General features: G+C 53.7%; 1 protein-coding gene across 1 annotated transcript; it reads left to right on the forward strand.

Annotated features, from left to right (window-relative positions):
- Positions 1 to 1,765: 1,765 nt before the first annotated feature.
- Positions 1,766 to 39,696, forward strand: ANAPC4 (anaphase promoting complex subunit 4). The gene is made up of 28 exons (XM_055139669.1): positions 1,766 to 1,968; positions 5,142 to 5,247; positions 6,859 to 6,991; positions 9,686 to 9,760; positions 9,896 to 9,922; positions 10,014 to 10,058; positions 10,772 to 10,856; positions 11,504 to 11,608; positions 13,704 to 13,787; positions 15,994 to 16,080; positions 16,337 to 16,401; positions 17,946 to 17,988; positions 18,297 to 18,373; positions 19,963 to 20,063; positions 20,134 to 20,185; positions 25,875 to 25,930; positions 29,321 to 29,367; positions 30,785 to 30,841; positions 31,709 to 31,765; positions 33,356 to 33,449; positions 34,429 to 34,526; positions 35,434 to 35,495; positions 35,576 to 35,614; positions 35,709 to 35,810; positions 36,566 to 36,640; positions 37,273 to 37,446; positions 38,632 to 38,755; positions 39,356 to 39,696. Exons 1-28 carry the CDS (start codon positions 1,840 to 1,842, stop codon positions 39,581 to 39,583), a joined length of 2,427 nt encoding a protein of 808 aa, XP_054995644.1. The 5' UTR covers positions 1,766 to 1,839; the 3' UTR covers positions 39,584 to 39,696.
- Positions 39,697 to 69,644: the final 29,948 nt, after the last annotated feature.

Below are 69,644 nucleotides of genomic sequence, written 5' to 3' on the forward strand. Positions count from 1 at the left end.
TTGTTGTTATTGTTTGGGTTTTTTATTTTGGGGGTGGGAGCACATCCAGTGGCACTCAGCTTATTCCCTGCTCTGCGCTCAGGGACCACTCCCGCTGACGGGGAACCACGCACTGCACCGTGTCAGAGCACATTAACGAATTTGCCTATCCCTGGATCTAGAGCAGAGAGAGGGCGGAAGATGGGGCGTGGCGAAAGCTCAAGGTTTCCTTGAGACACATTGGCGGAGGGATACCTCTGGCACTGTGGTGCAGAGTGGCAACACTACGGTGCCTGACTATGAACAGTATCCTGGATCACTATGCCTCTGTGAAAACAGGAAAGAAAGAAAAAAAAGGGTTACCTGCTGCTTCTTTCTCTCAAAGAAATGAAAGTGAGAGACAGGCCACTTTTTTTTTCTTTTTTTGGCTTTTTGGGTCACACTCCTTGCTTTGCTGCTCTACACTCAGGAATTACTCCTGGCGGTGTTCAGGGGACCATACGGGATGTTGGGGATGGAACCAGGGTTGGTGCATGCAAGGCAAACACCCTACGCTCTGTACTATTGCTCCGGCCCCCAGACTACTTTCTACCCTCGGCTTCCATATATCTCGGTTCAGGAAGCAGAGGATGACATAGGGTCATTTTTGAACGCTTTGACACCCTTACTGGATCTGGTAAAAGGGGCACCTGCTGTGTGGATTTAAATGTCTGCCAGAATGGCCAGGATCTCTGATCACTTGTGAACCCCAGGCTCTTTCCCAGTCGATGCTCGAACAGCTCTGGGATAAACCCGGAGGCGGCCAGGGCTGTAGTCAGTGTGCTCTTACAGCAGGCCCTTTCAGAAGATGCCGAGGGGAAAAAAAAGTCCTGGCCAACGTGGTGTTCGCAGAACTGGTTTCCTAAAAACTCCCTTTGCTTGAATTTTCCAAGAGCCTATGCATCGCTGTGGGGGCTCACTGCATTACCAGTGGGTTGTGAGGGGTGCCCGGGACGTGGCATCAGTGCACTGTGTCAAAGTGCAGTGCACACAGGCGGCTCACTGGAAACGCCCGCAGAGCTGGGGTCCCATCCAGGGTTCTTACTCAAGGGTCCGGGCCACATCTGGGGGTGGAGGCGGTGTTGCAAGATTTCTCAAGGTGGGTCTCCTGAGCAAGCAGCGCGGGCCACCTGCCTAAAGCGGCGCCCTCCGAGTGCCCTCCCGGCCTTTGTCTCTGAACAGACCAAGACCCCTAAACCTGACTCCAGGCGGACTGCTGGGGGACAGGTGCAGATGAGCTGCACACCCGTCCACACCTCCTCTAAGGGGGTCGGCGGTCCCGGGGTCCCACCCACCTGGAACAGGAGCCCCGGAGCAGCCTGTGCACCCCTCAGTCGTGCCCTTTCACCCCTGCGGGGTGCGGCCCGAGCGACCTCCACCCCAAACCATGCCTTCCTTCACCCCTGCAGGGTGGCAGTCCGTGCTCCCCCACCCACAGCACTCCACCCCTAGCCATACCCCTTGCAGGTTGAAACCCAAGCACCCCTCACCCTCAGCCATGACCCTTCACCCTGCAGGGTGCAGCCCGCGCACCCCCACCCCCCAGCCTTGCCCCTGCGCCGTGGAGGGTGCAGCTCGTGCTCCCCCAGCCGTGCCCCTCCGCCCCTGCAAGGTGCAGCCCGTACTCCCCGAGTCCTGTCCCTCCACCCCGCAGGGTGCAGCCCGCGCTGCACCTCTCGCGCGCCGCCTCCTGCTCTCGCGAGGACTCGGCGGCGCCGGAAGTGCCGGAGCGCGCGGCGGAGCGCGGGGCGGGCGCGGGGCGGGCGCGGGGGTCTGCGCGCCGGGTGGGCTGCCGGGAGGAGGGCGCCCGGAGCCGCCGCTATGCTGCGCTTCCCGACGTGCTTCCCGTCCTTCCGGGTGGTGGGGGAGAAGCAGCTGCCGCAGGAGATCATCTTCCTGGTCTGGTCGCCCAAGCGGGACCTCATCGCGCTGGCCAACACGGCGGGCGAGGTGAGTGGCCGCGGCGGGGCCCCTCGGGGAGCCGGGAGCTCGCGCGGAGCACTGCGCCCCGAGCACCCTCCTCTCCCGCAAGCCAGCCCCCAGCCCGGCGCCAGGAATCGCCCCGAGCACCCCTGGAGCTTGTGTGGCGCGCCACTGGGCGGGCACCCGCCGTTATAAAGACCTTCCCGGGGGCGGGGAGCGGGGGGCGGGCCGGGTGACCCGCCAGGAGGGCCCCCTGCACGGCCGCGCGGCTGCGGCCCCGCCTTCCGCGGCCCCCGCCCCCCGAGTGGCGTCTCGGCGGGACTGGGAGTGATGCTCTGCGGAGGGTGCTCGCCGCGGCCCGCCAGGTGTGCGCCCAGGTGTGCGCGGGGCTGTGCCCGCGGGTCCGGCGGCACCAGGAGGGGCCCTGACGGCCGCTCGGGAAGGTGGTTCCCGCGCCCGGGGGCCTCTGGGCAGGGGTCGCCGTGTCCGTGTGCGCCCGCGCCGCCTGTGCCAGGGTGCCCCGCCCTCCCCCGGGCCCTCCGCACACCCGGCTCCCTGCGCTGCCGTCTGCGGGGGAAGGCAGGTGCCCAGCTAGCGAAGAGCAGGAGCTTCCTCGCGGGACCAGGTGGCCGGGGCTTATTACTGACTCTTTAGCGGGGAGCCTGGCCGCGCTTGGTGATGCTCAGGGGCTACTCCTGGCGGTGCTCAGGGGACCCTGTGGGATGTGGAGATGGAACCAGGATGGGCCGGGTGCAAGGCAAGGAAGCGCCCTCCTCGCTGGACCATCCCCCCAGCCCCACGGAGCTTACTCCTGGCTCAGTGCTCAGCCGTCATTCCTGGCTGGTGCTCAGGGATTCCTAGGCAGGGCAGGGGGGTTGAAGAGGGGCTGGTGGGTGCGGCGGGTGCGAAGCACGAGCCCTACTCCCTGTCCTGTCTCTCTGGCTCCTGCGGGTGGGCTCAGATGTCTCAGACTAAGGATGGAGAAGTAAATTTTGGGGAGAACGCTGAAAAAACTTGACAAGTTTTTTCAAGTTTGAGAGAGTGGGGGTGAGTGGAGAGCGCACGTCCTCCAGAGCGCTGGGGCACCTCGCGTCTGCAGACGACCATGGGTAAGAGGGGCCACAGTGGCCCCGTCTGCTCGCATGCGAGTCCCAGTTTACAGGATGCCGGGGAAGAACAGCGGGCAGGAAATAGCGGCCAGTGTCATCTCGCAGCCCCCTGGTGGTCCTGGCCGTGTGTCCTGGAGTGCAGATAGCTTCTGCCCTCTGTTTTCTTGACCGACACCCTACAAACTGAAAAGTGACTACCTGATGACGAAGCCTCAGCGGGAAGCTCATTTCAGACAGAGCAGGGAGGTCCAGAGACAAGGGGTCATACCGGAACATGCATTTCAGAGGGCACCGGAAAGGCAGTGAAGGCCCAGAGAAGGGCCCGTTTGGGCCGTGTGGTAGAACAGTCCCCAGGGGTGGCAGCGGGCCGGGAGGGTGAGGCACCAGAGACGGGGCCAAGAGTGAGCGAGCTGTGGGCCGTGGTCTGGGTGCCAGAGGCGGGTGGTGCTCTGCACGGGCCCCTGTGCCTCTGAGGCCTCTGGTGACGTTTCAGTGGTTTTGTAGAGGGCAGTGGAGGAACAGTCATAGTTTAGAAGTTCGGGGAGCTCCAGGGCCTTGACCCTCCGAGGTGGGACTGTACCCCCGTGGGAGTGAAAATTGAGAGTGATTCAGTGACTTGTTCTCTATCCATAATTACGTTGTTTAATCCCAGGTTGCTGAGTTGGAGTTCAGGGTTGTTTGGCTGTATTCCAGCTGCCTTCTAGTGCTGTCTGGGCTCCTTTTTTAAAATTTACTTGTCACTGTCACTGTCATCTTGTTGCTCATCGAGTTGCTTGAGCGGGCACCAGTAACGTCTCCATTGTGAGACTTGTTATTACTGTTTTTAGCATATCGAATACACTACGGGTAGCTTGCCAGGCTCTGCTGTGCGGGCGAGATACTCTCAGTAGCTTACTGGGCTCTCTGAGAGGGGCGGAGGAATCGAACCCGGGTTGGCCGCATGCAAGGCGAATGCCCTACCCGCTGCACTATCGCTTCAGCCCTAACAATGCCATGGTTCCCAACATTGGTGTGGGGCATTCAGTTTCCCAGCACCCTGTGGCCTTCCCTCCATTACTGTCCCCAGTTTCTTACCCAGCCCCTGAACCTACCCCCTCGGTAGGCACAGGTTTTGAAAGTCATTGAGTGTTCACTGAGCTGTTTGTTACAGGTGAGCCTTCTGTGTGACCCATACCGCTTCCTCCGCTTGCCGGGCATCTGGGCTCCTTTCCTCTCTAATTCACTGTGCCCCTCTGAGCGCTCAGTATTGTGGAACTGGAGGTGCCTCTTGGGTGCATGTGTGGCGGCACGCTCCGGAAGCTCCAGGATCTGTAGAGCTCGGAGGATTCTTGGCCCACCCCCATCCCACGAAGGCGCAGAGCGTGCAGCCTGGAGACCCATGTGCCCGGGAGCCTTATTGCCTTGGCTCGCCGTCTGCGCTGTTTTTATTCGAGCTGTCCATGTGGCAGGCTGTGGGACACGAGTGTGGCTGCTAGTCACTCCTCCTCTTCCCCAGGAGACCCCAGAGTTTCCAGCCCGAAGACGGGTGTGCCTGGGAGTGCTGTCGGCCTGGCCTCTCTCCCAGATTAGTCCTGGAGTAGCGTGGGGTGGATTGCACGGTGGCATCTGTGGGGTGTGTGTGCGGCTCCTGGGCTTCAGCGGGGACTCAGAATGTCAGCCCGAAGACCCGTCTGCTTGTGGGTTTGTCAGTGTGGCATCTTCCCTGAGACTGCGCGTGAGCGTGTGGACTGGGCCACTTAGCTGGCGTTCACACGCAGGGGCTGTGGAGCACGGCTGCGCCCCTTCATTTACCTTATTCCTGCACAGCAGTCTCCTTCCTAAAAGGAAAGTTTCTTACTGGCATCAGAGGAAAAGGAAGATGGCCAGAGTTGAGTGAAGCTGGAGGTCTTACTCGTTCCCTTGGCATTAACTTGTGTTCACGGGGATACAGTTGTCTTTGAGTTTGCTGGTGACTTAGGATGGTACTGGACGTGATAAGAGTCATCTCATGGTAGTATGTGGTGGGGAGAGGGCTGGGTTTATTGGTTTATGTTAGTTTAGTTTGGGAAACAGATTTTTTAATTTTCTGACATTTCATCTGTTTTGTCCTAGGTTTTGCTTCATCGCCTTGCAAGTTTTCATAGAGTTTGGAGTTTTCCACCCAATGAAAATACAGGAAAGGAAGTAACCTGTTTGGCCTGGAGACCAGATGGCAAACGTAATAATAATATTATTAAAAGTGCCATTTTTGTTATTCAGAGAGTGTTCAAAAAAGAAAGCTTATTTCCGAAAAGTTTGTTGTCATTATACATGAAAGAAATTTATAAATTAATAAAATTTATTAACTAGCTATGTAAGTCAATTTCCTCCTCCAACTGATTCGTAATCAGTCACTTCTTTTGTTCAGTGTCAACTCTTTTCTGCAAAACTAGTGAGACTGGGGTGACTGCATCCACACAACAATGCTTCATTTATATGGAGCAATTTCTTAATTTTTATTTCTAGTATAAATTTAAATTTATACTAGAATTTTGAATACCAGTTTGGGAAATTTATTCTTCAGAAAGTGTGTGTTTTGTGTGTGTGTGTGTGTGTCTGTGTCTGTGTGTCTGTGTCTGTGTCTCTGTGTGTGTGTGTGTGTGTGTGTGTGTGTGTGTGTGTGTGTGTGTGTGTGTGTGTGTGTGTGTGTGTGTGGCAGGGTTTGGGCCCCAGGACCACATGGTGCCAGGGATCGACTCCTGGCGTCCCACATGCAGAGTGCACATTGAGGCCATTGGACTTCCTGGCCCCACCTTCAGAAATCTGTAAAGGGCCGGAGCAGTAGTACAGCAGGTAGGACACTTGCCTTGCAGTGGCCAACTGGGTTTGCTCCCCAGCACCCCATGTCTGCCAGACCTGCCTGAAGTGCTCCCTGGACGCAGAGCCGGGAATAAGCCCTGAGCGCCACCAGCTCGGTTTCTTTCCCTCCTCCCACGTGAAGTATGTAATAAGAATTTTAAAGTAGTGTGGTTGGACAGTGAAATCAGGGCCGTTAGGGAAGGGCCGTTTCAGGATCGCCGGAAGGCCTGAAGACGCGGCCGCCAGCGTCCTTGCAGCGAGCGGGGGGGCCTTTGTCGGTGGCCGCACGGACTGCAGGCCTCTCTGGAGAGCCTTGGATCTCACAGGGCAGGAAGACGTTAGCCGCCCGTGTGGAGCACTGGACGTGGTACATCTGACTCGCTGGCTTTGTTTCCGTTAAAAAGAAGCCGGAACCTTCTAAGAGCAGAGCCATGGAATCGCTGTTTCACTTCAGACATACCTGCCTGATCAGCATGCGCGTCTCAATGAGGCTGTTTGACCCAATTGCATGTTTTCTTTCTTTTTTTGTTAAACTATTTATTTTTTGGTGTTGGGCCACACCTGGCTATGCTTAGGGCTTACTCTTGGCTCTGCACTCAGGAAATACTCCTTGTGGTGCTCAGTTGACCATATGGGATGCAAGGGATTTAACCTGGGTTGACAGCATGCAAGGCAAGCACCTTACCCACTGTGCTATTGCTCTGTCCCCGTGCCCCCAATTGCATTTTCTGCTGGGCAGAGGACACCCCTTGTCCAAGGGCCTCGATGCCTGTGACATTGTGTACGATATGAAGCACTTGGAGAAAGAACTTTACTGCACGTGAAGATCTCATTGTAGTTTTTAAAATATCACAGGAAGAATCTTTAAGTCAAGTAGTGCCTGAGGTTACAGTGAATTTAAAATGGTAGGAATTGCAGGAAGTGAATCGTTCTCGTGTTTTCCCCGTTTAATCCTAATTCATTCTGGTTATTTTTCCCCATCTCATTTTAGTCTTGGCCTTTGCCCTGGCGGACACCAAGAAGATTGTTCTGTGTGATGTGGAGAAGCCGGAGAGCCTGCACTCCTTCTCCGTGGAGGCCCCCGTCTCCTGCATGCACTGGATGGAAGTGACAGCGGAGAGCAGGTCAGGAGGAAATGGCGTAGGATGCCCAGCGTATGCACGTGCCTTGTATTTCACTTGTTTTGTTTTTTATTTCTTTGGATTTGGGGGCCACACCCTGTGACTTAGGGCTTACTCCGATCTCTGCACTCAGGAATCATTCCTGGCGGTGCTGGGGGACCATATGAGATGCTGGGGATGGAACCCGGATCAGAGGCATACAAGGCAAACGCCCTCCCCGCAGTACTATCGCTCCGGCCCCTGCATTTAACTTTTGGTTTATCAGAATAAAACTTTCAGTGCTTTGTTAGATCGTTGTTTTCTTTTAAAAATTTATTTCTTGGGGCTGGAGCGATAGCACAGCGAGTAGGGCGTTTGCCTTGCATGTGCCCAACCCGGGTTCGATCCCCGGCATCCCCTGTGGTCCCCCAAGCACTTCCAGGAGTAATTCCTGAGTGCAGAGCCAGGAGTAACCCCTGAGCATTGCTGGGTGTGACCCAAAAAGAAAAAAAAAATTTTTTTCTTTTTGTTTTTGGGGCATGCGCAGTGATTCTAGGCTGACTCCTTCCTCTGCTCTCAGGGATCACTCCGGCAGGCTCAGGGAACCAGATGGGATGCCAGGGACTGAGCCCGGTCAGCATGTGTGGGGCGAGTTCCCTACCCGCTTTATGGTATCTTCGGCCTCTTCTAATAATTTTTTAAATGGAAGCAGTAAAGGTTTGGATTTCCAAGATCTTTCTGTCAGTGTTTCTTTTTTGCAAAGGAGTTGTCTTGAGCAATACTTTGTGGGAACCAGGTGATGTCAGGGAGCAAAATGGGGTTGGCTACAAGCAAGGCAAGCTCCTTAACTCCTGGTACTATCCGGCCCGGTCATTTTTTTGGAGAGACACAGAGAGAGAAAGAGGAAAGAGAGTGGAGAGAGAGACAGAGGACAGAGGAGAGTGTATGTCCAAAGTAATAGGAATAATAGTTATTAAGATTACTGATTACTAAATTGATGTTTCGCTTTCCTTTTTGTGATACTGCTATCTCCTCAGACAGGCCTCTTTTCCTTTGTACAGAGAGAGAGAAAAAGAGAGAGAGAGAGAGATTGGAACATAACAGCCGATGCTACTACTGCCCCCATGACCTTCCCAGCTAGAGGGAGGCCATGTCGCCCACTTGGGGAAATTGTGAATCAAAGGATCAGTGGGGTTAGCTGTACTGAAGAAAATTTTCTTTTTCGAGGCGATGCAGTTATTTTCTTTCTAATGAAGTTTTAAATGAATATCAAATGGATACGTAGGTCCTGAGTGAATTCCAATAAGGTCTTTCCCAAAGTGGGCTGCCTACAAAGAATTGACTAACGGGTCTAGTCTGGGCTTTCAAGTTCACTGTCAATAAAACCTGAGACATGGATCTGTCACCAGGTCATCGGGGGTTGCAAGTGGTCCTGGGAATTTCCAGATAGTTTGATGAGCATCGCAGCCCTGTTCTTTCGGGGCCATTTCCTGCCAAGTCTGTTACTGTTACGCTTCCTAGTAATAGTTTAAAAACGAGTCATGGACATTGCAGGGTTTCTCTGGGCACCTGCTTCTCATTAAAGTGAGAAAAACATTTGCCAAGTGTTTGCCACTGCTTATTCATCCGAATTGACTGTTACTCCAGAATCCAACCCAGGGCCCGGGCGCAAGGCATGTGCTCTACCACATCCTGCTCATTCAGTTATTCCCGGCCCTGTTGGAAGGTAGGGTGGGAAGAAGGGTCAAGTGACTGCAGATGCCTGATGTTTCCTTGGGTACCAGAGGCCCATAATGTACCCCACAATAATTCCAGTGTTGTCTGAAATAATTCTTGCAACTTACATGTTTGGTCTGAAGCCTTAGATGAGAGTTAAGAAATCATAATTTCTCTGTGTCTGAATACTGTTGCATATCAGTACATTTCATATGATAATAGTTTATTAATATGTTTCTCTAAATACAAACTGGTTTGATTTTTCTTTTCAGGAATACTTTGTAAATTTTCTACTTTTTCTACTTGTGATTGTTATAGTGACTATTTTAAAATCACGAATCACGAAATCCCCATTAATCGTCGATTTCTCGAGCGGGCTCAGTAACCTCTCCATTCGTCCTTTCCCTGAGATCTTAGAAGTCTCTCTCAACTCGGCCCTCTCAAGGATGTTGCACTGGAGGCTCTTTCAGGGTCAGGGGAATGGGATCCAGCTTGTTACTGGATTTAGCATATGAATACACCATGGGAAGCTTGCAAGGCTGTCCCATGTGGGCAGGAAACTCTCAGAAGCTTGCCAGTTTCTCCCAGAGGGAGAAGTAGACTACAAGCGCATGGCCGCGCGCTTCTGGGAGCTTGCTTTTAAGTCTCTGGGTGCTGACCGTTGATGGTATTACACACACCTGGGTTCCTCTGCCGGTACCTTCATGCGTGAGGCCTGTCTGAACGTGTGGAGAGGGGACTCAAGTATGGCTGTAGCTAGGTTTCGGTGGTCTTCGGCAGCCGGGAGCTCTGCTCGGGGTGGGGAGGGAAGCTGGAGCCCATCCCCTCCAAGGGGCCCCAGGGAAGATAGCCAGGCATGCGGGCAAGAAATAATAAAACATTTGTGTATCTGTTTACCTGATAATATATATATAAGCTGGGCATCTTTCAAAAACTAGTGTCTTTTAATGGAAAGAGAAGTAAATATTTTTCACATTTTTACAATGCTTTTTCCCTTCTTAGTGTTCTAACATCCTTTTATAATGCTGAAGACGAATCAAATCTTCTTTTACCCAAACTACCTACCTTGCCAAAAAAGTAAGTATCAGAGTTTAATTTCATTGAATTAGCCTTGTAGATTTTTCTTGCAACTGATTTTTCCTTGAACACTGTGACAATATTTTCATAGCTTTTAAAGGCTATATTGTAAGTAATTTTTTTGTCTCCCTCTAGTTACAGCAATACCTCAAAAATATTTAGGTAAGACATATCTTGTTTTTCAAGTAAGAAATTCTTTTTGTATTTGAAAGATAGAGCTAAAAGATAACCTAATTTATTTTAATTTTTTTAGTGAAGAAAATTCTGATGAAATTATTAAGCTCTTGGGAGATGTCAGGTAAGGCCTGTAGATAAAATTTATACAAATCTGATTTGCTTTTTGTTGTTGTCAATTGTGGGGGGTCACACCTGGCAGTGCTTTTGGGGGGCACAGGTCATTTCTCAGGTTTGGGTGCCCTGGGGCTAAGCCTGGGGGTGTGCAGTGCTGGGGGTTAAACTCAGGACCTGGAGCATGTAAGACATGGGCCCAGCCACTCAAGGCTGATTTCTTTAAGGTGATAGCGATAATTTTAGGAGTTTTACAGGAAATTCTTTTACAGTTATGTTATTGCTGAAATTAGTACCTCCAAACAATAGACAGACACTAAGATCTGTTACTTCCCTGTCCTTCCTCTCTTGTCTTTCTTTATGCCAAAGCCTCTGCTGATTTTGGTGAGAAGTACAGGTGGTAGACGGACTAGAGTTCCTACGGTTTAAATTCAAGTTCCGAAGCTCCTTTATACAAAAGTGATGGCGTTTTGGGTTGTTTGGGAAGGGCTGTTACCGAGTCTATAAGTACAATCGTCAGGGCGACAGATTCTTTTTTCTTAGGCTAGAGGAAGTGTGTGGAGTCCTGTGAAGGGAAAGAGTCCCCGGGGGAGTGCCTGGTGTTGTGTTCTCCTGCCGGGAGCAGCAGCCCGAAGGGGGTGTGAGAGTAGGAATCCGAACACCTCCGTTGGAAACCTCTTGTCTCCTCTGTTGTTCTCACCTGGTTGTGTTATTTCTAATTAGGCTTAATATCTTGGTCCTTGGAGGGAGCTCTGGATTTATCGAGCTTTATGCCTATGGAATGTTCAAAATTGCTCGAGTCACAGGGGTAAGTTTTTGCTCGAAAATTTTTGTAGCTTTTTTCCCCGGCAAGAGAATGAAAATTTAGATTTGTTACTTGTAATTATTAGAGTTATTTATTCTTTTTTTGTTTGTTTGTTTTTGTTTTTGGGTCACACCTGGCGATGCACAGGGGTTACTCCTGGCTCTGCACTCAGGAATTACTCCTGGCGGTGCTCAGGGGACCATATGGGATGCTGGGATTTGAACCCATGTCGGCCGCATGCAAGGCAAACGCCCTACCCGCTATGCTATCACTCCAGCCCCGTGTTATTTATTCTTGACTGTTGAAGAGGATAGTTTTCATGCTCAGTTAGAATAGTATTGATAGGATGTCTGTGACATCGGGGGCTGTTAGTGGAATTAAGCAAATGCCTTTTTCTTAACAAAAAGCTTTTTCTCCGTCAGGGAGGGTGAACAGCGATGCGCTCCAGCCCAGGGCTGAGTCAGCCGTCTTTTCCGTAGCCCGGAGGGGTGGATGGCGCTGTAGATCATAACGCTTCCTGCCTCCGCTGTGTCTGGGGCCAGGGCCTGGGCCTGGTGTGTGAACTCTTCTGGGCTCTGAGTTTGTGCTTCCTGAGTTGTCAGCAGGGGCACCTTGACACTGACCAGCGTGGGGGCTTGCCTGTTCTGCAGATTGTGGGCACCTGCCTGGCGCTGTGTTTGTCCAGTGACCTGAAGTCGCTGTCGGTGGTCACGGAGGTCGCTGCGGGCGGTGCTGCGGAGGTCTCCTACTTCCAGGTAAGCCCTGGGCCCGAGAGCAGCGGCCAGGAAACACACCTCAAGGTCCTGTAGGCTTTTATGGTCCAGGGTACTGGGTCCTGAAGGTCTTTAAAACAAACCAAATCAGAAGATGGGCAGGGTTTTTCCATATTCAACTGGAATCTTTATGTAGCGAGGATATTAGTAGGTCCCTGGCTCGATACAGTATCATGGCCAGAGTTTTGATGTTGGGGTCACACCCAGCGATGCACAGAGGTTACTCCTGGCTCTGCACTCAGGAATTACTCCTAGAGGTGCTTGGGGGACTATATGGGATGCTGGGGATCGAACCCAGGTCGACTTTGTGCAAGGCAAGCACCCTCCCTGCTGTACTATGGCTCCAGCCCCTTCATGACCAGAGTTTCGATGGTCATATTAATTGTTGCTGAGCCAGTTCCTTCTTGTTTGTACTAAGCATTTCCTTAGGATTCTGGCCCTAACAACAAACAACTTCTAATTCCTTATTAGAAAAAGTAAGTGCCAAGCACTGGATGCTTCAGAATAATTCATTGGTGTCCTCCTAGCAGTCTAACGGCTACTCTGGTACTCTGGTGTGCCGTTTCATAGACAAGTAAACGGGCCTAGAGAACCGGCACCGAGTCCTCCATGACACAAACCTGGAAGCTGCCTCTGGACAGGGCAGCTCCAGAGTCCAGGCCAGCGTGTTGCCTCGTGTGCGTCTTGTGTAAGATGTCCCTTACAGAGAAGCCTGTTCTGCTGTGCTGACCGTATGGTTTTGTGAACTGTTGGGCACCTGTAGTTAGATTTAGAGGTGACTTTCAGGAAGTTTTCCCAAGTTTTTCATCTCAGTGCATCTTCTTTTTTTTTCTTCACACCCAGCGATGCACAAAGGTCACTCCTGGCTCTGCACTCAGGAATTATTCCTGGCAGTGCTTGGGGGACCATCTGGGATGCTGGGAATCAAACCCAGGTCAGTCGCATGCAAGGCAAACGCCCTACCCGCTGTGCTATTGCTCCAGCCCCACAGTGCATCTTCTTTAGCTAAGCTTTCATGAACTTGAACAGAAGCAGAGCAAAGGAATGCAGGCTATCTGTGTTACCAGGCGGCCCGGAGCCTGCCAGCATTCTTGGTTGGATGCAGGACCTCAGGGGACGCTGGTTACTGTAATGGTGGCTCATGTTTGCTCTTAGGGGTCTGTGACATAGGGGTAGTACAGGCCTTATGGTGCTTTCCTTGTACACCTCTGACCCCCGGCTTAATCCTTGGCATTGCAGGTGGTCCCCTGAGCACTGCCAGGAGTGATCCCTAAGCACAGAGCCTGGAGTAAACCCTGACCACAGCTGGGTATGTCCCTCTGAAAACCACCAACCAAAACAATAAGAGTAGCAGCAATGAAAAGATTCTGGGGAAATAGAATTTCCAGGACTGTATCTGGTGACCAAAGTACAAGTGTTTTTTCATTTGTTAATAGGTTGTTTAATACAGCTTTATTGTGGTAAAAATTCACACATGCCATTATAACTTCTAAGGATATCTGTAAACACGTATTGAAGTCTTCCTAATGTTACAGTACGTCTTTCTGCGGGGGCGAGGGCCTCCGCACACCAGCAGTGCTCAGAGCTTGCTCCTGGCTCTGGCCTCGGGGAGCACTTCTGGCAGGGCTTGGGGGACCACATGTGATGCCACATCAGCCACGTGCAAGGCAGGCACCTTGTGCTGTCTCTCCGAACACACAGGGAATAGATTGCGTAGGCTGTAGCTATGGCCAGAGAGGGTAGGGAATCTGCACAGTCACCCAGCAGACTTGAAAGTTCTTTTGAGGGTTGGGGACATGCAAAGGATCCAGCCTAGGGCCTCACACATAAAAGACAATTGTTCTGCGACCAGGCCGTATTCTAGGCTGCCAGATTTGAAAATTCTTGTCTTACGGTCTCTAAGTCTGCAAACCAGTAAACGTAACAGGGAACCAAATTCTAGATACCTTTTTAATATGTATACGCCCCGGACTCTCCTGAATTATGGAATTTCCTTTTACAGTTGGGAGGGACTGATATATCTTTAAAAGAAGCAATTATGTATGATTGTGAATCACTTTTTTACTTTCATTTACAGCTTGAAACCAATCTGTTGTACTCCTTTCTACCTGAAGTAACTCGTATGGCCCGAAAGTTTACTCATATTTCAGCTCTATTACAGGTATTTATTAATAGTTGTTTTATGTTTACTGTGCATTTTGAGTTTTTTGTTTGTTTGGGCAACACCCAGTGGTGCTCAGACCTTACTCCTGGCTCTGTGCTCAGGGATCACTCCTGGCTGGCTTGGGGGACCATATGGGGTGCCAGGAATCTAACCTGAGTCTGCATGTGCAAGGCAAACGCCCTCCCCGCTGTACTGTTGCTCTGGCCCCATGCTTATTTAAGTTTTTAAGTGTTCTGTAAATTAAGGCTTTAATCTTTAGTTTCATAACACTGTTTGTAGGACTGTTGTCTAATGTGATCATCAGCCTGTTAACGATAGTCCAGTAAAACAAGAAAAAGGTTGGGGCTGGAGCAATAGCACAACAGGTAGGGCGTTTGCCTTGCACGCGGCCGACCTGGGTTCGAATCCCAGCATCCCATATGGTCCCCCGGGCACCAACAGGAGTAATTCCTGAATGCATCAGCCAGGAGTAACCCCTGTGCATCGCCGGGTGTGACCCAAAAATGAAAAAAAAAAAAAAAACAAGAAAAAGGTTACCACAAATCTCTTCCCACATATCTCTCAGTCCCGCCTTCAAAAGAAATAAAAAAAAAAAATACTACGGGGAGGAACCCCTGTGTACCCAGTCATGGCCCCAGAATGAAAGTGAGAGAAAAAAGTAATTTTAGTCTTTTAAAATATTTCTGTGAATAGAGTAACGCCGAAAATTCAAGGTTTACTGCAAATACAGTGTTCCAGAAAAGTCTTTGAATACCTTGGCTTGGTGTCTAATCAGATCAGTCTCAGCTTTCGTTTCTTTCTTTCTTTCTTTCTTTTTTTTTTTTTTTTTTGGCATTTTGGGTCACACCCAGGGATGCTTAAGGGTTACTCCTGGCTCTGTACTCATGGATCACTTCTGGTGGTGCTCAGGACTGTATGGGATGCAGGGAATCGAACCTGGGTCAGGCACATACAAGGCAAAGGCCCTCCCTGCTGCCTCTCGCTCCAGCCCTGGCTTTGGTTTCTGTAGATCAGTGCCTTAGTCTCCACTTTGGTCTGTAATCAGCTGGTATCTGGCCAGCTGAGCTTGGCCTATCTGAGTGTCCTTAGCCACATGCGTCTGTCTCAGCCCTGAGCCAGCCATCGAGGCCTGTTCACGAAGAAGCCTTTGGAGGGATGAGCTCTGGGGGTTGCTCTGCTCCTTCTGTTGGCTGCAGAAGGAGGCAAGACCCACCTGGATTCCAGGACTGGGAAACATATCCGGGTCTGGCTGGGAGAGCTGCAAAAAACTGTTGCTTTTCCCATTTTCAGCTTGCCAGGCCCCAGGTTAGCGCGGTAGCTATTGAAAGAGCATGTCTGAAGGAGACCAGGAGGTAGTATAGTGGTTAGGTGTGCGCCTGGCATGTGCTTCCCTGAGATATGTTCCTGGGTCCCTGTGCCCCACTGAGCACCACGGGGTACAGGCCTGGAGCACTGCTGGGCCCTTAGGCGGAACCATGGGCCTCAGGTCTCCTGAGCCCCACTTGGGGTCTCCCCCTCCCCCCCCTCTGCTGCAGAACATCCGGTTTGGAAATGGAAAAGCTGACCAGACATCGTTTTGACCGCTTGGCCTCAGCCACTGGAACTCCTGGAGTTGCTGAGCTGAATGTAGGGGGGGGTTGCAAGGAATCGGTTTTAAAGTGAATTCATTGTCGCTGTCACTAAATGTTTGATTTACATTTCTCTTTGATCCTCTGTTAAAGTTTGAAATAATCCGAGGGGTTTGGAGACTCTGGATGCCCTGATGGGGGCTATTCCTGGCTCTGCTCAGGGATCGTTCCCGGTGGAATTTGGGGGACCATATTGGTGCCAGGGATTGAAACAGGATCACCCAATTTAAAAAACCCAGGGCTGTGTAAAAAATTCTCAGGCAAAGGGGGTCACTAGTGGAAAAGTTTAAGCCTTGGTTTAATGTCCATAAAATATGCCCGGGGTGTAAAAAGCTGAGGTCAGTTTTACCAGATAAAGACCCAAGAACGTTTCATAGTGAGGTTCAGAGACCCATCAGGTGTTTTACAGCTCAGCGATTACCCCAGGAGTGCTGTGGTTCTGTGGTTTTCTCCTTTCCGCGGGCTCACCGGGATTTGAGCCCGCGTGTCTGAGACGGTCAGCAGCCCGCTGGTGAGTTAGCAGGCCGACAGGAGCACGTTTGCTCACCTTCCTGCTTCCGTCCTCTCCTGTGCAGTATATAAACCTGTCGCTCACGTGCATGTGTGAGGCCTGGGAAGAGATCCTGATGCAGATGGATTCGCGCCTCACCAAGTTTGTGCAGGTACCCGACCGGCGTGCCGTGGGGGCCTGCCAGGGGCGCCCGGTGCCCTGCTTCCACCCTGAGGCCCGTGGGGAAGAAGTGGAAGGCTTGGGTGACGGTTCCCCAGGGTTCCCTCCCAGGAAGGGCTCGCTCCCCTCGGGTGCCACCAGTGGGCACTGGCCCCGGGTCTCTGCCTGGCCCCTGCATCTGGGGAAGCCGCTGCCGGGGGGTTGGAGGGAGCCGTGGCCCTGTCTGAGTCGGCGTCTGTCCCGTCTAGGAGAAGAGCACCACCACCTCCGTACAGGATGAGTTCATGCACCTGCTCCTGTGGGGGAAGGCCAGGTAATGCAGCCGTGCCCGTGCTGCCCTCCTCCTTAGGAAAGACTGACCATTTAAATTTCGTGTTCAGCGAAGGGAATATTGGTGCATAAGCTCTAAAACAAACAAACAAACAAAAACGTATCTTACAAAGCCTTTCTGTGTACATTTTTTATAATATAAATGTCATCTTTCTAAAACAGTTTTAGCAGTGCTCTTCATTTGTGGAATGTAAAGTAACAGAATGGGAGACTAACACCCAAGAACAGTAGAGATAAGTACCAGGAGGATTACTCCACAGCTTAGAAGCCCGGCAGCTCAGATAGAGAAGAGAACTCCAAGTAAAGGGTGGTAGGAGGGCCCGCTCGGGATGGGAAATGCGAGCTGAAGGTAGACTACAGACTGAACATGACGGCCACTTAATACCTCTCTGCAAACCACAACACCCAAAAGGAGAGAGAGAGAGAGAGAGCGAAAGGGAATGCCCTGCCACAGAGGCTGGTGGGGGGGAAATGGGATGGGGTGGTGGGAAGGATGCTGGGACCATTGGTGGTGGAAAACGGGCACTGGTGGAGGGATGGGCACTCGACCATTGTATGACTGAAACGCAAGCACGAAAGGTTGTAAGTCTGTAACTAGTTGTACCCCACGGTGATTCACTAATAAAAAATTAAAAAAAAAAATTTAGCAGTGCTCAGGGGGTTACTCCTGGCTCTGCACACAGGAATCACTCCTGACACAGGTGCTGCAGATCAAACCCAGGTCGGCTGCGTGCAAGACAAACGCCTTCCCTGCAGTACTTGGGCTCCTCCCTTACAAATGTTCTTTTTGTGTGTCTACTGATGCATATTCTCATTTTTTTTTATTAATTTTGGGGGTTGCCACCAGTGATTCTTGGGCCAGGAGGGCCCCAGTTCAGTGGCTGCGTGAGCTGGGGTGCTGTGGCCCCAGAGACTGCCTGGGCTACCCCAGTGGTGCCGCGGGTCCACGGGTCCAGCCAGGCTGGGGGCGCGCTGGGCGCTCGCCAGAACCCACTCTATCCTGGCTGTGTGTTTCTTTAACGTATGATGTGAAAGGCAGACCTGTCTTGTGCCACTGTTAAAAGGGCCTCTCCTGAGCCTTGTGCCTGTGTTTTCTTTTAATGCTTCTGACTGCTCAAACATTGTTTGCAGCGCTGGGGCTCGAACCCGGGGCTCATGGAGGCCAGGGACTTGACAGTGGGCCACCTCCCCGGCCCTCTCCTCAAGCTTTTTAAGGGTTTCTAGTTGACTCCGGGTATGGGCCCCAGATGTGGGTGATTTGGTCACGTGCCATGGAAGACAGCTCTTCCCCAGGGTGGGTGATGGGCGTATCCCACTGCCCCGTGACCCCCCACACTGCGTGCTCGCTTCTGCACTCTGTGCCTGGCCCGCCAGATGTCATTCTCATCTTTTTCTGCCTTTGTGTTTGCTGGGTTGTTGCTCTTTAAGGATTTTTTTTTTTTTACGCTTTCAACTTTTAACAGGTTTCAGGGAAGCGTTTAAGGGTTTGAGTAGAGAAGAGTAAAAATGCTTTCTCTTCCTTCATAGCGCTGAACTCCAGACCCTCTTAATGAACCAGCTCACGGTGAAGGTGAGATTAAGGCTTCACTGCCGTGGCTGTGGACCTTTCCCTCCTGTTGTCCCTGCAGTAGGGGTGAGGGGTGCGAGGAGGGGCAGGGGGCAGTAGTGGCACTGCCCAGTTCTCCCTTTGCCCTGGCGCAGCTGGCACTCGGTAATGGGGAGCGGTGCCAGGATAGAATTCAGGGCCGTTTGCACGCCAGGCCAGTGCCCTTCCGAGCCACCGCCCCCGGTCCCAGTATTGTAGACACTGTAAGAAGTGTCTGTATGGCATATAGTATTCGAGCTGTGTACTAAATCTTTCCTTTTTGTTCTAAATAGGGCTTAAAAAAGCTTGGCCAGTCAATAGAGTCGTCATATTCCAGCATACAAAAATTGGTTATAAGTCACTTACAGAGGTATGGTGTGATAACGGAATTTTATTTGTTTTGTGTGTGTGTGTGTGTGTGTGTGTGTGTGTGTGTGTGTGTTGCAGCCACTGGGCACTGTTCTTTTTTCTGTAACTGCCTCCCTCGTGTGGTGTTCTGGTTTCCATCGTCGTGTGTGCGTCTGAGGGGGGTTCGGGTGTGCCCAAGGTAGGAGCCGTCAGTAAGGGCGACCCTGCTTTGTGGACCCCTCCCTTGCCCTGTCTGAGGGTTCTCTCCCGCCGCATAGCCCACCAGTGTACTCGGAACCAGGAACATTCGCTGCTTGGAGCGCTGCCTTAAAGTGTGTGTGTGTGTGTGTGTGTGTGTCGTTTTGTGTATTTTTGAGTCTAAAACCGGACAAGGTGTTTGTGGGTCATGATGGCCTCTGCCAGGGTCAAGACCGTGTCCTGGGCCGGGAGTCTCCTGCTTCTGGGCCGACCCTCCGTGCAGCAGTTGGCGAGTGGGTGCTTGGTGTGAGGGTTGTTTCCTTCTTATTTTATCAGCTGGTGGCGTTTGGACCACATCTGGCTCTGTGCTCAGGACTCACTCCGGGCTCTGTGCTCAGGACTTACTCCGGGCTCTGTGCTCAGGGCTCACTCCGGGCTCTGTGCTCAGGACTTACTCCGGGCTCTGTGCTCAGGGCTCACTCCGGGCTCTGTGCTCAGGACTTACTCCGGGCTCTGTGCTCAGGGCTCACTCCGGGCTCTGTGCTCAGGGCTCACTCCGGGCTCTGTGCTCAGGGATCACACTGGGCTCTGCTCAGGGCTCACTCCTGCCAGTGCTCAGGAACCCTGTGTGTGGTGTCGGGGACTAAACCATGGCCGGCCACACGTACAGCAAGTGTGGCCTTCTGATCTCGTTGGATTTGTGCTGGGCCTGAGCCCCTTCCCTCTGGGCCCCTGCAGTGCCGTGGGCCGGGTCTCCCTGACTCCCGCCACCCAGGTGTGCGTTCTGCAGCAGCCCAGGGCCCGGCACCCTGCCCGCGGCTCTCACCAGCAGCCTTGCCAGGCCGAGCCCAGGCTCCCGGGATGCTGCTCAGCTCAGCGATCACTAGCTCAGGACAGATGCAGCACAGGGCTCCCCTGAAGTCAGAACTTCAGTAACAAAATGAAAAGCAATGAACACTGAGGGGCTGGAGCGATGGCACAGCCGTGCAGGGCGCTTGCTGGGCCCGGCTGGGTGGGACTCGCGGCGTCCCGTGTGGTCCCTCCTGTGCGCCACCAGGAGTGATTCCTGAGCGCAGAGCCTGGAGAAAGCCCTGCGCACGGCCGGGTGTGGCCCCAGGACCAAGATGAGATGGATAACGGTAAAATGGGATGAGTAGAGTCCCTGGCTCTGAGGTGAGCGGCGGGACCGTGGGGTACCTGTAGAATGCCGGGGCTCTGGGGGGCGTGATCCTGCCCGGCGCCCCGCTACTCGTCATGACCATCAGTGGCCCTACTCCGGTCCACAGAGATGACTGGAAGACACTTGTTTCTCGGATAACTGAAGGTGCTTTGAGGGTTGTGTTTCGGGGAGTGCAGACACGCCAGGCCCCTTGGCACCCGCGGCAGCACCGACACTTCCGCTTTGCCTTCCAGTGGCTCCGAGTCCCTGTTGTACCACTTGAGTGAACTGAAGGGAATGGCTTCGTGGAAGCAAAAATACCAACCTCTTGGACTCGATGCTGCAGGAATTGAAGGTAGGAATCGAACTTCTTGGCGGGCGGCTGGAAGTGCACTGGAACCTGACCTCTGCGTCTCTCCCTCCAGATGCGATTACCGCCGTGGGGTCTTTCATCCTGAAGGCAAATGAACTTCTCCAGTAAGTATCAGGCCGCCCCGGACTCCTCGCCTCTGTCCTTAGCCAAGGACCCGCTGGGCTCTCCTGCATTCCTTCCCGTGCATTTCTTACGCTTGTTTCCGTTCGTAAGTGGTTGGTTCTTCAGCAAGTCGCCCTTTCCCTGCAGGTGACAAGCCAGCCCAGGCTCATGGCGGCTTCACAGTGTTGTGTCCCCGGGCCTGCTCTGGGGGCGGCCATCTGGACACGCGGAGCTGCTGCTCTTGTCCTCTCTGCCCTGTCTCGTTTCCGAGACTCTTGCGTTTCTTTCATCAGTTTCCAGAGGTCGTTCCTGTCTGCTGTCTTCGCTCCCTGCTCCTGGCTCGCATGGTCTCTGAGACTTGCATTTCTTCCCCCATTCAGTTTGCAGTGGTCATTCTTGTTGTTTTGTTTGGGGGTCATACCCAGCGCGATGCTCAGGGGACACTCCTGGCTCTGTGCTCAGGGATGACTCCTGGCAGTGCTCGGGGGACTGTGGGTGGGGTGAACCTCGGTCAGTCGCATGCAAGGCAGATGCCCTACCTGCTGTGCTATCGCACCGACCCCTGGTTGTCCTCGTCTGCTTTGTTCCCCGACGCTCTTGGCCCTGGCTTGCGTTGTCTTGACCACACGCGGACGTTCTTCCCCTCTCCAGGTGGGCTTACGAGCTGTGGGCCCTGCTTGATGCTGCCCCTCCGTCCCTCTGGGCCTCCGTGTCCGGCTCTCCGCGGCCGGGTCCCCCGCGGGCCCTGCGCGGGACACCAGCAGCATCTCCTGGGTTCCGGTGGCAAGCGTCCTCCTGCGACTTGCTGGGATGTGGAAGGGGCCGACCCCCGTCTCCCCGTGTGTCTTCTGTCCCCTTTGCCCTACTTGGGACATCCGAACTGAGCCGCCCTGTTAGAGGACTCAGGCATCGCGGAACATTGCTCACAGAAGCTGTGCCCTTCCCAGGCGCGCCCCTTCCTGGGGCTTTCTCTCTCTCTCATTTCTGCACGGCGTATTGTTCACCCCGGCGAGGCGGCACGTCGCAGCCATGCTCTAGATGTGGGCCTTTGTATTCATTGTGCTGGAAGGAAAATGCCACTTCAGCATGAACTAACTCCTCAGTTGACTGCTGTGGTCATTTCTCTGGGGGATCTTTGATCTCTCCTTTGGTCCTCGCGCTGTCACTTGCAAATTTTTCTTCTTGCTTCCTGACTAAATTTCTTGACTTAATTATCCAGGACTATTCTATTCATGAACAGTTAACAGGTGCTTGGATTTCTGCTTGCTTGCTTGCTTGTTTTGTGTTTTGTTTGGGGTCACTTGCTGTTGCTCAGGACTTACTCATGGCTCCGCGTTCAGGGGCCACTCCTGGCGGTGCTCAGGGGGCTCCCGGGGGTGCCGGCATGCACCGGACTATTGCACCAGACACGAGCCTTGTTCTCAGTGACTGTTCTCAGTAACCGAGGTTAGTCGTGAGCAGACCGGTGAAGAAGCCTTCCCTTCGTTTGGTCGGTGAGATCGTGAGAAGCTGGGGGTGGAAGGCCTCAGGAAGGGGGACTAGAGCCGGGAGAGGGCAGATCAGGGGAGGCCGCAAGCTCTTTTGGCCTTGTGAGGCCCCAGGGACTGTCTGTCCAGACGCATCGGAGGGGTGTCAGGCCCTGGAGCTGAAGGGACCGGAGTGGCCCAGGGTGAGAGGGAGGTCCGAGGGGACTGCAGGGCCTGCATGCTGAGGGGGGCCCAGCAGTAGTCAGATCACGGCCTGCACTGGGCGGTGAGCCGGGCCTTGCGGGGCGCCGGGGACGGTGCAGGGGATGGTGGGGAGGGTCGCTGGGCGTCCTGAGTAGGAGGCAGGGACAGAAGCCCCAGGAGAAACGGTGGTCAGCATTGGGACCCGTCTGAAAGTAGGAATAATGGAATTTTCTGCACGACTGTGTAAGGGTGATGTGTGTTGGGGCAGTTATGGGTCCAGTGCTCTGGAGGCGAGGCTTGGCGCTTCCTGAAGCGGGCAGATGCAGCTCTAGGGCACCTAGGGAGCACCAGGATATGTTGTGTTTTTGTTCTTGCTGTTTTTGCATGCCTCAATTTGGGTTTATCTGACAGTTTCTTGTGGTGCAAGTTACGTGTCAGTGGCAGAAGACTCAGTAATGGGGGCCACTTCCTTCCCACGCTGTGCCCACGGGGAGGCAGGCGTTTCAGAGGTAAGCAGGCCGGCCACTGTCCAGTACATAGTGGACACATGAAAATAACGGTTAGGCGAGGAGGCTGGAACGGGAATGTTGGGAGCTGTCCCTGGGGCGCTGTTTCAGGGCGAGCACCTCGGTGAGGTCATAGGTGCCTAGTAGCAGGGGAGAGATCTGAAGGTGGAGCCGTCATCCTGCTGGAGGGAGCCGGGAGGCCGAGAGACTGACCGTGTGGGACCCACCGGCCCGCCAGTGAAGACAAACAGGCATTGCCAGAAAAGCGTTGCCGCAAGGGGCAAGGGCTGCCGGGCGCTGTTGACTCAAGCTGAGAGCGAGACTAGTTGATTTAATATTGTTGGGCCAGACTGCTGAGGGTGACCTTGACAAGAGCCAGCCCTGAGGGCAGTAGGGGGCTGGCTGCAGAGCAGAGTGGGAGCAGCTGTGATCGCCTGAGTCCTCTCTGCCAGAAGGAGATTGGCCGGGCTTGGAATCGGATGTTGAGCTGTTGCTTCCTTTGACGAAGGGAGAGATTAGGGCCTGCTTGTGTATGCTGGAGTCTTGTAAAAGGGAACAGTCCTGGGAAGTGCAAAGAGAGGGCAGGGTTGTGAGTGCAGGGTTGGGGGTGGGCAGCCCGTGGGGGTCCAGGGCTGGTCAGGAGGCAGATGCTGAGCACTGGGCTTGGGGCTGTTCCCTTCGCATCACTTTTATTGTCTCAGTGTGAGATCGGAAGCCCCCTGGCATTCACGGAAGGCGAGGCAAGGGAGGTGGGTGGAGGGGCCACACTGTCTGCCTGGCACAGGGTCTTGGGGGTGCCACATCTTGTGCTGGCCGCTGTTCTCCGGCCCAGCCACCTGGCTGTGAGCTGTGTTCAGTGGGGCCCAGCGGGGCTGTGTGGGGAGGCGCCTCAGGAGAGCGGATCCGTTCTCTCGCCCTGACGAGCAGAGTGCAGCGGGGCGCAGAGGGGACTGGGTGAGGCGGGGGCACCGAGCACTGTGGAGCCAGTCCAGACGGAGGCTTGGGAGAGCTGAGCCTGCGGGTTCTCGTTGGGGGTGGGGGGCGGCCTCATGCCCTAGGTGGTGTGGGCTCGGAGAGGTTCGGTGCCTAACCCTGGAGGGAGTGGCAGTGTGCTGAGGGAGACAGTCTGGGGTGGCGTGGCGTGGGGGCCCTGCCCCGTGGTGCTGGAGAGTTGCTCTTGTCTTGGTGCTCAGGGGCGCTGGGGGTCGCATCTGGAGCTCCCCCACGCAGAGCGCGGCCCTGGGGACCGGGTGGTTGGGCGGAGCCGTCGTGCAGAGCGCCAGCTCGGCAGCCCTGTTCATCCCCAGCGTTCTTTTCTCATGTCTGTCCTCTTTCCTCCAGGCCCTGTTCTGTGGCTGTGATGTCCTTATTTTTGGCTTTTCAGAAGTTTTTGCCACGGGGCTGGAGAGAGTAGGGGGTAGGGCGGGTCAGGCCCAGGCCTTGCCTGCATATGGTCCCCCACACACCACCAGGAGGGACCCCTGAGCGCGGAGCCAGGAGTAAGCCCTGAAATCACCCACCTCCCCGCTGCATACACCCCCCCCCCCTCGCGTCTTCGCTCCTCCTCGAGTTCTCCCGGTCCCGCTCACCCTGCTGCCCCGCCAGCCCCCTCCAAGAGCCTCCCACTCCGCTGCTCCTCACGGTCACTCATGGGGCCAGCGCGATGGGCTGTGGACAGGGTGGCTGGGCGCCAGTTCGCAGGCCAGCACCTGCCGGGGACTGCCTCACCCCTGCCTCCCCGCGCGCTGCCCCTCTGCAGAGCCTGCTTGGGTTTAGCTTAAGCCCCCATGCCTCTGTGTGTGCGGGGAGGAGCGTCTGTCCCTCTGTGCTCAGTTTGTCCCCATGTCCGGCTGCTCACACATTGTCCCAATGTCTGTGGTGCCCTGGCATTGCCGTGGCGTGCGTGTCCCTGCCCAGGTGGGGAGGGGGGCATCAGAGACTCACCGCCGCCAAGTTCCTCCTCGGCTGTCAGCCGTGGCTGGGACTGATGTCAGATGACCCGGTGTCTTTCCTGCCACCCTCTTTGTTGGTGCGGGTTCCTGAGCAGACCCTGCCCGTCTGCGCCCTCGGTAACGGCATCGGCATCGGTTGGGCAGCGGGTGCGGTGCCCGGGCTCTGTAAACGGGGTGGGGAAGAGCGGCGGCTTGCTCTGCCTGGCTCCCCTCACTTTGCAGTGGGAGCGGAATGAGAGTTGTCGCGTGCTGATCTTCTTGCTCCTTAGAGACAGGTAGACGGTGGCATTTTCATCTTAGATGACAGGTGGGGAAACTGAGGCAGTGTGACAGCAGCCTGTAGCAGACCGGCAGTTATGGGGGTGGGGAAAGGGTGCTGGCTAGGGAAAGGACAACAGTTTTCTTTCCTGGTTTTTCCGGGAGAGCTGTGACGCCGCTGCCTTTGCCACAGGCTTTGTGCTCTGAGGGTGCCACTCTGACCTGCCCCCCGCGGCTTCCTGCCCGCCAGGGCCGCGAGAGTAACTATCTCAGAGCTAAGCTTGGAGAGTTTATTGAGAAACAGTCTGATAAAATGAGAGCTACTCCCGGGCCTGGAGAGATCGTACGGTGGGTCAGATGCTGCCTTGCACAAGGCCTGAACCCGAGTTTGATCCCTGGCACCCCAAGTGGTCCCCTACGCCTGCCAGGAATGATCCCGAGCAGAGCCAGAGATGAGCCTGAGCCCAGCCAGGGGTGGCTCGCGCACCCCGTCCCACAGCCAAAGCAAAAGAAAACTGCTTCCATTTATAATACTTCATTCTATTTATTTGTTTGTTTGTTTGTTTATTTATTTATTTTTGGTTTTGGGGTCACACCGAGCAATGCACAGAGGTTACTTCTGGCTCATGCACTCAGGAGTTACTCCTGGCAGTGCTCGGGGGACCATATGGGATGCTGGGAATCGAACCCGCGTTGGCTGTGTGCAAGGCGAACTCCCTACCCGATATACTTTCCCTCCAGCCCCTATAATACTTAATTTTAGTGTGCTTCTGTCCAGCACGGGAAGTTCAGTGTTTGCGTTCTTGGTTACTATAAGCATCAGAAACCACCTTCCAAGGCGAATGGCCCAGGCTCTCCGGGTAGTGGTGTGCTGCGTGTTTAGTAGAATTCTTTTCTGCTGGGCTCGGGGTGTTTTCTTCCTACTGACCACTGAGGGTTTTTTGTTGGTTTTCTTTTAACAGAATAATGCTGAGAACTGCTTTTTCATTGTTTCTCTTATTTGCAAAGGTAGAAAAGAATTTCATACTTTACTGAAGCCTACTGAAGAGCCATTACACAGTTTGAGCAGGACTGTTAGAACCAGATAGAATCTGAGTTACTTGCTTTATTTTTTGAAAAGAATCAAGCTCTGCTTTGAGTTTTATTTTTAGGTACGTGTAAGAGGCTATATAATCTGCTGTTTAAAAGACTTAAATCACATTCATGACAGTGAAGGCTGTATTGTTTCACCTTATTGAACAGCATGAACTCCGTGTCGTGATTTTATTTCTGATTTTATTTATTTATTTTTTTTTATCTTTCCAGAGTTATAGACAGCAGTATGAAAAACTTCAAGGCATTTTTCCGGTGGCTCTATGTGGGTAAGTTAATTGAATGAAACTTCTTATTTTAACACGCGGAAAATTGGGGAAGTATCAGCTCAGAATATATTAGTTACTCGGAACTTTCAGATTCCTTTAAAAGCAGAGAAAATAGTCTAAATGAAGCCCTGTCTGCCCTTGACACGGATTCGGCAGCTGCTCCGTATTCCCTGCCCCCCACTGCACCTGCCCTCACCAGACCCGGGGCCGGGAGAGTCACCCTGACAGTTCCTCCTTGCTGCCCAGCCCCACCCACAGTGGCTTCTGGCCTGTGCTGGGTCCAGCCCCGAGAGCTGGTCAGTGGGGACCCGACTAGCTTACCCAGTTGTGTGGACTTTGGCTTTCTCTCTTCACGTCCACTCTGTCCCAGGTGGTGTCTGTTAGCTGCACCTGACTGTTCCAGGACGTCATACACCCGTTTCCCCATCCCTTGCCCTGCCGCGCCGGCCCCTGAAGCCCTCCGCCCCTGCACCTCGCGTGCGGCTGCCAAGCGTCTCTGTGACGGCTGCTGCTGGGTGGTGATGTCTTAGCCCACGGGAATTCTGCCCACCCGTGGCCCTGCCGTGTGTGGGCAGGGCGCCTTCACCCCAGTAGGCAGTGGACAACACTCCCGGGCGTGGTCTCAGATGTTCTGATGCGTACAGGACGGCGTGTAGATATGAAGCCCCATTTGTATTTTTATTGTTATGGTCTGGTGACCACAGGGTGATGGGAGGAAACCTGGGGACACGGGTGCTGGGAAATGTGCACTGGTGGAGGGATGGGTGTTGGAACACAGTATGACTGAAACCTAGTCATGAACAGCTTTGTTCGTGATTCGGCAGCCGTCACATCGCATCATCTCACAATGATTCAGTAAAAAATATAAAACATAAATAAAAATAGCGCCCCAGGATACATTTCCTTCCAGCATACGCGAGATGTAGTTGTTAATGCGAAGCATCCTTCAGGAGGACTCCGCAGGGTAAAATCAGCGGTCTGTGATCTGTAGCGTGCTAATAAGATCTTTCAAACAGAGACCCGGATCTTCATTTCTGGTAATTCAAATCCAGATTCCATATTTGTCAGCCTAACATCATTGCTTTTGATTTCAAAAATGTGTTCTGCTGCTGCTGACATTTCAGATTCTTAGAGTTTTCTCAGAACCTGCATCCCAGCGCTGGCCAGGGCGGGGAGCCAGAGTATTTGCCAGGCTGGCCTACTTAATAACCCAGGCTGACAATTAGAAAGAGTCGCAGTATTAAATGGAATGAGGTCTTAGGAATAATCTTCCTTTACAGACGTTATTTGGTCTCACTTACAATTACTGGGGGTAATTTAGGCCATTTATAGTCTCGCTGCTTGTCCTCCCTAATTAAGAAACATGTTTGGGAGGGAATGAGTTATTTCCAGGCCCGCTGCTCTCGTTAGAACCGGCGGCTCATTCGTAATCCTGCCGTGGGGCCACTGGCTGCTGCCCTTTTGGAGCCGGCCTCCATCGGGCTGGGGCTTCTCTGATGCTGCAGTATCCTTGGCACGTCTGCTGCACTCAGCACCTGTTGTCACTTTGGGCCACACGTGCTTTCTCCTGGCTCTGTGCTCAGGCTCTCTCCTTGCCGTGCTCAGGGCACCCTCTCAGGAGCCGGGATGAAACCAGGGCCAGCGGCCTGCGAGGCCAGTGCCCTCCCCTTTGCCCTTCCACTGCATGCTTTTTCCAGCCTCCAGACACATGTTTTGGATCGTAAATGAACAAATGAGGGGACTCTGGTGATGGCCGGTGAGTCGAGAAACCTGATAAGAATCTGCGTCAGAAACAGTCTCTGTACAGGAGGTTGTCTCCATGGCTTGGAGGCTGGTCTCTCATTCTGGGCAACTCAGAGAAGGGAACAGCTAGTAAAATGTGGTCGGAGGCCATGCGGGGGAAAGATGATGAGGGCCGAATACAGACTAGAGACTGAACACAATGGGCACTCAACACCTTTATTGCAAACCACAACACCTAATCAGAGAGAGAGAGATCAAAAGGGAATACCCTGCCATAGTGGCAGTGTGGGGTGGGGGGAGACGGGACTGGGGAGGGTGGGAGGGATGCTGGGTTTACTGGTGGTGGAGAATGGGCACTGGTGAAGGGATGGGTTCTCGAACTTTGTATGGGGGAAACATGAGCACAAAAATGTATAAATCTGTAACCGTACCCTCACGGTGACTCACTAATTAAAAATAATTTATTAAAAAAAAAAAAAAAAACACTCTCTGAAGCCGTCTGTGTGAGAGCACGTCCTGCATGCTCTGCCCTGCCCGCCGCCTGGAGCCAGCGGCCCGGGCTGTTAGCCGTTCTCCAGACGCACCCCGCCAGGCCCGAGCCAGCCCCAGGGAATAGCACGCGCCTGTGCGTGGGTCAGAGAAGCCAAAGGGAAAGAAGCCGGCATTGAGGGGCTTTTGGAGTACTGCGAGAGGACCCTGGCCGCAGCGGGCAGTCAGGTTCCGTGTTGGTGGCTTCTGCTTTCGCTCAGAGACCGGCTCAGAGTGTGCGCATGGGCGGCGTTTCCCTCGGTCGGTCTCCAAAGTAGCAGGTCGACGTCGTGGGGGAAAGGAAGATCCCAGTGTCAGGTGGTCAGCAGAGCCCAGAAACGTAGATCGGGCCGCCCGGGCCCAGGGCCTGACCCTGTCGCTTCCTTGAGAGCCTGACGGGGCTTGGTGGGGAGGAGCTGTTGGAGGTGGAGGGAAGGCGTCGGCCAGGGCTTCGTGTGCTCCCCGAGTTTTTTGTTTTTAAATGTTGTAAAGTAGTTCACAGTGTCTGATTACATTTAATATTTGAACACCAATCCCACCACCACTACACCTTCCCACCACCATAACTTGGATATTTCCATCCTGAACCCCAACCCCTGTCCCAAAGCAGAACCTAAATAATTTAATTTGCATTGTTTGTTATGGAAAGCCACTGAAAATGCCTCAAAAAAGTTTCCTTAGAGGAAAGAGTATGAAGATCATTGTATGTCACCCAGGGGCTATTAATCCTTCCAGAAGAGATCACTAACATGTTGTTAAAGGTTGAGCCTTGTGTGCTTTTACATATATATCTGTCAAAAAAAAAAAATTCCCTCTAAGATTGGTTGCCTCCTACTTTAAACCCCACCAGTGTGATGTGGTCCTCTTGGGTGTGGGTAGGGTGTGTGTACGAAGTGTCCCCGGGCCCAGGAACAGGTGCGCTCGTGGGTGAGGCTCAGCCTGAGCGTGTGGAGAGCGGCCGTGGGCATAGCGGCGGCAGCGGGAGTGGAGTCTGGAGGTTTTCGGCTGCGGGGCTGGGTCCCTCGGGGCGGGGAGGGGTCTCACCTGACCCCCTCTGGGCAGCCCCAAGTTTTGCTGGTGGTTTTCCTTTCAAGCTTTTGTCTTTACACTCCCTGCCAGCAATGCTGAGGATGACAGAAGACCACGTGCTTCCCGAGCTGAATAAGGTGAGTCCCTGGTGTGGCCCTCGGCGGGCGGCCTGGAGTCTGTCCCGGCCACTGCGCTGAGGTCACAAGGGGGCGCTGGATAGGCCTGGGCGCTTTTTCCCCTAGAGAGACTTGCTTAGTGTGTGTGTGTGTGTGTGTGTGTGTTTACTTACTGTGTGTATGTTTACTTGCTTATTGTGTGTGTGTGTGTGTGTGTGTGTGTGTGTGTGTGTGTGTGTGTGTGTGTGTGTGTGTGTGTGTGTGTGTGTGTGTGTGTGTGTGTGTGTGGTTACTCCTGGTTCTGTGCAGGAGAATTTCTCCTGGCAGTGCTCTGGGGACCAAATGGGACACTGGGGATTGAACCCAGTCTGCTGCACCTGCCAAACCATTGCTCCAGCCCCCACCCCACCCCGCCCCACCCCCACCACCCAGTGTTTGGGAGGACGCGAGGCTGTAGCCATAAGTTCATATTCCTTTGCTTTCCTCAATAGGAAAACATGCTTTCCTGTGCCTCAGAGAGCTGGTCCTTGGCTGTCTCTGGCCCCTGACAGGCACCGCTGCTCTCGGGGCCCTGCAGGAAGGCCTTGCAGAGTCCGGTGGAACACGCCCTCCCCGGGCCTTGCTCCCCGCGCCTCTGGGCTGACTCGAGCCGGGAAATCAGTGCCTTAGAAGCGGCCTGGGTGGGCGCCTGAGGATGGTGCAGGGCTAAGGCCTTGCGTGCAGCCCACTCCGGTTCCTCCCAGGCACTGTGTTGGTCCTGGACCACACCAGGAGAGTGGTGCCACTTTGGTTTTTTTATGTGACCCCTCCCTTTAAAAGAACAAGAAGTCGAGGGGGCTGATGGGAGGGGCTGGGTCCATCGTCAGGATGGCCCCTTTGCAGTGTTCCCTCCCGGGAGTCAGACCTCGGGGGCTGCTCTCAGGGGGCTGCTGTCAGGTCAGGGACGCCCCGTTTAGCGCTTTTCTCTGACGTGGCTCAGAGTTTCATTGGGGGAAATAAAACTACGTAAATTGGTGGGAGGGTTTCAGTGTCTGATTGTTGCGGGCTGACGTCTGGGTCACTGGCCGAATGTTGAGCCACAGCCCCTCGTCCAGACCCCTGCCCACGCAGAACCCCCGGCCCTGGCCTCGGCCCCCCGGCACCCAGCCGCCAAGCGCAGCTGCGGCCAGAGCAGAGCTGTAGTGCGCAGTCCCCGGCCGGAAGACGGGTTTACGATGGTGACTGCGTGTCCACCGGAACCCTGGACAGCGTATTGTCACAGCACGGTCTGGATTCCTGTAGATATTTCTGTGAAGGAGCCTTCCCGGCTTTTCCCATGGCTCTTAGCAAATGATAAAAGGAGTCAAATTTATTATAGTATTTCTTTCACTGGGAAGTTTGTTTGTTTGTTTATTAATCTTGATTTCCTCTCCCCCCTGCCTTTTTCTTTTTTTGATAGATGACTCAAAAAGATATCACATTCGTTGCTGAATTTCTTACTGAGCATTTCAATGAGGTAGGAAGCTGGCTATTTCTTCAATGCCATTTTATTATAAACACTCTACAAAGTTGTTCGCAAACCAGTGGTTTTGTCTTGTGTCCACCACCAGTCCCACCACCGATGTGCTCTTCCTTTCACCAGTGTCCCCTGTTTCCCAGCCGTCCCCAAGCCAGTTCCCTCCGCAGGCACTAATAACTTTACACTGCCTGTGTCCTAAGGGCGATGCTACGGTCACAGGCGAGGCCTTCCTGAGCCGTTAGGTGCCGGTTGGGCCTTAGTGTCACTGTTTGCACTCTCTGAGCTCCGTGGGCCTCTTGCTTCTCCTGGGCCGTCAGCCCTGTGGAGTTTAGAAATGAATGTTGTGTGGCCGCATCTGCGACTGCACATCTCAGGGGCTCTGGTGCTGAGTCGCTCAGCTGTAGGCGGCTCTCTGGCCCCTCCAAGGACTGGTCCTGAGGCTGGGCTATTTCTCTGGCCACAGCCGGAGCTGGATGTGTGTGGGTAGAGCACTGGGCAGGGACCCGGGCTGCCCCCACCTGCTCGGGCTCCAGAGATCTGGGCCTGGAGACCTCCGAGCCCCCTGGGGTAACTCTGCTGCTGGCGTCCCTTCGAGGTCTCCAGTGCCATTTGAGAAATGTAGCTGCAGTAAACCTGGATAATGCTAAGACATGGCCAGATGTAACTCAATTTAAAGTTCTCAGTAATTTTTTGAACTTTTAAAATCACTAAGGTCAGTACTTATGATATTAAACACAAAACCTGTGTATATGTTATATGACCCAGAAAATAACTGCCAGTATCAGCTCTCTTGAATAGATTTAAATCTAAATTTGAGAGTGTTTTGCGAATTGACTTACGAATGAAACTGTTTCTTTTTCCTAGGCTCCTGACCTCTACAATAGAAAAGGAAAGTACTTTAATGTTGAAAAAGTGGGTCAGGTAATGACTTTGGATTGAATTTAGTTATTGCTTTCTTGTTTTTAAAAGCAGTGTGGGGGCTGGAGCAATAGCACAGCGGGTAGGGCGTTTGCCTTTGCGTGCGGCCCACCCGGGTTCGATTCCCAGCATCCCATATGGTCCCCTGAGCACTGCCAGGGGTGATTCCTGAGTGCAGAGCCAGGAGTAACCCCTGAGCATCGCCGGGTGTGACCCAAAAAGCAAAAATATATAAATAAATAAAACATCGGAGGTTTTTTTTTTTAAAGCAGTGCGAACACTTTGGCCGTGCTGATGCTTTTATTATCCAAAGTTTATGAAAAGACTCGCGGCATCAAGAGTCGGGCATCTCTCCTGCTCACTCTGGGCTTTGACCATGTGTCATTTGGCAGTACCGGGTGATGGTCACTAGGCAGAAGCCAGTTCACTGATGACACGAGCCTTCCGGATGCTGGCACCTCTCTCCACACGGGACTCAGAAGTCCTGGCTCACCAGGCTCCCTAGCCCTGAAGCGGGGGAGACGCAGGGACTGGCTCCTCCGTTACTTGGAAGTGGAGGGTTCTTGTCAGTATTTGAATGCCTATTTCTTGGTGTCTGGGAATTCATTTTTATTCATTTAATATAGAAAAAAAAAAGTTGAGTGTCTCCAGACAAAAAAAAAGTCATTTACCAAATCATGCCTTAATAGAATGTTTTGTTTCTGGATGCTGGGGAAGCCCGCACATTTCTCCAGACCCCACACTTCCACTTGAATGCTTAAATTTTATCATCGACGGCGAAGAGTTGTGATTGTTTTGCTCAGTATGACAGGCTTGCTTTATTTATTCTCAAGAAAATACCTGCCAGATATTCAACTATGAATAATCATCATTTGTCCGCCAGTCATTCTTTCAAGTGAAAATGGAATTTCATTAATAATAATAATAAAATACCTGACTGCATTCCCAACTAAGGCAGTTTCCCAAGTGCCTTCTCTCTCGTGACGACCATGATACTTTGATATGCTGCGAAAGTGCTTCATGTGCACTTCCAGTTCTGTCACAGAATATTAAAATACTCGTACTCACAGGATGAGATGGAACGAAACTAGGCATTTGAATAGCGTCGCCCAAGATACGCCGCTATGGGGGAGAGAGGAAGACAGTGATGACAGACTTGTTTGGGGCCACTGCCTTGGCATTGGCACCTTGGTTCCGGGGGGCCATTTCCCTAAAGATGCCCGTGACCCCAGGAATCCGAGAGCATCTTACCCCGGGGCTCGGAGGATCCTGCTCAGGTCTACAGCCTCAGGCTAGATTGACAGTCACCTCTGCAGTGGAGATGAAACCGTGCTTCACAAAAGCCAGAAGCGGGGCACAAAATGCAACCCCTGGCTTGGCTTTGCGTCTTACCGCATTCCAGTGTCGTGCAGGAGGGCTGGGCTTTTGCAGTGGTTCCTCGGGGAACTCGGGTCCCCTCACTAAGAGCAGGCAGCACTTTCAGAGGCGTGGCCGGTACGAAGGCAGAGCGTCGAGCTGCGCTCTGCTGGCTGCAGGCGTCTGTGGAGCCCCGAATCTCTGCCTGAATTGCAGCCTCCCCTCCTCTGTTCCTAGTACCTTAAGGACGAGGACGATGACCTTGTGTCCCCGCCGAACACGGAAGGCAACCAGTGGTACGACTTCCTCCAGAGCAGCAGCCACCTGAAAGGTAGCCCTGGACATCACGTGGGTCTGTGGCTCTGCCGGTGCCCCGGCCAGTGGCCTTGCTCTGTGCCTGTCCTCTGCATCAGCTTTCTCGTCTCTTCACTGGCTCTGTTGAAGAGACAGCAGAACAGCGACCCAGGTGGTGGCCGCATGACCCCAAACCCTCCAGGGTGGCCCCGTTCCAATGTGAGCTCGGGTGCCCTGTTTCAGTCTGGCAGAGTCCCAGAGCCTTGGGAAGGAAACTAGGGCGTCCTAGCGACAAGTGGGCTTTGCCAAGTATCAGCCCCTGAAGGTGTTCCCGTGCTGCACTGGGTCCTGGGTGGCCAAGAGGGGGAGGGGAGGCGAGCGCTGCCAGGGTGGGCACGCCAGCTCCCTGCAGTTTGCATCCCGCAGAGCAGGACCTGGGGTGCGGGACGGGGAGATGAGTGGCGTTTAGGAGTGAGGCCTGCTCCAGGTCTTCTGTCGTTTCACTGGGGCGGGGGCCCAGCCCTGCGCACCCGCTCTCCCCGCTGTAAAGGGGTAGGTGGCACTTGCCTGGACAGAGATGGCGGGCGGGAAACAAGCCCCGGTCCCGCTGGTGCCAGCAAGCGCTCAGGACTAGAGTGCTCACTTTCAGGCACTTGTTTCCGGCCGCCTGTCTCTTTTTCCCCCTTAAATCTGACTTCCCTGAGAATCGCCTGCACTGCCACTCGCCGTGGCAGAGAGCAGAGAAGGCTATGAGGCCAGGAGCTTGGTGTCATTCGGTAGCAACGGGCACTTCGTGTCAGCAGAAGCACAGTGGGTCTTGGGAGGGGAGGGAGCACAGAGTGGTGAGCCCGCACACTTAGCGTGTGCTGGGGTGAGAGGGAAGGCGGGCATGCTTGCAGGTACCTGTGCAGGTAAGCATTAAGCGTGTGGGTTCCGAAGGAGCCCGGGCATACCTAGTCATCTGATGGGTTACAGCTTTCGTTTTTGCTTTTGTTTCTGTGTCTGTTGGAACCCAGAAAGCCCGTTGCTGTTTCCTTATTATCCGCGAAAATCACTGCATTTTGTGAAGAGGAGGATGGAGAATATTATTGATCAGTGTTTACAAAAGCCTGCGGTAAGCGTACAAGGGATGTGCCTTACATGCCATCATGAGATTATCGCAGTTTGTAACTGTGTAAGAGATCATAATTACGAAAATCCCATGAAAATGCTGAAATTCAAATGCCAGCACAAATGGCACTTCCAGGTGGCTTGCCCTGGGCCGGAGAGCTTTGCATGAGGCCCCGGCCTATCTGAGCACTGCCAGGTTTGGGGCTCCAAAATGAAATGGATGAAAATGTTTTTACCCTAATAAGCTCCTCTTACTATCAGTTTCTTGGTTTTTTGTTTTGTTTCGTTGGGAGTCAGGCACCATATGGGGTGCGAGGCAAGTGGTCTACCCACTGTCCTATCACTCCAGCCCCTTTACTGTTAAGTTTCTCATCACATAAATCAAAAAGATGAGGTAAGAAAGTGTTGGCATCATCAGTTTTGCCTACTTCCAGAACAAACTTGTTACATAAAAAGCTTTGGTTACCGATCAGTTACATCTCTTTAATCACTGTTGAGGGGCAGGTATTGATGCATGAAACTGCAGTTAGGGTCCTTAACGTGCCATGAGCATATTTGTAGGGCTTTTGGGGAAGTAGGGCCTAGAGGGGTTGAAACCACACCCAGCAGTGCTCAGGGCTTACTCCTGTCTCTGTGCTCAGGGATGGCACCTGGTATTGTTCAGGCGACCATCTGCAGTGCACGAGATTTGAAACCCTGTGGGTCATTTGCAAGGCATGAGTTTATTGCCAAGGTCTTTTTCGCTCAGAATTTTCTCTCCTGAACTGTTAGGATTGCCATTAAGTTTCTGGTGTTAGTGGTTTGGTGATGTGGATAATTTTCTACTAGACTTGAACCTGACAGTCATTTTCTGTGCAGTATTCATCTGCATGTAAATGCTCTATTATATTTTTAAATCTTGTTTTATTTAGGATGTAATTGGAAAATCGATGAACCAAGCAATCTGTATTCCATTATACAGAGACGCTCGAAGGTAATTCTGTTTACTTTTTGGGTGGTAGACTTCAGCAGACAATTTAAGTTGCTCTTACTCATTGTTTCCTTTTATTTTAGTGAGGAATCGACCCGGAGGTTGTTTAAATTTCCTTTTCTGTAAGTATGTTTCTCCGTCTCCTGCGAATAATACCATTTTGTTCCACACAAGTGCTAAAGTATCATGTGTTGACGTTGAATTTTATTTCCTTAGGTGGAATAACAAAACTTCAAATCTTCATTATCTTCTTTTTACCATCTTAGAAGACTCACTGTATAAAATGTGCATCTTAAGGAGACATACCGACATTTCCCAGTAAGCGTTCATCTGAAGTTTGAATGAGAGTTAGACTTTATTATTTCAGTCGTAAAAAGTGATAGCTTCCTTTTCTCTACATTTCAGGTTTTAATTAACACTCCTGCATACTTTCAGGCTAGTTACGCTTAATCTCTTCGTAATCTTAGTGTTCACATCTTGATGATGGTTCCAAATCAGAGGTTCCGTGCCCTTCCAGTTCTGTGTGATTTGGGCTTGGATTAGAGTGATCACATTTAGTATTAAGGAAAAAGTACAGCAGCAGAAACTAACCCTTAGAGCTTCAGCAGTGTTTGGGACTCCTTATGGAAAGAAGTTTCACCTTCAGTTACTTATGCCTTCACCAAACAGGAGAGCTTGTCTATGGAGACTTCTGGAAGTTCAGAGTCCGTGTTGTGAAGTCAAATTCCACTGCTCCCAGACCCTGGTTTTAAATCTGAAATGAAAAGATAGCTGCTTGGGTCCAAGGAGAATGCTATTTGTTCCAGAGGTCCCTAGTTTTATGGAGCACATATTAACTGCCTTGGTGGCAGCAAGATTTCAAGCCAAGTTGTAATTTTGACATTGAGGTCTTACCCGTTTAAGGCGTCTAAGGTTGTTACCGGTGTTCTAGAATGAGCATCGTGATCATATGATCTGGGGCTTGGAGCTTAGGTCAGTGTGCAAGCACTAATAATCGCGTTCTTCTGAGCGCTTAGATTATTGCCTACCCAGCTTGTTCCACAGTCACTTCCCCACCCCCTCCCTTCTTCCAGATCTGTAGATAACGGACTAGTCGCTGTTAAATTCGGGAGCTTCACGTACGCCACCACTGAGAAAGTGAGAAGAAGGTAATTCTTGTGCCTCGTTGGGGTGAGCAGTGCGCGTGCTTGATGAATGCGTGTGTTAGACCCGGCCTCAGTGATGGGCCCAGAAGGTGCAGAGGGGACAGGACCATGTCCATGGGGTTACCGGGAGGAGGGTTTGCCTTTCTGTTGAGTCAGGAGTCTGGTGGAGCATGGTTTCCTAGAACTGGAGCATTGGAGCGTCTGTCTGCCGAGAAACTCAGTGGTTTTAGGGGACGAGTGGCTGAGGGTCCTGGAACCAGCCACAGTTGGAGGTGCTGTCAGTCTCCCATCGGGGGGCGAAGGGTAGCAGCAGTCCCCAAGCTCCGCCTGGCTTGCTCTGTGTCCGTCGTTGAACATTTCCACAGATGAAAGCCAGGCTGGCGGCGCCGAGCGGGTCTCACAGGCCTCCCTGTCTTCACGACTGCCCCGTGGAAGGCCTGGCTCTGGGCAGTGGCCAGTGCGGCCGGGAACTGGTTTCAGACCCGCCAGGGACCTGCCTTTAGTGTTGCTGCAGACTGTCGTGAGTGTGTGTCGCTTTTAAGTCAGGTTGCTCGCTCGTCCCGGCCGTGCGTGCGGGCTGCGGCATTTGCCCAGCCACCGCCGTCACCGTCCTCTCTGGTGTGTTGCAACTCCAGCACCTACAGTTGTTTGGATGCACAGTTTTACGATGATGAGACTGTGACCGTGGTTCTGAAGGACACTGCGGGACGGGAAGGACGGGACCGGCTCCTGGTCCAGCTGCCCCTGTCTCTGGTGTACAATGGCGAGGACGCTGCGGAGGGCCAGTTCACGGGGACGTACTCCAGCAGGTAACCGGCCGGCGGGGAGGGGACGCCTCTCCCGACATGCCCTGGGGTGGCTTCAGTGAGCCTTACACGTGCCCATTCTCGGGCATGCTGCTTCATGGTTACCTAGTTACTGAGGAGGACCGTAAAGTTAACTGAGCAGAAACACTCCTGTTTTTTTATTTAAAATTTCTAGCTTGGGGCTGGAGCGATAGCGCAGCAGGTAGAGCATGTGCCTTGCACGTGGCTGTTCGATTCCCAGCATCCCATATGGTCCCCCGAGCACCGCCAGGAGTAATTCCCAACTGCAGAGCCAGGAGTAACCCCTGTGCATTGCTGAGTGTGACCCAAAAACCAAAAATAAATAAAATAAAATTTCTAGCTTCCTATAATTAAAAAAAAAAATAAGAAAACAACTGTGGGACCAGAGTGATAGTACAGAGGGTAGGGTGCTTGTTTTGCATGCAAGATTTGATTCCCGGCCTTTCATATGGTCCCCCAAAACACTTCCAGGAGTAATCCCTGAGCATCGCCGGATATGGTCCCAGCACTCCACCCCCCAATTATTATTTTTTCATGCTAGCTTCAGCAGCTCTTTCTATCCCTTTGCTTTACTCATAATTCAAGAAGTATCTGTTGGAACAGGGAGGGGGCTATTTACATCAAAGGGTGAAGCTTCTGTCTTTTGGAGAGCATCAACCTCAATTTGTAGTGGAGCGAATTTTTGTTTGGGGGCCAACCCAGCAGTGCTCAGGGCTTACTCCTGGCTCTGGAGGTGCTCGGAAGCCACATGGGGTACTGGGAATCGAACCTGGGCGATCGATGCGTCCGGCAAGTGCCAGACCCACTGGGCCATCACTCCAGCCTCAGTAGTAGAACTAACACGAATTCAGATTTGCCTTCCAGAGTTAGGGTCTCAGTACCTCAAGGATGGCGCGTAGCCCGTTCCAAGAGAGGGCTTGAGTTGACTGAGATTTAAGTAAGCAGACTCCTATAACTCATATGCCCATTTGCTCCTTTTGAAAGGGAATTTTAAATACACACACACAAACACACACACACACAACGTGGTCTACTTGGAATCATAGAATACCTTTTTGTTTCTGTCGTCTTTGTACAGAAGCTCACGATGTTGCAAATGGGAGTAATAGTAGACTTTCTCCCTTGGCTGCCCCTGGTTCTGCCCGGGCTGGCTTCTCCCCTCTCCAGGCTGGATGAGCAGTTCAGCACCGTTCCCACGCGGACCCTGCACTTGGAGAAGCACTGGCGTCTGCTGGAGAGCATGAAGGCACAGTATGTGGCAGGCAACGGCTTCCGGAAGGTGTCCTGTGTGGTGAGTGCTTACCAAGGGTCCCGCCAGAGTAGGGCGCCTTAGGAACTTGGGGTCTGTAGGCGCTGGGCCGCACGAATGCTGTGGTGTATCATCATCATCATCACCCAGTGGCCTTCACAGTTCAGTTCCTCGTCCTGAGAAAGCTTCTTACTAGTCTGCATTTTATTATTGGAGAACCGTGAGATAGAACATTGCAAAGCTGTTCCTGATGAGCTTCCAGCCGTACAGTGTTGAGCACCCGTCCCTCCGCCAGTGCACATCTCCCAGCACCAGTCAGTGCCCGCAGGTTCCCTCCCCTCCCGCTGCCTGCCTCTATGGCAGGTGCTTTTCTTCTCTCCCCCCTCCATCTCTCTCCTCTCTCCCTCTCTCCCTCCCTCCTCCTCCCTCCCCTTTTTCTCTCCCTCCCCCCTCCACATTTTAATGGTCACAGTTGTCTGTGAATATCTCTTATGAAGGCTGAGTTGGAAGATTTTTGTCGAAGTGGGTGGGGATTGAGGTCGCTTTCCTGGAAGATCTCGTGCAAGCAGCTCTCTCTGCCGCCTTCTCTGTCCCGGGCGGCCACGCCTCTACTAACCCCTGCCCTGGCCTTTTCCTCTGTAGTTAAGCTCCAATCTGCGTCACGTGAGAGTGTTTGAAATGGACATTGACGATGAGTGGGAGCTGGATGAGTCCTCGGATGACGAGGAGGAGGCCGGGGGTAAGCCAGGGAAGATCGCAGACACGGTGGTGTCCGAGTCGGAGCCCGGGAGCCAGCCCGAGGGGGCCGCCGCCTCAGCTCCGGGAACCATCGACAAAGCAGAGAAACTGGACCCCGAGCTGGACTCCTGACGTGCCTGCCCACTCCGGCAGCGAGGACAGAGCAGGGCCACTTGGTATTTGGGGCGACTTTTCATGGTCTGTCGTCACGAAGAAATAAACAGTACCTTGTCTTATTTTCCTTACTCCGCTTCATCCTTTAGTGTTGTAGTCATTTAGACACCTTCACTGCTGAGATCTCTGCTCTGCAGAGAGAAAACAGAGACTGAATGTGAAGGAGGTTTTCTTCTCCCGTCCTGAGGCCTCGGTGTGGGGCCCGTCCCTTTACAGGAAGCATCAGGTTTAGGTAGTGTGGAGGCTTTGTTTTAGAGGCTCTGGGGGCCACAGCCAGCAGTGTTCAGGGGCCAGGACCTCAAACCCAGGGTTTGAAGTGGGTTGGCTGCATGCAGGCAAGTGCCCGGAAGCCTTGGAGTCTCTCTCCGGCTCCCATCATGGAATTTTGACACCTTCAGTATCTTAAAAGCAACAGAGCATTGATCCTTTATTTTCTGTCTTCCCCTTTTAGCTCATTCTAGGTCCCCAGGGTGCTTTCCAAATCAGTTTCAGAATAAAGTATACCGAGGGGCCGTAATCCCAAGCAAGCCAGATGGTGGACACTGTCTTTATCAACAGAAGTTCCGCTGTCCACCAGCATGGTTGTTTATTCTCACTGTGTTCGTGTGTCTGTCTCTGGGATCTTGGGGTCCACCGTGCTTCACGGGCTCTTTTTCCCACCCTGGGAAATGGGGACCAGGTCAGTGGGTGGTGGCAGATTTCCTAATGCTGGTTCCTGGGCAGTGTTCGAGGTACCTGGGACCCGCAGACAGTTTCTGCTTCACACGCGAATCCTGCCAGATTCAGTGAACCAGTGTGAAGCTTTAAATGTTCCAGACAGGGGCTGGAGCAATAGCACAGCAGGTAGGGTGTTTGCCTTGCACACGGCTGACCCGGGTTCGATTCCCAGCATCCCATATGGTCCTCTGAGCACTGCCAGGGGTGATTCCTGAGTGCAGGGCCAGGAGTAACCCCTGTGCATTGCCAGGTGTGACCCAAAAAGAAAAAAACAATGTTTCCAGGCAGGAAGTCCCCTGTGCCCAGGTGAGTGTGCCCAGGTACGGGGCTGGGGCACCTTTCCTCCATGTCCAGAGTGTGCTCTTCCTCCGGGACTCTGGGTGCAGCACCCTGGAGGGACTGGGTGCTGTCTTTGTTCTAAACTTTCGCTCCCCTTAATGGGGAAAATGCCGAGAAGCTGCTGTGACCTGTGTGAGCCTGGAGTTTAGAGCTGCGGCCCCTGCCCGCCACCCGGGATGCTGCACCCCGGCTGCAGCCTCACGCTAACCGGGCCTTAACACAGTAAATGTGACTTAGCTACAAGCTAGTGAGATGGGTCACAGGCCACGACGTGGCGCAGGGTGTCTTGACTGAGCTCTGAGGGCAGGAGAGATGAACGGTCAGGTCACGTTCCTGAGGAAAGATGTGTTGTGGGTCAGTCTTTGCTCGGATGGGCCTGCAGAGCGGAGGCGCTGCATGGACTTACCGTAGTTGCCTGCATTCTTTGTTTGTTTGTTTTTGGGTCACACCTGGCGATGCACAGGGGTTACTCCTGGCTCATGCACTCAGGAATTACTCCTGGCGGTGCTCAGGGGACCATATGGGATGCTGGGATTCGAACCCAAGAGGGCCACGTGCAAGGCAAACGCCCTACCCGCTGTGCTATTGCTCCAGCCCCAGTTGCCTGCATTTTAAGGACAAATCAGTTAAGCTTTGCTATTAGGGAGCTGGAGAGATAGTCCAGTGGGTAGGGCTCTTGTCTTGCACACAGCTGAAAGAGCACCCAGTGCGCCATCGGGCTACACTAGCACATGACACTGGCATCCGCTTTAGCAAATCGATGGACAGCAGGATGACAGTGATACAGAGAATGGGAAGGGCCTACTGAAAACTGGGCTTGTAGTCTAGCCCGGTGAACACGCTCACATCGATAGGAAACTCTTTGTTTTACTACAGAGATAATATTCAGGTTTCTAGACATAAACATTAATTCTAGTTTGAAACTTTCAAGATCAACCGATTTGACACCCTCAACTTTATTCTTAGCATTTCTAGCAGAAGGTACCGAATCTCAGTTTTGAGTTCGATGACCTAGAAGAGCACCATGGGGACAGACTTGGGCAGTGGACTTCTGTCAGGCCACTGGGCATGTGGAAAATCAGACCCTCCTCTTGGCCCAGTGTGAGAACCGAAGGCCTCTGTCTCGGGCTCAGTCCACTAACAGATGGTCGTAGGGCATGTGCCGGCACTCAGGGAACATTGCAGGGAACATTGTAGGGATGGAGGCTTCCCACGCAGTGCTAAGGGGACCCAGGCGCCCCGACCCCTCCCTGTGACACTCGGCCAGCTGGACCTCACAGTCCAATGCTGGGGGCCAGCAGTGCTGCTGGACACTAGGGCCATCTGGACGGCACCTGGTGCTTCTCAGGGACATGGAGCCTGGGGTTGAAGTCGGGGCCTCATGCATGTGGCGAGTGTCCTGCTGGCTACGTACGTCCCAGGACGCTTCTTGGCCCATGAATCTGTGCTGCTCTCTCCCCGGTAAATTGTGTCAGGTATTTGGAAGTTTAAATCACTTGGGTTTTTTTTTTTTTTTTGAATGGGAGGGGGTCAAAATTAATAGGTGATGACAACAGTTTAATTCTCTGGCTGTAGTGTTGGTTTTTTTTTCCCTCATTTCCCAAAATGAGTTTATATTTAGCAAAATGCTGCAATATTGTCCTTTTTTGAGCATTTGCCTATAAACGTGCAGGAGCCTAGGGGTCTGGCCTTGAGGTTTCTGAGGGAATCTCTCAAAACCCGCGCTCACCTCGGCACTTTCCCTTCACTCAGGAAGCCTCGAAGTAGATGTGCGCTAAATGCTTATTTCTAGAAGATGCTCTTACTGCAGCTGTGGATTGTTCCGTCTCACCAGTGATCTGGGAGACCTCAGAGTCATCTGCATCACTCAGTCAAGTTCACGGAGTTGAAGACCGTGAGAGCAGGAAGTACATCCAAGCAGGAAGGGGCGCTGAGCTCATGAGGAAAACTCTCCCGTGCGGGGCTCCGGAGGCTGCAGCACTCGCTTCCTGGGAGCTCGGGGCTGGGTGTCACCCCCAAACAGAACCATTTTCCTCCACTCAAGGGTAGTAAGCTCTACATATGGTGGGTAATTGATGATTTTTCACATCGTAGAAAACTTCAGAATTGCCAGGGTTGATGATAAAAATTGCTCTTTTATGGGGTCACCGAAATGCCATTCAATCAGAAATGTGGAGGGCCCTGGGCTGCATTCTTGGCACGTTTGCCTGATTTCATACCCACAGGTCGAGCACCATTACTTCCAATGGAAACTTTTTTTCTTACTCATTAGACATTTGTCATTTTTCAGTTGTTTGGTAAAAAGCTGCTCCCTGAGGTGTACTGAAAGCTAATGTATTTTTCTCCTCGAAAAATGACCTTAGCAGGAGTACAGGTCAAGAGTTGGAAGCTTGCCACAAGTGTGGGGAGCAGAGGGCGGTTAGGATAGAGAAGGGACCGCTCTGACAATAATAGTTGGAAATGATCACTGTGGACTAGAACTGAGTGCTGAGAGTAGATAAAGGGACATATGTGATAAACTCTCAGTACCTGAATTGCAAAGCATAGTACTCAGAAGGGGAGGAGAGAAGGGGGTAGGGGAGAGAGACAGAGAGACAGAGAGGAAAAAGAAAAATGCCATAGAGGCAGCCTGGGGTTGAGGGCGAGGGGCTAGAGGGAAACGGGTGGGAAACGTATACTGGTGAAGGGACGTATACCGGTGTTGGAACATTGAGTGGATCCCAATCTTAAACAACTTTATACTGACTCAGTGATTCAATTAAAAAAAAAATTTTAAATTATCTTGGGGTTGGAGCAATAGTACAGCAGGTAGAGTGTTTACCTTGCATGCAGCTGACCCGGGTTTGATCCCCATCACCCCATATGGTCTCCCGAGCACCACCAGGAGGAGTGGTTCCTGAGTGCAGAGCCAGGAGTAAGCCCGGCGCATCGCCTGGTGTGGCCCAAACCCACCCACCCCCTAAAAAAAAAAGACCCTCGCTGGTCTTTAATGTCACACTATTTTGTTTATTATCTCAGTGTTTAAACTGGAGTATGATCAACATTAAGGCTTGTTGCAGTGTAGCTGGGCAGGACTGCCCCAGCCTTCTTTCTCGGACTCCGAGGCATATAGAAGTGACGGGGCCGGGCCGAGGGTCGGGTAGGGGCACGGTTTCGCAGGAGGGAAACTTCAGGCGCAGAGGGCTCTGTCTGAGCACCATGAGGAGCAGACTGAAGGACGCGCTCGGAACACAGCCAAGCCCGGGGCTCGTGGGCCAGGAGCTGAGATAAAGCAGACCAGAAAGTAACAGCCACCTCGACTTTCACAGCACACAGCTGAGAGTGACACAGGCCAGCGTCCCTGTCGACGGGGCAGGGCTCGCCCCGGTCCTGGTGGGGTGAGATGCCTGGGAGGGGCAGGGCGCGGGCTCCGGGCCTCTTCCCTGTGGGAAGTGGGCGTGGAAGGAGCAGACAGTGCATATCGGCCCAGAGTGCCAGCCAGTGCTCTTCAGCCTCCTGGGCCCCGCTCAGAGGATGCCCCGTGGATTGCACTAAGGGCAGGTTCATGCAGAACTCTGCTCGGGCTGGCCAGAGCGCCCCAGACACGACCAGCTGCTGACTGCTGGGAGCCCCGGCCGGAGAGGCTGCACGTGGACTCCGAAGCCACACGGTGAGTGCCAGAAAACACACGGAAGGGCAAGAAAACGAAGAATCGTGTTTGATGGGGTGAAGCAAAAACAAGCCAGAGGGAGGCTGTCGGAGGCCAAGGGGGCCGCCGTGAATCGGGTTTTGCTTAGAGAACAAAAGAATTGCTTTTCGGGGTCAGAGCAATTGTGCAATGGGTAGGGCATTTGCCTTGCGCACGGCCAGCCCTTGTTTGAGCCCCAGCATCCCATTTGGTCCCCAAGCACTGCCAGGAGTAATTCCTGAGCACAGAGCCAGGAGTGACCCTGAGCAGCCATGTGGCCCAAAAGGAGAAAATAACTATTTCTGCCTCTTTAATCAGATGCTTTTGCAAAGCTTCTCCTGACCCCCTCCACAGCCCCCGTCTCAGCCCCAGTCTAGCCGTTGGCTGTGCAGCGTTCTCTTTAGAGCCCTGTGCTTAACTGCACTCTGACCACTGCCATCCACCTGCCCGCTGCCCCCATGCCGCTGTCCGTGAGAATGGAATTGTTGGTGAGGCTGGAGAGACAGAGCGGTTAGGTGACTTGCCCAAGGTCACACAGGCCAAGGCCTTCATCACCTAGCTCTCTGTATAACTTCTATAAGGAACGTACATTTCCTTTCTGGGGTCTGCACCCGGGGCAGCGTTTGAACAAACCCTCTCTGAGATTTCAGGCCCACGGACTGGACAGATGGCACAGTGGGTAGGCCACTGGCCTTGCATGTGGCGGGCCCGGGTTCCATCCCCAGCATCCCATATGGTCTCCTGAGCACTGCCAGGAGTGAGTCCTGAGTGCAGAGCCAGGCGTAAGCCCTGAGTATCACTGGGTGTGTGTCCCCCACCCCCCAACAGCAACAATAGCAATAATGTGATGTTGGAGATGGTGATAACGATGAGGAGGATGTTTCAGGCCTAAGGGTCACCCTGACCTGAAATTATGAACCTGCCCTTGTGTGGGGGCTGAGGGGCCACAGCGCCCCCTGGTGCCGAGACAGCTGAGGTTGGTGCTGGGCGGACCCAGCGGAGCCCAGCGGCCCAAGGCAGGAGGCAGCTGCCCCCCCCCAGGGCTGTGTTTGGGGGCAAACCTCCCAGCCTGGGAAGCCCAGGCACGAAACGGGCATCCTGGCGGGCCCAGGCGCGGGAAGGTCACCGGGAGGGAGGGGCCCTCCAGAAGGGTGGGGGACGCGCGTCCCCACTGCTGGCCTGTCGGACACCGAGACCCACGGAGGGGGCCGCGGGGGTGCCGAGTCAGCCCAGCCAGGGCAGGGGCCGCGGCCCCGGGGGCAGGCGGCAAGGCGGGCAGAGTAGGGCAGCTTTCCCGGCCCCCTCGGGGAAACCTCCGCCGTCTCGGGCCAGGCCCCCGCCCGGGCTCGCCCCACTGCCCTGGCACCCGCGCCCGGCGCAGGACCGGCTGCTGATGCGGCTCGGAGGCGGCGCGTCCGCCTTGCCTGCGACAGGCCCCGGGTTCCATCCCCGGCATCGCAAGGGCGCAGGGGGCCAAGGGTGCTTCGGCTGGGGTGTAATGCAGAAGGCAACCAAGCGCATGAGCAGCACACGAGCACAGGAGGCTTAGCCTGCACCGGCGTCCGTGTGATCGCTCAAACAAGGGCTAAGGGCTCCGTGGTGAGACGCAGCAGTCTTCGCTAACTTACTTCTAAGGAAACTCGCTTTGATCATTCTGTCAGCCAATTATTGATGAAAAACAATGTAAAAAAATTACTGAGGGCCTGCTGGGGGGTGGGGGGCAGGCTTAGGGGTGGTTGGGAAAATTGGAGACAACGGTGGAGGGAAGGTAGCGAATGCCCGGACCGAATCGTCCTGACCAACTTTGTACATCACAGTGTTTATATCAAGGAGAAGGGTGAAATTTACACATATAGGCCTGACGTATTCCATGTAAACTCCAAAGTGGCAGGGGTAAAAGTTAGATTTTAATATAGAATTGCTTTAAAGGTTTCATTAATGACAAGTGAAACAAGATTATTGCCATAATAGGATCCAAGTATAAAATATAATTTAATGTGATATCACTGTCATCACTGTCATCCTGTTGTTCATCGATTTGCTTGAGCAAGTACCAGTAACGTCTCCATTGTGAGACTTGTTGTTACTGTTTTTGGCATATTGAATACGTCACGGGTAGCTTGCCAAGCTCTGCCGTAATATATTAAAAAAAAAAAAGGATGCTGTTAGTTACTGGTCAGATCTGGGCCTCTGGACCAGTGATTCCAGGGTTCATTGTCCCTGGAGAGTACTAAGGGATGAACCGAGCTGGCTGGCTCTGAGAAAGAGGGAGCCTGTGTCTGGGTGGGTTTCGATCAGCCATCTACTTACATATCCGATCCAGTGCTGGCAGGTTACTCCTGGTTCTGTGCTCAGGGGTTACTCTCTGGTTGTGCTCAGGAGACCATGCAGTGCCAAGGGTCAAATCTGGGCTTTCCCCATATGAAGAATGTGTTGATCCTATTGAGTTATCTCTTCGGACTCCACTCTTGCCTGCCTTTGAACTCCATAGATGTCTCTTTCTTAAGATTATTTTATTTTATTTATTTTTTTTGCGGGGGGTGGGGCAGCTCACACTCGGTGATGCTCAGGGGTTACTCCTGGCTCTGCACTCAGGAATTATTCCTGGCGGTGCTTGGGGGACCATTTGGGTGCTGGGGATGGAACCTGGGTGGGCTGCATGCAAGGCAAATGCTCTCCCCGCTGTCCTAACGTAGCAGCCCCTCTGGAGATTATTCTGTGAGACTCGGCTAGGTTATGTGCAGCATCAGCCTGCTCTTCTCATTGCCTTAGTCTGCAGACCCTTCAGAGTTCCTGGAGTATCCCATTGATGGACTTGGAGGGTTTCAGCTGGAGGCCATTAGGAACGGGACTGCTGTGACACTCTCCTGCAGGCATCTGGTCCTTAGAAGCATTCCCAGCTGTACACCCAGAAGCCAGTCATAAGGAGCATGCTCACGGTTTTGCGGAGGCCAGCTCTGATTTGTCCACTCCCCGCTAGGAGTCGGAGCCTCCCAACTGCCACATCCCTTGGCGGAGGCTGGGCGTTCCCCACGCCCTTCCCTTGAGCCCTCCCACATGTCAGAGCGAGACTTCCTCAGTATTTCTGTGACTCCCAGAGCCAAATGCCTCCTTCCTGGGCTGGGAACCCCTGTGGAGAGTCAGTTTCCCACACAGGGCTGGGAAGGTCGGGGGAGGGTGAGGAGTGAGACAGGAACAGAGGCAATAGGGAGAAGTTTGGGGACCCCCGTAATCTCACGTTTGGTATCCACAGAGACTGACACCAGGGTCACTGGGGAACAGTCCCTGGCTGTCTGGGAGTGCTGCCGGTCACAGACTCCCATGGTGCCTCCCAGGAGGCTGGGCCTTATCTGCAGAGTCAGCAGATACATCGGGAACGAGCGATAGCTCCGCCATGGGCCGCTGTCTGCCCTGGCCACTGGGCTTCCCGCCTCGCACCCCTCGCTCTAGCACCTCTGAACTGTGCCAAGCTGCAGGCTGGAGCTACTCGCCTATTGGGTTACAGGTGGCATCACTGACTCCATTTACATGGGGTCTCATTTAAGAATCTCCCCCCATTCTGTCATGTCTGTAAAAATGATAAATTTCAGCACCTCTGGGTTTCAAATGAATCAGGTCATTCTCCCCACCCCGTGCAAGGCCGGGCTGAGTCTCCCGATGGAAACGCTCAGGGTTAAGACTCAGACTCTCTTGGGGCTGGAGCAACAGCACAGTGGGTAGGGCGTTTGCCTTATATGCAACTGACCCGGGTTCGATTCCCAGCATCTCATATGGTCCCCCAAGCACCGCCAGGAGTAATTCCTGAGTGCAGAATCAGGAGTAACCCCTGTGCAACGCCAGGTGTGACCCAAAAAGAAAAAAAAAAAAGAAAGACTCAGACTCTCCCAGAGTAGGTCCCCGTGCCAGCCCTGGCTGACTGTGTGGTCCTGAGTAAGTCACCTCCCTGCCCACAGGCTGCTCACCTATACAATTGGCACTTGCAGCTGAAAATGACAGGGTTCAGCCGGAATATTGGATGCAAAAGCAAAGTGTAAGACTCTATTTATAGTGTCACTGTCACTGTCGTCCTGTTGTTCATTTGATTTGAGTGGGCACCAGTAATGTCTCCATTATGAGACTTGTTGTTACTGTTTTTGGCATATCGAATACACCACGGGTAGCTTGCCAGGCTCTGCTGTGCGGGCGGGATACTCTTGGTACTCAGGGCTTTGTCCTGGCTCTGTACTCAAGGATCACTCTTGGTAGGGCTTGGGGAACCATCTGGGGTGCCCAGGATTGAACCCTGGTCAGGCACAAGCAAGACAAGTGCCTGGCGTTACTCTTATGTTGAATATTTGAATTTGGTCTGTTTTTCTGTTTTGTCTTGGCAAAAGGCTGCTTTGGCAAAGTGCGGCCCATGGACGCCACAGGGCCAGAGAACAGGGACAGACAGCTGACTCTGGAAGGCCAGTGACCCATCTCGGCCCCTGACTGACTCGAGGTAAAGCAGCTGGCTAGGATCCGAGTGTGAAGTGGCACACACAGCCAAAGTACACATGTTCAGGAGACAGGCTGGCGTCTGCGCCTTCAGCGGAGCCCCTCCCGGAGCGGGGCCGCCGTGGCTTCTGAAGACCACCTTTCCCCGTATCGTGGCCACCATCACCTTGACTTTGGTCTTGGCCCGCCTGGTTGAAAGTCTTCCACCTCCTGGCTGGCTTTCAGAAGTGTGAAACCTCCCGTGCCTGAGAATATTTGTTTTCTGGCAGTCCAGAAGCTGCTGCCTGCCAAACGGGACATCAGTTTCTGTCTCGTTAAGACGGTGCAAGGTGCTAGATTGTCAGGTCCACGTGGGCTGACTTGCCTTGGGCCCTGGCAGTCCCACAGGTGGCCACGCCTGGGGTCTGGCTTGAGAAAGGCCTTGCTTCTTTGTTTTTTAGGCCACACCAGGCAGCAGTGCTCAGGGCTTACTCTGCACTCAGGGATCACTCTTGACAGGCTCGGGGGAGGCTGTGGGATGCTGGGGATTGAATCCGGGACTGCCACATACACGGTAAATGCTCTCCCCGCTGTCCCTTCGTCCTGGCCCCACAGCTCTGGTCGTTTTTGGAGTTTCTGTGAAGGCTCAGAGTCGGAGAGCAGAGGCGGCGCCCTTGACAAGTCTGCCTTACAGATTCGGATGCTGCAGCTCCCCGGGGAAGGCCCTTGGGTGCACCACTCCCACTCGGTCCCTTGGCCCGGGTTTTGGGGACAGCGGCAGGGCAGATGCTGCCACCAGCTTCTTGTGGTAGGGCCGCCCCTGAACCCTGCAGCCTTGGCCTCAGACAGCATTTCTGCTGGGGTTCCCTCGCCCCTCTCCCAGAGGGGCCTGCTGCCCAGCCCCGTGTAGCCCCGCTCCTGTGTAGCTCCGCCTTAGTTTGGCCCCGCCTCCTCTAGCTCCGCCTCCTCTAGCTCCGCCTCTTTTAGCTCTGGTCCCAGTTTAGTTCCGTCTCTGGTTAACTATGCCTCATTTAGCTCCGCCCCCGTTTAGCACCACCCACTTAACTCTGCTCCTGGTTTGTGCTTTCTTTAGCTCCACCCACTTCAGCTCTCAGCCCCATTTAGCTCCGCCCTCAGTTTAAGCTCTGTCTCTGATTAACTATGCCCCATTCAGCTCCGCCCTCGTTCAGCCCCGCCCCCGTTTAGCTCCGCCCTACTCAAGCCCCACCCCATTTAGCTCCGCCCCCACTTAAACCCGCCCCTTTAGCCCCGCCCCTTTGGCTCCCGGTCCAAAGCCCCTTGGAGGAAGTTAGGGGGCGGAGGCAGCGCCCAGGGGCCTGGGAAACAAGGAATCTGACTTTTCACTGCAGATGCTCAGCACCGTGAGCGGGAGAGAGCAAGCACGTGTGTGACTTCCACCCATTTAAATACGGACGTGAAACTCGGGGCGAGGGGCTGGTTTAACGGATTCCGCCCTATGGTCCCGCGTTTGCAGCCCGCTGCCCCTGGGGCGCTGCCGGACGTTGTTACCGTCCTTGGCCACGCACTTCTGTTCTGTAGCCCCCCAGGAATGCGCGGGATCTCCTGGCTGAGACTCGCGGGGCTCCTGCACTGGCTGTGGGGGCACAGGATGCGCCAGGCCATGTGGACTCGGCAGATGCAGAGGGGCTCCTAGGGGCCGGGGCACAGGGGTCTGCCTGCCTGAGATTACGAGACGCGAGGACCGGGCAGAGGAGCCCGGGCGCCCAGGACGGAGAGCGTCCTCAGGCCGGGCACGGGCTGGGGTCATCTTAGGGGTACCCCTTGCAACCCGGGGTGGGCCCTTTGGGTGGGAGAGGTCCCGGGCGTGGGTGGGGAGTCTGCCAGAAGGATGTGAGGCCTCTCACCCAGCCCGGAGGGTGGTTGTTGGTGCTTGCGCACGGTGGACATTCTGTTCTTCCTCCTGCCCGCCACAGTCCTGGGTCCGGCTTCCCTCCCCTCTGGGCCAGCCTCTCCCAGCTTCACCCCTCCTGCCTCTGGCCTCTGCACCCCACATTTAGGGACTGGGCCACAGCTCAGCACAGTGGGGAGGGCAGCTGCCTGGCGCGCCGCCGACCTGGGTTCCAACCCGGGTACCACCTATGGTGTCCCCCGAGCCCCGCCGGGAGTGGTCCCTGAGCACAGAGCCAGGAGCAAGCCTTGAGCACCGCCGGCCCGCACTCCCCCATTCCAACCCCCCCCCCCCATCATACTTAGGACTTTCAAATCCTGCGGCCCCAGCGTGCCACTTTGCTCTGAGGACTCCTGCTCAACTCGATCGATCCCCCAGGTCTGAGGATTCTCAGGCCCGGGGAGACAGCAGGGGATTCTACATGCCTTTCTCCTCCTCTGACCCTCTTCTGACCCCTCTTCTCACACTTCACTCACTCCCCTCTCGCCTCAGGAGCCTGGTGTATCTGGAACCAGACATCCCTTGCCTCCTCCAGGCTGCCTCCCTGGCTATGTCCTCTGCCTGGGCCCACCTTGTCTTTTAACTCTGCCCTGCAGTTCTCTCTTCAGCCACTCTCGTCTCTCCCCGTCACTTTGCCCGTGGAATTTACTTGCTCCGGTCATATCACACCCCATTAGGTCGCCCCGGAGTAGAAGACTCGGTTTATCTCGTGAGCACTGTTTCTAGTGCGATGCTAGCCTTGGGGTTTTCTGTAGCAGACGGGTGGGGTGGGGTAGGGATGCGCTCTCTCCAGTGGGCATCAGTGGTAACTGCAGCCTCGCCCTCCTGAAAGATGCAGTGCATCGTAGGTGTCTGACAAGCATTTGGAGGATGAATGAACGAATGAGTGAATGAATGAGTGGATGTATGCACCAGTGATGATTCCCCAAGGACGACTGGAGGGCGTCATTCTCTTTCCTCTGTCATTGGACTCAGAGAGAATCCTCCAGCTCATGGCACAGCCGTGGAGGGCTGAGAGGGGAGGGTCTGGGTTTTCACCTGACCCCGGGTGGAGATGGAGGTCCTTGCCTTTTCCCGAGCTGCCTCTGGGACGAACTCCGTTGTAGAGAAGGGGCTTCCCCTCCACCACCCCATGCTGGGGCACCAGATGGGTGACCGACCACTCCACCGAGTTCTCACCCTGTATGAACCTGACCCTTTGCCTGACCTCTCCAAGGAGCAGCTGGGGAGGGGCTGAGCAGGAGGAGGAGTGTGTCAGGGGCTCCACTTCCGGCTGCAGCTCTCCGTAGGGGTGGGGACAGGGCGGAAACACAAGCACTGGGGGGCCTTTTGTGCTTATTTATTTTGCTGTGCTGGGAGCAAACCCAGGGCCTCACACATGCAAAGCACATGTGAGCACATCACAGGTCCTGTTTTTTTTTTGGGGGGGGGGTCACACCCGGCGATGCTTACTCCTGGCTCATGCACGCAGGAATTACTCCTGGCGGTGCTCGGGGGGACCATATGGGATGCTGGGGATCCAATGCGGGTTGGCTGCATGCAAGGCAAATGCCCTACCTGCTGTGCTATTGCTCCAGCCCCCGGTCCTGGTTTTTAATGCTTAGGGTTTTCCCCTCATTTGTCTGATAGAGGCGACTCCCAGGGATGCTCAGGGGTGACTGATGGTGCTGGAGGGAGGGGACTGGGGTCAGTTGGACTGTGCCTGGGATCCACCCGGAGCCTCGAACACGCTAGCAGGGGTTCAGCACTTGCATCATTTCCCTGGATCTGCTTTTCCCCCCTCTTTTAATTGAGATAGAGTTACAAAGCTGTTCATGATTAGGTTTTAGTCATACAATGTCCCAACACCCTTCCTTCTACCAGTGTATATTTCCACCATCAATGAACTCAGTTTCCCTCTTCCTGCACACCCCCTTCCCCTAGCCTACTTCCTCCTCCTCCCCTCCTCTCCTCCTCCTCTCCTTCTCCTCTCCTCCTCCTCCTCCTCCTCCTCCTCCTCCTCTTCTCCTTCTCCTTCTTCTTCTTCTTCTTCTTCTTCTTCTTCTTCTTCTTCTTCTTCTTCTTCTTCTTCTTCTTCTTCTTCTTCTTCTTCTTCTTCTTCTCTCCTCCTCCTCCCTCTCTCTCTTTGTCTTTCTCTCTCTCTCTCTCTCTCCTTGTGGACATCATGATTTGCAATACAGATACTGAGGGGTTTCATGTTTGCTCCTTTACCTACTTTCAGCGCGCAGTTCTTATCCAGAGTGACCATTTCCAATTATATTTTTCATAGTGGTCCTTTCTCTACCAGTATCTGCTTTAAAAATATTTTATTTTTATAAATAGTTCATAGTATTTGATTACATTTAATATTTGAACACCAATCCCACCACCATTACACCGTTCTACACTATATTTTGGATGTTTCCATTCCGAACCCCAACTCCTGCCCCAAAGCAAAACTGACAAAAAAACTTTATTTTGTATTGTTTGTTATGACAAACCGCTGAAAATGCTCCAAAAAAGTTTCCTCAGAGCAAAGTGTGTGAGGATTATTGTATTTCACCCAGGGGCCAATAAGCCCTTTTATAAGAGATCACTAACTTCTTGCTAAAGGTTGAGCTTCGTGTGTGTGTGTGTGTATATATATATATGTATATATGTATGTATATACATATATATACACATGTATAAGCTCCCCGTGTTGCATTCATATGCCAAAACTAGTAACAATTGATGGGTCTCATTCCCCTGACCCTGAAAGACCCTCTAATGCGGCATCATTGGGAAGGATGAGTAAAGAGAGGCTTCTAAAATCTCAGGGCTAGGATGAATGGAGAGGTTGCTGGGCACACTCGAGAAATCGACAATCAACAAGATGATAGTGATATATGTATATTATATCTGTAAAAATATATTTCTCCCAAAGATTGGTTTCCTTCTACTTTAGATAGACCCCATCAAATATGGTGTGCTACTCCTGGAATGTGAGTGGTGTGAGGTATGAGATGTTGCGGCCGCATGGTCCAGGAATATGTTCATTCATGGGTGAGGCTTGGCAAATGGCACTGCATGGCTCCCAAGTATTATTTAGAGGATCTGGGGTCACTCCAGTGATAACTGATACTTGGTGGACCAGGTCAGACAGCTCAGTGCGTGGGAGCTGAAATGCAGCACCCATCAGGTTGATGAGGTTAAGGGTGGCATCAGGGCAAAGAGAGCCCCAGAGTAGAAGACTCGGTTTATCCCGTGAGCACTGTTTTTAGTGCGAAGCAAGGCTTGGTAGCAGCAGATGGGGTAGAGACGGGCTCCCTCTAGTGGTCATGAGTGGCAACTGCATCAGAGCCCTTCTGGAAAGGATGTGGACCGCAGAAGAGATTTGGGGGTTTTTCTTCTCCAGATCTTGCCCCCGCGGCCCCTCCTCCCCCTCTGGCTTCCTTGACAAACAGATCCTCTGCTCTAGCCCCTCTGCTTCCCGATGTGTTCCCGCTTCCTTTCGCGCCCGTGATGAGGGGCGGACGCACCTTGACTCTGCTCTCACATTCACTGTGTTGTGTGTCCGAGGTCTCGGGTCTCTACAGCTGAGAGGCCACGAGGCTGAGGCCAGAGACTCCCCAGGCCCGGGAAGGAGGTGTGCTGCCCCGAGTGGTCAGTCCCCTGGATGCCGCCTTGGTTGGTCAGTCCCCCGGGCACTGCCCCGAGTGGTCAGTCCCCGGGCTCTGCCCGGAGTGGTCAGTCCCCTGGATGCTGCCTTGGTTGGTCAGTCCCCCCGGGCTCTGCCCCGAGTGGTCAGTCCCCCAGGCACTGCCCCGAGTGGTCAGTCCCCGGGCTCTGCCCGGAGTGGTCAGTCCCCTGGATGCCGCCTTGGTTGGTCAGTCCCCCGGGCACTGCCCCGAGTGGTCAGTCCCCCGGGCACTGCCCCGAGTGGTCAGTCCCCCAGGCACTGCCCCGAGTGGTCAGTCCCTGTGCTCTGCCACGAGTGGTTAGTCTCCTGGGTGCTGCCCCTGGTGGTCAGTCCCCAGGAAGCTGCTCTGAGTGGTCAGTCCCCCAGGTGCTGCCCAGGGTGGTCAGTCCCCTGGGCACTGCCCCGAGTGGTAGGTCCCCTAGATTCTGCCTCGTGTGGCCATTCCCCCGGGGTGGCGCCTCGTTGGCGGGTGGGCCCCGGGCCCTAGGGCTAGTCTCTGGGAAGACAGTGGGCAGAGAAGTGCAGTGACCAGCCCAGGAGGACACAGGCATGGCGCAGGGCAGAGGTGGGGGATGAGGCCCCCTGCCGTCCCCGGGCTCACTTCTGTCCTCCGCCAGGTTCCCCCAGCCTGGAGTGGGGACTGGGGAGAGGGCACCTGGTGCTCCCCCAGGCCCTGCCCCGAAGGAGGCCGGGCACCCCCAGCACCTTTCCTCAGGAAGGAACGTGGGCCAGGAGGCTCCCAGGGACAGGGCTGGCCAGAGAGCATGGACAGAGGCCACACCCGCCTGGACCTCCCTGGCTCCTGGACATGCCTGGGCCGTGTCCTCTCCCCATCCACTTTCCTCTGCTGTCTTTGCATCTTCGTCTCTTTAATTTAAGGGGGCCGGGGGGCTGGGGTCACACCCTGTCGCTCGGGGCTTACCCCTGGCTCTGTGCTTGGGAACCACTCCTGGCGGTGTTCGGGGACCATATGGGGTGCTGGGAGAGAAACCCAGGCTAGCTGCAGGCCAGCTTCTCCTGTTGGAGAGGAGGCATTGTTGGTGGGAATGCCAACGGGTCCAGGCTTTCTGGAAAACAATATGGGCTTTCCTCAAAAAACTAGGAATCAAGATTCCATAGGACCCAGCAATACTGCTCCCGGGAATATACCCTGGGCCCAAAAACACAGCAGAAATGCCATCTGAACGCCTCTGTTCACTCACCATTCACCATAGCCAGAAACTGGGAATAACCCAAGTGCCCGAGAGCAGATGACTGGATAAGGAAACTGAACATCCACACAATGGGATACTGCACAGCCACCAGGAAAAGTGAAGCGTGAAATTTGCTTCTAAGAGGATGGACATGGAGAATATCACGCTGAGTGAGACGAGCCAGGAGAGGGACAGGTATGGAATGACTGCATCCATTTGTGGAATATAAAAAGCATAGTATGAGACTATGACCCCAGAACAGTAGAAACAGGGGCTGGAGGACTGGCCCATGGCTGGAAGCTTGTCACAAGTGGGGGAGGGGGACAGTAGTTAGGAAGAGAAGGGACCACTATGGCAGTGATAGTTGGAAATGGTCACACTGGACAAGAACTGAGTGTTGAAAGAAGGCAAACATGATGACCTTTCAGATCTGTATTGCAAATGATAATGCCCAAAAGGCGGGGAGGGAGGGCTGGAGGGATAGCACAGCGGGTAGGGCATCTGCCTTGCATGCGGCCAACCGGGGTTCAATTCCCAGCATCTCATATTGTCCCCGAGCACCACCAGGAGTAAGTCCTGAGTGCATGAGCCAGGAGTAACCCCTGTGCATTGCTGAGTATGACCCAAAAAGAAAAAAAAAACGGGGGGGGGGTTGCGGAGAGAGAGAGAGAGAGAGAGAGAGAGAGAGAGAGAGAGAGAGAGAGAGAGAGAGAGAGAGAGAGAGAGAGAGAGAGAAGTGTCTTCTGTAGAGGCAGAGGCAGACTGTTGGGGTGTAGAATGAGACTATGGACATTGGTGGTAGGAAATGTACACTGGTGAAGGGCCGGGTGTTGGAACACTGGCTGACAACCAACCATGACCAACTTTGTAAGTGTGTATGTCAAGGTAATTTAATAACAAAATAAATGAAAAAAAAAAAAGAAAAGAAAAGAGTTCCTGCTTCCCAAGCCGTGAGTTGGAGCAGGCCGAGGCCGCTTTGGCAAAGGCACCGTTCATGCCAACACTGGATTTCTAGGAAGGCCGGGGGCGGGGGCAGCAGCCCGTGCGGATTGCCTGCAGGCTGGCCCTGAGGCGCCGCGTTCCTTGGGACCGCTCGGCCCGAGACGGACTCCCCCGCGGACGTGGAGATGCTCTGGGGCAGGACAGTTGCCCGGGCGCCAGCACTGCGCCGCCAGGGAGGGAACTCCTCCCGGAAGCTTTTGTGGGAATCTCAGGGGAGGCCCAGGGCACCCCGTGGACCCCTGAGCGCCCAGCAGCCAGGGGAAGCCCCAGACAAAACCAAACAGGGCGCAAGTGTGGCCGCTTCACTCACCTGGAGTCCCCTTCCGCCGGGAGCGGTCCTGATGCAGAGGCGGATGCGCTCTGGGGCCAGTGCCGACCTCCCCTGGGGCGTGGCCAATGGACCCTGGCTCCCGCGGAGACCAGCCGCAGCGCTGGCTGCCCACCAGGCCGCCCTTTCTCTACTTTCAGTGGACCCTCCCTCCATCCCTTCTTCCTGGCTCCACTCTTTATTTGGGGGCCACACGTGATGCTCAGGGCTTACCCCGGGCTCTGCACTCAGGGGCCACTCCCGGCAGACTCAGGAGACCATAAGGGGTTCCCGGGGTCCAGCCCAGGCAGGCTGCATGCAAGGCAGATGCCCTCCGCGCCGTGCTCTGGCTCGGGCCGGGCTCCCGCTTTGGGGACGTTCCCTCTTGGATCCTCTGGAAGCTGAGTCTTCCTGCCCGGCGCCCAAGGGTCACCGTGAGTCTCCCGCCCACGAGACCTCCTTGCTCCCACCTCACTCTTTTTCTTTTTTCACTTTTGGGTTGCATTGGGTGATTCTAGGGTTACTCCTGGCTCTGCACTCAGGAATCTCTCCTGGAGGTGCTGGGGTGACCATATGGAGTGCCGGGGATCGAACCCGAGTGGGCCACGTGTGAGGCAAACGTGCTCCCCGCTGTGTGTAAGGCAAAGGTGCTCCCCGCTGTGCTATCGCTCCGCCCCCCCCAACTCTTTTTTTTTTAAGTTTTTTAAATTATTATTTTTTTTATTAGTGAATCACCACGAGTTACAGTTACAAACTTGTGAACTTTCATGTTTGCATTTTGTTAATATCCCTCCACCAGTGCCCAGTCCCCTCCACCAATGTTCCCAGTATCCCTCCCACCCTCCCACCCCATCCCCCCACCCCACCCTCCCTCTGTGGCAGGGCACTCCCCCTTGTTCTCTCTCTCCTTTTGGGTGCTGTGGTTTGCAACAGAGGCACTGCGTGGCCCTCGTGTTTGGTCTATATTCTATTTTCAGCGTGCATCTCCCACCCGTGCGGGTCCTCAAACCACACTCACCTGGTGTTCCCTTCTCTATGCGAGCTGCCCCTTCCTCCAGCATGCCCCCCAACTCTTTTACCGAGTCTGGAGTGGAACTGAGCGCTCACCAGCAGCGCAGGTGGCCGGATGGACGCCGGGACGCTGGGCCTTTGTGCCCCCAGAGCGCGTCTCCCCGTCGGTTCCCTGCTGTCCAGCCCCGAGTTGGGGCTGCGCTGGCCTTTCCTCCTGGTGCAGCTTTGAGTTTGCTGCGAGGGGGCGGGCTGGTCCGAAGGGGCTCGCTGACTGTCTGGCCTGTGGGCAGGGGGTGCGAGCAGGAAGAGGCTGGCAATGGCGACCAGCACCTTCGGAGCTGGAAAGGTCTCGGAACAAGACCCCCGAAGGATGCAGGCGGGCGCGTGACGGCCATAGACACACCAGGGGGCGCTGGGGAGCTTTGTGACACTGGCAGTGTACTTCCTCCCCCCTCTGCTTCCTCCTCCTCTTCCTCGGTCTTCCTTTCTCTTCTTCTTCCACCTTCTCCCTTTCCCCTCCTTCCTTCTTTCATCTTCTCCTCCTCCCCTCCTTTCCCTTCCTTCTTCTTCCTCCTCTTTCTTCTCCTTCTTCAACTTTTTTTAGTCTCCCCAGCAGTGCTCGGGGTTCCCAGGGGTCCCATCTGGTGATTTTCAGCCCACCAGCTCTGTGGTGCTGGGCATTGCCTGAGCCATCCTGGGGTCGCTCCATGGCTAAGGCCAGGGTTGATCTTGGGGCTCTTCGGTATCTGGGGCCCAACCCGCGTTGGCTGCATGCAAAGCTTGCACCTTAACTGCATGCTATATCTCCGCCTCTGCCAGTGATGTCTTGGCTACGATGCCCAAAACACCACCATCAAAGGAATAAGAGGAGGGGAGAAGAGGGGAGGAGGGGAGTAGAGGAGGAGGGGGAGAGGCAAGGGCGGGAGGGGAGAGGAGAGGAGGGGAGGGAGGAGCCGGAACTGTTGTGTACTTACTGTTGGTGGGACTGTGAAATGATACACTCGCTATGGGAAGGAAGATGCAGTTCCCTAAAACATACTCACTATAGAACTACTAAATGGGCCAGCAATCCCGAGACTCAGGCTAACTGTGCATCTACGGTCTTCTCAATAGCGCAATGGTAGAAACAACCGTGTCTAAGCTAAGGCTGACCGGGTAAAGAGAACAGGGCACAAACAGACGGAAGCCGGAGAACACTCCTGGAGCCAGACAAGCCGGTCTCGGGATCAGGCTCCCCCGGGTGTAGCCCCGGCCCGAGTGTTTGGCGGCTGTTGCTTGAGGTGCAGTTGCTGTGTGTACTTCAGCTCTGGAGACAGACCTTAACCGCTCCGGGCCTCATTCCTGCCGCACACCCAGCTTTTATAGACGTTGCCTTCATGAGCATTTCGGCTGAGTATTGTCCAATATGAGCACTTTTCTTTTGGAGTCTGCAATGGAGACTGGGCTGGGAAAAACCATTTGACACGAACTTACCAACTTACCAGCAGTTTCAAGGCTCTGGGGAGACCCTCTGAGTGCGCCCTCAGGACCCTCTCAGTGGGGGAGAAAGAGCACCCTGAGGTCACAGGTCAAAGGTCAGGGCTAATGCCTGAGGGGCCAGAGGAGGCTGAACGTGGGGGGGAGGGGAGGAAAGCTTGAGGTGAAGCAGGGAAGAGGGGGAAGAGGGGCGGAGGGAGTGTGAGGACACTGGGCACCCGCCCCGCGTGCCCCGTGCTGGGGCGCAGGTGACCGCAGCCCGCAGCGCAGATCCGAGGACAGGTCTCGCCTGCGTGTTGCTGGCCGGGCTGGGCGCGTGAGCTCCAGAGACAGTCTGGGGCAATCCTGGCCTGCCCGAACCCGGGAGCATCTGGGGCAGGAAGGGCTGGGCCCGGCTTCTTCAGCCCAACATGCATATGAATGAGCAGGGGAGGCTGGAGGAAAAGTTCCTGCCAAACCAGTCGGGGTGTTTCAGGAAGCCCTGGGTGGTGCTTTTGCCTGGTGTCAGGCCCAGGAGGGGACATGCAGGGCACAAGTGACCCCCACCCGCCGGGCCTCCGCCCGCCTCCTCTTCCTCCTGGCCGGGGGCCAGCCTGTCTACTTCCTGGGCCTTTCCCTGTCCCCGCGCCCCCACACATTCCCACGGAGTCATGAGCACACCAGGAGAGCCTGCCAGGGGCACCGCTGGCGTCTTTTCCTGCGCCCGCTCAGTCACAGACGAGCTCACCAGCTCCCGGCCTTTCTTTCTCCTCGTCCCCGTGCTCCCGGTGGGGTGCTCTGGGCTGCAGGCTGCACACCCAGTCTGGAGCTCACACACCTCACACGCGTGGTGTTGGGGACACAGTGGGCCGTGTGGGGCCCTGCGGGGGTCAGTCGCGCCCTCAGGCCTGCAGAGCAGCGGGCCCATGTCCCACTCCCCCGGGCCCTCACTTGGCGATTTTTTTTTTTTTTTGCTTCCTATTTTCTTTTCCTCTTCTTTGGGGAAGCGGGGATCAGGTAGGGGGTCACGAGCAAGCCTGGCAATCCCATGTGCAAAGCGCACACGGCAGCCTCTGAGCCACCCGCAGGTCCCCTTTGCACACCTGCCGCCCGGCCGTCCTGCCCCAGGCCAGCAGCTACCAAAGGCGCTCATTCCATGCGTGCCTCTAGCGTGCTGGCTGGCACGGGCCCTTGGCAAGGCACCGCTGCTGCTCTCACAGGCTGGGGTCTCTCTGCCTCGCGCCGGTCCGGGGGTCTCCCCGTGCAGGACGCAGGTCCTCAGCAAGCCTGGGCAGCGAGGCTGCCAGTCGGGTTTGCTCGTTGGTCCATCCTGCCTGGCTCCTGACACCCACGAAATGTTGGTGAAGTGAATCAAGGGGCTGGCTGGGAGAACCGCTCCTGCATTGGGGGTGCAGGGTACAAAAAGCTGATTTGACACCCCTAGACCTTGGCGTAGTATGGAGGGTGGGGCGTTTGCAACAGACTTCTGGAGAGAAGAGTGTCACGTGGACCCTCCGTGCCTCGATGGGTGTGGGCGGAGGCCGGCCTCCCGGCGCGCATGAGCCAAGGCTTGGCCGCTGTTGCCGCTGAGAGTCTCTGGTGGGCTCAGGCCCCGCCCCCACCCCAAGAAGCGCCCAGGAGGCTGGGGGTCTCCTCTTGGCCGTGCAGCTGGGGGTGCAGAGCTGGGGGGGCTGCCCCGGGCCCCGGCGGTGCTGGCGTGGAGCTGGGGTGGGCCACATTCAGGCGCACACCCGCCCTCCGCACCCAGTTCTGGCTCCTGCCCGCTCAGGGCTGCTCCCCAGCTGTCCCAGATAGTTACTCTGCAGGGACCTGGGGATCCGCTTGGAGGTCGCCAGCTTCTTATTTTCTTTCTTCGGTACTGTTCGAGGTTCTGTGATTGCCATGTGGATAATGATAGTTTCCCAAGTACATAATTTCAGCGCCAACTCCTCTCCAGTGCACCACCCCTTACCCCCAAGGTTCCCTCCTGACACCCACAGACTCAGTGCTCCTTTTGTGGTGGCTGTTGCCCTTGGTTGCACCTTGGCAGTGTGTCCTTACATCCTGTATCGGAGTGGGAGCCTTCTGTGTCCCTCTCTCCACTTAGTATGAGGCACCTAGCTCCATCCAGGGGTCAGCAGGCAGCGTGATTTTGTTCTTTTTTTGGTGCTGCATAGTACTCCACCATGCATATGGATGGCAACTACTGTGCTCACCACTATGCTTAGGACAATAGCCAAGGAACGGAAACAACCTAAAGGCCCAACTACGACAGAATGGACCAAGAGGTCAGTTCCCAGCTTCCTGAGCCTCCTCTGAAGAGATGCGCAGGGGGTGGCAGGGGGAGCCTGACTAGAGTGGCCACCTGCAAACGCCAGTCAGAAACGTAGAAGTGCGGAGCACTCACGCCCTCTGGAGGCTGGTGGAGGCAGAGGGTGGGAAGGAAGTGGGTCCCAAGCCCATCCTTGGACTGCAGAGAGACCTCCTCCCCCTCCTCGTGAGTTGTGGTGACACATGACCCTCCAACAGTCATCCCTCCCCGGACTGAGGGTTAATTCAGGGAAAGCCTGAAGTGGATCAGAGGCCTGAAGACCCTTCCCAGGGCACACGCGCAGGGTTCATTCAATTTCTCATCTCATTAGAGTCATTCAAATATAGGTGTAGGGGCTACAGCGCTTTCCTTGCAGAGAGCTGACCCCCGTTCTGTCCCCGGCACCCCACCTTGTGTCCTGAGCCCCGCTGGGTGTGGTCCAACCCATCACACCCCAGGATTTCCAAATGTGGCTCCATTCTAAGGTATGGGTGTGTGTGTGTGTGTGTGTGTGTGTGTGTGTGTGTGTGTGTGTGTGTGTGTGTGGTGTTAGGACTGCAATGGATAGGTTCCTTTAGGTGAATGCCACCCCTCACCATGACCCCTACAGTGACTCTGTGGTGGCACGAGAGTTAACTGGGGGAGAGCCTTGGGTGGCCCAGAGGGCTGCCTTCCTCACCCGGTGCCTGTGTCTGCCCCTGTCTGTCTTCGTCCTCCATCAGGCTGAGCTGCCGCAGGGTGGCACTTTGGCAGAGGGGAGCCAGTGGGGTCCCTGTGGCTCTGTCCTCTGGCGACCGGTTCACAGGCTCTAAACGCGGGTGGCGGCAGGCTGGCCCTGCTGGCGTGCGCTGGGCGTCCCCGCCATTGAGCCATCAGAAACAGCGGGATCCTGACCAGTGTGGTGCTGCTGTTGGCCATTGGTCTCTGTGAGCTGCTGTGACGAGAACCCGCATCCCCCGCTGAGCGAGTGAGCGTGGCCTCGCCCTGGTCAGCACAGCCGGCCCACACCTGCTCTACGCTGGACATCAGGCAGCTGGCGCTCAGCGCTCTGAGCAGCCACCCCGAGGCCACCCTGGACCTGGAGTGCCTGGGTCTGTGGGATATTTACTGTCTTGAAAGTCATCTGGGGGCCAGCGCGATAGTACACAGGTAAGGCGGCTTCCTTGCATGCGGCAGACCTGGGTTCGGGCCCCAGCATTTCATATGGTCCCTCGAGCACCACCAGGGGTAATTCCTGAGTTGCAGAGCCAGGAGTAACCCAAAAGGTGTGACCCAAAAAGAATAAAACAAACAAACAAACAAACAAAAAAACCAGTCATCTGATGTAGTTCCCCACCATGCAGCTGAGCAAAGAGACCATTTTCATCCCTAAGGACATGGAGACTCAGAGGCGCCGAAGGTGAATTGGCTCATGCAGCCAGAGAGAAGCGGGGCTCTCGGGCCAGGCGGGACGGGGACCCAGAGTTCTCCCACCTGCTCTCCTGTTTGTGACCGATGCTGGCAGCTCTGATTGGGGCCTAGTGTGTGGTGCCAACCCAGATTCTGGCTGTGCAAAGGAGAAAGGTTCTTGGATGAGCAAAGAGGAAAATTTACTGGGCAGGCTTCCAGGAGAACTAGGGTCTGAAAGAGGCAGGGCTTTTCCTTTCTCCTAGCATGATATCAAGGCAAAAGTCTAATACTTAATAGTAATAATAATAGTAAAAAAAATCTCATCTCCTTGAATCCTGCCCACAATGTACAGCTTTAGAAAATGATGAGGTGGAAGGAGTCCCACAGACTCTGAATTAACCCTGTAGGCTGTCCCGAATGCTACCGGGGAGAAGGGGGTAGGAGCAGTGCAGGGAAGCACCCGCAGAGGGGGGCAGGAGTTCCGAGAGAAAGTCCTGGGGGAATACTTCTGCAAGATCAGGGGCTTGGAGGGGAGGCCGGTAGACAGAGAAGAGACCTCTAGGGCAGTGACAGTGAGAGACTACCGTGTGGACAAGAACTGAGTGATGAAAGGAGATACAGGGATATGTGTGGCACCTGGAGTGTAAACCACTGTACCTCAAGTGTGAGGGAGAGAAGCGAGAGAAGAGAGAGGAGAGAGCAAGTGAAAGAGGGAAAGAAGGAGAAGGAGGAGGAGGAGGAGAAGAAGAAGCAGAAGCAGCAGCAGCAGCAGCAGCAGCAGCAGCAGCAGCAGCAGCAGCAGAAGAAGAAGAAGAAGAAGAAGAAGAAGAAGAAGAAGAAGAAGAAGAAGAAGAAGAAGAAGAAGAAGAAGAAGAAGAAGAAGAAGAAGAAGAAGAAGAAGAAGAAGAAGAAGAAGAAGAAGAAGCAGCAACTTTGTAACTTGTGTATATTACAGTGACTTCACTGTCACTGTATCACTGTCCTCCCTCCCATTGTTCATCAATTTGCTCTAGTGGGCACCAGTAATGTCTCCATGGTGAGACTTGTTGTTACTGTTTTTGGCATATCAAATACACCACAGGTAGCTTGCCAGGCTCTGCCATGAGGGCAAGATACTCTCGGAAGCTTGCCGGGCTCTGCAAGAGGGGTGGAGGAATCTAACTCAGGTTGGCTGCATGCAAGGCAAACACTCTACCCGCTGTGCTATGGCTCCAGTGATTAACTTAAAAAAAAAAAAGAGAATTTTTTTTTCTTGTTCATACCACCTAAATAACAACAACAAAACAAACCAGGGCCTCACCACAGAGCACCAAAGCCAGAGTCCTTGTTTCTGGTCACCTTGGAGGAAACTAGGATATGGCAGGTGGGCGTGCAGCTCATTCGGAGCCAGATGGCCTGAGAGCATTCTGCTCCCCCCTCCCCCTTAGCCTCTTGCCAGAGGGAATTCAGTCCTTTAAATGAGCGGCCAGTGTTCCTGTATGTTCTTGCTTGTTTTGGGGTGCCACAGCCCAGGTGTGTCTAGGGCCTGTCCTGGGCTGCGCTCTGGAGGAGCCACGGGCAGTGCTCAGGGAACCAGACGTGGTACCTGGAACTTGAACTTGAACTTGGGTCAGCGCATGCAAGGCATACTTCTTATCTCCCGTACAGTTTCTCTGGTTGTGGGTAGTACCTTTTGAAAAAGGAAGTTGGTACAGCATACTGGGACCGTAGTAAAACATGGAAAAGAACAGTGAAATTTACTAAGTAAGTAGTACTTACTTGAAAGTCATATATATGCCTTGATGAAGTTAAAGAGATCAAGATCTTATACAAAACACATTGTGTATATAGTATATAATAGATATGCCATTCAATGTAGAAGGATATGAAATCATTTTTTTCTAATTTCAAAAAGTTATTTAATGTCAGCCACAATCCCCAGCACCCCACAGGATCCCTGAGCCCAGAGCCAGGAGTGAGCACTGAGCAGAGTGTGTGGGGGGGACCCTGAAACAAAACAAAGTCACTAATGTCATAAAAGAATGAAAACACTGAGCAAGGTGAAATGTTAGTATAGATAGGGGCTAATCTCTCCCGAGTATAGAAATCTTCCAGAAGCCAGAAGTAGATGAGAGAAAAAAAAAAAAGGCAAAATCGAATTAAAATAAAAAAAAAATGAAAGCATGGCTTGGAGTAAAGGTGGTACAAATGGTTCTTAAATTGATGGACAGACACTCAACTTTGTAAGAGGAAAAAGGAATAAAGTGTGCAGCCAATGTTCCCGTCTTTCAGCCTGCTAGATGAGGTGTCGCTGCAGACTGCTGACGACGCACTTGCCCTGGGCTGGGAAGGGAAGCGGGCGCTTTCTCTGAGGGGATCCAGATGCAAGTTTACTGCTTGCGACCACGCGGCTCAATTTCCTCTGAGAATTTGGGCTGCAAATCCCTGAGTCCCTGCGGGATGACCTCACTTTCACGGTGGCAGTGTTTAAATTTCAGGAGATTGAAATAACAGCATTGGCAATCGGACTCTGGCTTAATAAGTGGAGTTTATTCATGCACTCAAATATTGATTGAAAAAGAAAAGAATGAGGACCATCTATATAATGAGATGAATAAAAAATATTTATACAGTGTGGCAAAGTGAAAATACAAGGGACAGAAGTGTATACCTCTTAGAAAGGCTTCCTTTTGTGAAGGGGGAGGGGAGACTATATATTCCCATCTGAGGTATTTAAATTCTCTTTTTTTTTTTTTTTGCTTTTTGGGTCACACCTGGCGATGCACAGGGGTTACTCCTGGCTCTGCACTCAGGAATTACCCCTGGCTGTGCTCAGGGGACCATATGGGATGCTGGGATTTGAACCCGGGTCGGCCGCGTGCAAGGCAAACGCCCTACCCGCTCTGCTATCTCTCCAGCCCCTAAATTCTCTTTATTATAGAAAAATATATAGATATATGAACATGGAGAGAGAAAAGAGGGCCAGAGAGACAGTCCAGCAGATAGGGTACTAGCCTTTCATGCCGCTGTCTTGGGTCCAATTCCTGGTACTGCATATGTTCTCCTGAGCCCACCAGGAGTGATCCCTGAGCACAGAGCCCGGAGTAAGTCCTGAGCATAGCTGGATATGACCCCAAAACCAACTAACAACATCAATAGATAGAGAGAAGGAGGGAGAGAATTAGGGGGAGGGAATCTGAAATGCGACACTTAAAACTGAAAACACAGCATCAGGCCTAATTTGAAGTGTTTTAGACTCAATCATAGGAAACCGTACTTTAGCACTGAAATATGTTTAGGGTTCTCTGGGTACCGGAAAGTAAAATGTTTCTATTTGTTAGGTTGTATTTCAGGTGTAAAAGTTGTTGCCATTATTTTATCTGGAGAAGTAATGTGAGCATCCCCAGGTTCTCCACAATAGTAGGTCATCGGGCCGCCCAACAACCTACCCCATCACACCAAGGAGGAAGGCCTCCTTTCAGTCAGCAGCATGGGGGGCCCACCTGGCCTTGGGGAGCGGGATGAATGGCACGCATGAGGAGAGGGCCTTCCTTTTTAAGTCTCTGGGTTTGGGGAAAGCACAACATTCTCCCTCTGAGCAAGGCGCTAAGGACTCAGGGACTTTGAGATGAGACCATAGTTCCAGCTTCCCAGATTCTTTTTTTTAAAATTAAGTTTTCTTTTTTTTCTTTTTTATTAGTGAATCACTGTGAGGTACAGTTACAGGCTTACAAACTTTCGTGCTTGCGTTTCAGTCATACAATGATTGAATACCCATCCCTCCACCAGTGCCCATTCTCCACCACCAGTGGTCCCAGGATTCCTTCACCACTTCACCCCACACCCTCCACCCCACCCAACCTCTGTGGCAGGGCATTCCCTTTTGTTCTCTCTCTCTCTTTTTGGGTCTTGTGGTTTGTAATAGAGGTATTAAGTGGCCATTATGTTTGGTCTATGGTCTACTTTCAGCCCACATCTCCCATCCAGAGCGGGCCCTCCTAGCACCCTTTACTTGGTGGTCCCTTCTATATCTGAGCTGCCTTTTCCCCCAGCATATGAGGCCATCTTCTAAGCTGTAGAGTGATCCTTCTGGTATTTATCTCTACTATTCTTGGGTGTTAGTTTCGCATTCTGTTCCTTTATATTCCACAGATAAGAGCAATCTTTCTATGTCTGTCCCTCTCTTTCTGACTCATTTCACTTAATATGACACTCTCCATGTTGATCCACCTATATGAAAATTTCATGACTTCATCTTTACTAACAGCTGCATAATATTCCACTGTATAGATGTACCAAAGTTTCTTTAAATTAAACTGTTCTCGGGCAGTTGGGTTTTTTCCAGATTTTGGCTATTGTAAACAGTGCTGCAATGAACATACAAGTGCAGATGTCATTTCTGCTATACTTTTTTGCATCCCTGGGATATATTCCCAGAAGTGGTATTGCTGGGTCAAATGAATCTTTCCAGATTCTTAAGCCCAGGCCACTTCTCTTTCTGTGTCTGGCTTTGGTTTTGGTGTTTGGACTCCATCTGTGGTGCTGGGGACTGATCAAGCAAGAGTCCCAGCTAAGTGGCCATGTGCAAGGCAAATGCCTTTACTGCCTCTCCTGTCTCTTGGGCCCCTTTTTTTTTCTTTTGGGTCATCCCTGGCGGTGCACAGGGGTTACTCTTGGCTCTGAACTCAGGAATTACTCCTGGCAGTGCTTGGGGGACCATATGGGATGCTGGGAATTGAACCTGGGTCGGCAGCATGCAAGGCAAACACTCTACCCGCTGTGCTCACTCCAGTCGGGCCCTTTTCTCAGTATAAGTAAGAATTAAAGTTCCCAGCAACTGCGCCATTTGGGGAAACTGCCCTCAGGTCCGAGAGTGTTTCCTCAACTGTAAAAGCGAAGACAACACTTCTCCTTGGGTTGTGGGGGAAGTGGATGAGAGGCAGGCTCTAGTTATTCATATCTGGGGGGCGTGGGGGGGTGTGGGAGAACATCTGGTCCTGTCTGTGCTCAGGGCATCATGAAGGGCCTGAGATCAAACCTGGCATCACACATGCAAAGCACATGCTCAGTCCTTTGAGTTATCTTCCCAGCCCTCGTCATATTTTTAGTGGTGGAGAAATGCCTTGAGAAACTTTGCCAGTTGCTCAGCAAAATTCTAGAGAGGATTATGAAGTGGGTGGCTTGTGGCCCCGAGAAAGAAATGTGAGGATTACCTGAGGCCAACCTGGATGCAAGAACAAGAACTTAGCTGCAATGACTGAGGTTGGAGTACTGTAATTCCCCTACTTTAGAGACGTGATTCTCCTGCACTGACATGTATATACTAGGAGAAGCGAAGCTTGAAGGAATAATTTTTTTCATTTTAATGAAGAAGAAAACACAATCTTAATAGGGAACAGACACCCCAGAACTAATGTCTTCATTTACCCAAGGCTTGTCTGATTCCCTCCCCTCATCCGTCCCCACCCAGAGGTTGGGGTTCAGGAGAAGCTGTTTCAACTCTATACATATGCAAGGAACCTCTCATTTAGAAGCATTTGTTGTATATTTTCTCACAGTGGGTTGTATTTTTTCTCACAGTGGTGGATAACTCACTTAATGGGGTGGGGGGTTAAGAAATCGTTGGAAACCACCTCTCAACCCGTCCCCATGAGAATGACAGAAACAGCTGAAGCATCACTTTATTTTTTGGGGAGGTCACACCTGGCAATGCACAGGGGTTACTCCTGACTTTGCACTCAGGAATTACTCCTGGCAGTGCTCAGGGGACCAGTGCTGGGAATCGAACCTGGCTCAGGCGCATACAAGGCAAACACCCTACCCGCTGTGCTATCGCTCCCGCCCCCTGAAGCATCGCTTCCTTTGTCTGATAACAGAGTCAGAGAGCAAAGCTGTGTTTCTTCTCTGGCAGGACAAATAGGACTGGGTTTCGGCTAGGAAATTCTTGTACGGTGACAGCCTTTCCACTTAACATCTCTCGACCTCTGCCCCCTTGCCCACCTCATCTTTACTACAGAGTGTTGAGGGCATTGGGTTGGAGATAAGAAAGAGCTGACATGAGAAGGTCAAACACCAGAGTGACTTCCTCGTGAACTCCATGCTCTATGAGAAACTGTAGAATTCTTACAGCAGGAGACGACGTGGATGGCAGCGGAGCAAGCCTGGGATTTCTGAGCAGTGCGGCCCCAGGAGGACTCTGGACTTCTATGCAGAATGGGAATAAGAACCTGAGCCCAGGATGGTGGGAAGCCCTGGACGCTGGTGGACTTTGTTGGTCTCCCAGCAGAGTTCCTTTGGGGGAGGGAGGAGTCAGGGGCAGAGGCCACAGGTTGATGGGATGGGGCAGCAGAGGCAGAGCCATTGGGATGGTCTGCAGAGATTCACCTGCAGAGGCACAGGTGGGGGTGGCTCATGGGATCGTCACTAATGCCAGAGGACAGACTAGGGGACAAGGAGGCGAAAATGTGTGTCCTCTTGGGGCTGGGTTGCATTCAAGGTGCTCTGAGACATGAGTCAGGGAGGTGGACAGAGGGGAAAGCTTGGGAAGTGGTTAGAGTGGGGAGGGCTAAAGTTGAGGGAATAGACTAGAATTCCTGGAGAACG

The sequence above is a fragment of the Sorex araneus genome, chromosome 5 (genome assembly GCF_027595985.1).
Source record: "Sorex araneus isolate mSorAra2 chromosome 5, mSorAra2.pri, whole genome shotgun sequence".
NCBI classification, from domain to species: domain Eukaryota; kingdom Metazoa; phylum Chordata; class Mammalia; order Eulipotyphla; family Soricidae; genus Sorex; species Sorex araneus.

Coding starts and splice junctions, on each gene's coding strand:
- ANAPC4 (XM_055139669.1), top strand. CDS start 1,840: ATGCTGCGCTTCCCGACGTGCTTCCCGTCCTTCCGGGTGGTGGGGGAG. Junction 31,766..33,355: donor ATGTTGAAAAAGTGGGTCAG/GTAATGACTTTG, acceptor CTCTGTTCCTAG/TACCTTAAGGACGAGGACGA. Junction 35,615..35,708: donor TTGTTTAAATTTCCTTTTCT/GTAAGTATGTTT, acceptor TTATTTCCTTAG/GTGGAATAACAAAACTTCAA.